This window comes from Brassica napus, chromosome C8, assembly GCF_020379485.1.
Source record: "Brassica napus cultivar Da-Ae chromosome C8, Da-Ae, whole genome shotgun sequence".
Classification (NCBI taxonomy): domain Eukaryota; kingdom Viridiplantae; phylum Streptophyta; class Magnoliopsida; order Brassicales; family Brassicaceae; genus Brassica; species Brassica napus.
In genome coordinates, this window is record NC_063451.1 from 14,943,192 (window position 1) to 15,015,280 (window position 72,089).

Sequence of the window (72,089 nt, forward strand, 5' to 3'; positions counted from 1 at the left end):
TTCATCATCTATGTTGATGGCAACCCCCTCACCTTGTTTCTCAGCATCCTTGGTGAGAGCTTTCTGAGGTAACTCCTTACCACTCCTGAGGGTGATAGCTTTCATGGTCTCCTTGGGGTTTTGCTCAGATTTTCCAGGTAAAGAACCTTGTTGGCGATTTTGTTGAGTGTTCATGGCAGCAAACTGGTTCTCCAAGGTTCTGAACTTGTTGTTGAGCTCATTGTAGCTTCCATCAATCTTTGCGTGAAGGTTTTTCAACTCATAGCCAACATGCTTCTCACTTCTTGTCTGAGACTCCAAGATTTGTTTTAGTAGGGCATCAGTGCTGCTGACTGGAGGAGTAGAGGTAGAAGTAGTAGGTTGTTGTTGGGCAGGTTGTTGTCCTTTGTTGTTGAAACCGGGAGGAGGGTTTTGTTGAGGCTGATAGCTGCCTTGCTGGTTGTTCCGAGGCTGATAACCACTCTGTTGGTTGTTGGGGTAAGATCTCTGTTGGTAGTTGTTGTACTGAAAGTTTGGCTCTTTCTTGTACCAGCTACCATTGTTGTTGATGAAGCACAGCTCTTCTTGCCCTTCCAAACCATCAACTTCCTGGACAACAGGTGTGGCTTCTTTGTTTGGGTTACCAACAAAGTGCAGCTGCTCCTGGGTGGCCTTATCAGCAATGAGAATGTCAATCTTATCCTGGAGAGCCTTTAACTCCCTCCTCGTCTGCTTGTCATCTGTTCGACTGCCTCTGTCGTGGTCTCCACTGTAGACTGCATCACTCTTTACCATGTTGTCAACCAGTTCTTCTGCATCTTCCTCAGTTCTCCCCAAGAAGAACCCATTGCTAGCTGTATCCAGTCTGGCCCTGTACTTAGGAAGAGCACCACGGTAGAATGTGCTCAGCAAGCTCTCCTTAGAGAAGCCATGGTGTGGGCATTGAGCTTGGTAGCCCTTGAATCTCTCCCAGGCTTCACTGAAGCCTTCCAAGCCTTTCTGTTGAAAACTGGAGATCTCATTTCTCAGCTTAGCAGTTCTTGAAGTAGAGAAGAACTTCTCCAAGAAAGCTTTCTTGCAGTCATCCCAAGTGGTGATTGAGTCACTTGGTAGAGACTTCTCCCACTGTCGTGCCTTATCCCCCAGAGAGAAAGGGAATAACTTCAGCTTTAAGGCATCCTCAGACACACCATTGGTTTTTGACAACCCACAGTAGCTGTCGAACCTGTCCAAGTGATCAAATGGGTCCTCTAGAGCCAAGCCATGATACTTGTTGTTCTCGATCACGTTGAGGAGTCCTGATTTGATCTCAAAGTTGTTGGCTGCTACAGCTGGTGCTCGGATTCCCAATCTATGACCATGAATGTTGGGGCGGTCATAAGTGCCAATGGGTCGAGCTGCTCGCTGTTGGTTTTGTGGAACGTTGTTGGCATCATTTTGAGGTATGTCTCCCATATCAGTATCCAATCTCTGCAAGTGAGACTGTTGCTCTTCTTCTCTTCTCTTTCTAGCACACTCTCTCTCTAAAGCTCTGATGTCTGCGGCTCTTGGAACTAGGTTTGATGGACCCCTGCTCCTCAAGTTCATACACCTGTAAATTAAAGGGAGGTGAAGAAGGAGAATCAGTAACTAAAGAAAATAAAAATGACTTAGTCTCAAGCAAATGACTAAATCTCAATGTTCAAATCTACTTAGAATTTGGCAACGGCGCCAATTTGATATTAGGAGTTTTCAAGGCTCCTAAGACAAATGTTGTAGTATAAATGATTGTCGAACCAATTCTAAGGGATTTCAAGCACTGAGAATGCAAGTACTTACTTAATCTAAGTGCAACCGATGATTTAAAGGGTTTTCTAAACTAATGATTAATACTAATGCAGTTTCAGAATAATAAAAACGGTAAATGAGTTGACTTTCTTAACTAAGGAAAATGAGAACTCATGGGCATAGGAATTAGACCTTGGGTGATCAAGTTTCGAACTAAGGATGGCAGACGAACAATCAAACTATCAACCTTAAGCTTAGACACGATCCTAAACAAACTCTATGTCTAGATGAATGTTCATTTACTAACACATTTCAAACAACAAATGTCTTTGGTTGAATAATATGGAAGCAATCATTACTAACAGGTCTAAGGCTATCTTAGCACTTCTAACAACAAATGTCTTTGGCAAAATATGCTAAAAGCTTAGAAGAGTTGTTTCAGGCATTTCATCGAACACCTTTTGGGTGGGAAATGCCTAAAGATCAACTTTTGAGAAGCTAACTCAGAAGATGCATTATGATTACTCTACTAGCAAGGTTTTGGAATGATCTACTCTAAAACATCCTAGCTCTAACCTAATCACCCTTAATCTTCCTAACCCATGAATTCAAATGGTGATTACTCACTACTCTTCATGATTCCTCTTAAACCCATTTTGGATTTCAGATTAATCATACAGAGGGATACAACAACGAATTGGAAAACACAGAATTGCAATAACTAGATGAACAAAGATGATTCAAGAGATGAACTTTCCAAAGGTTTTTCTTAGAACAAAAGATAATCTGTCTGGTGGCTGGCAAAAGTACTTAAAACATAGGTTTTCAGAAGTAAAAACGTGCATAATGAAATGACCAAAAGGCCCATGAGTAGAAATGAATTCGAGCAAACAGAAGGCGTGCAGCGACCTCCAGTAGTCGCTCCGGGAGGTCGCTCCAGGCTTCGGGAACGACCTGGAGGGGTCGCTGCGAGACGTCGCTCTGGGTCGCTCTTCGCGAGCGACCTCGCTGTGTCGCTCCGGTCACGTCGCTCCGGGTGATGGAGACGCGAGCGACCTCGCTGTGTCGCTCCGGTCACGTCGCTCCGGGTGATGGAGACGCGAGCGACCTCTCTGTGTCGCTCCGGTCACGTCGCTCCGGGTGATGGAGACGCGAGCGACCTCGCTGTGTCGCTCCAGGTCACGTCGCTCCGGGTGATGGAGACGCGAGCGACCTCGCTGTGTCGCTCCGGTCACGTCGCTCCGGGTGATGGAGACGCGAGCGACCTCGCTGTGTCGCTCCAGGTCGCGTCGCTCCGGTGAGGTCGCTCACATGCACTGCTCGTCCAATGATCACCTTTATCACCTCTTTTGAGCTCCAAATGCACCCAAATGTCTCCAAGAACTCCATGTGGTACTCCAATACCTGATAAGGACTCATGTATGCAAAATGCAACCTAAACATGGCTAAATCCTAGTCTATATGATCAAAATGCACATGGGTGAATGGATAAGACAATGGAAATATGCAAGATATCACAGTCTCTCTGAAAGAGGTTTGAAAACAGCAGGGACTCACATTATTTAAAACTTAGAATCATCACCTCTACAATATTGCAATCCACATCTAATAAGTCCTAATCACAAAAGCACATTATATCATATCCTAGCTTAGCAACCAAATTCACCTAGCCAACAACTTAGCAAATCATGTTTGACATTCCCCTCTACCAACCTCTTTCTTAACATAAATAAAAGTGCAGGATTTACCTTGAGAGTATCGATCACAGGATGCAAGGATTTTCAAACAAGTATCTGGATCTGCAGGTAAAAGTTAGTTCATATCTTTTTCTGTCTACTAATTTCTCTCTTTAGTCAAAGTTTGCTTCCATTGAAGGATCATTGACCAAGATTGGACAGGCTTCCATGAATCAAGCCTTAATGGTGGTTGCCACCAAGTCCTGTTCACTTCTTTTTGATCTATATCCAAGAATTCATGTGAATCGAACCTTGATGATTGCCGCCACCAAGTCCCGTTCGAATTCTTTTTGTTGGAATCCTTATGAAGCAAGTCTTAATGGTTGTAGCCACCAAGTCCTGTTCGGATTCCACCTAACTAACACCTATTATATATATATATATTTATTTATTTATTTATTTATATATATATATATATTTATTTATTTATTTATTTTTTGAAAAATAAATATCTCTACCTATAAATCTAGGGTCGAAATAAAGAGAGAAAAGGTGACAAATCTACACAAGGCTTTACCTTTTAGACTTGTTTGAAGAATATGATCCCATGTATACCAAGCCCCAAGACAAGCAGTTGTGTCAGGTTTAGTGTTGGAGGTCAGCTTTGGTTCTTTCAAACAATCTTAGCAAGTGTGAATAGTTGAAAGGTTGATCCACTTTAGTATCTTTAGTACTATCTACAATCAATAAGTCTAGAATGGTGCTAAAGAGTGGTTAGATAACAAGCAATAATCTAATAAGTTCATTATCCCCTTCTTGACTCAATAAAACTCTTTTGAAAACATTTTGATAAGACTCATGAACACACTAATATCAGTAAACATACACCCCCAGACTTAAATTATACTGTCCCCAGTGTATATCTAGTCGGAGTTATGGTGATAACATAAACATAAGTACACAATTTAACAAGGAAGAATGATAACCTGACAAGGTTAAGTGTCGATCGATGGAAAGGAGTTACCATCGGTCGCTGCAGGTGTTGTACTATCGATCGATATCGACATGCTCTCATCGGTCGATTTTATAATTGTCTACTCGGATCTCTTTTTTTTTTATACCTAACTAAAACACAATATTAGTAGAACCTCCCTCAGACTTAAACAACACTGCCACCTGTGTTATACAGTCTAAGATCTGTGGGGAAATAAATCATAAGAACAATATTTAACAAGGAAAAATGGTATACCTGATTTTGATATGAGTGTCGACCAACACAGTTAAGCGGCAATCAATACTTTTAAAGCTCTGTTGATCGACACAGTTAAGTGGTGATCGATCGATGCTAGTGATGCTATGTCGATCGATGTTGCGCAGCCATCGTCGATCCTCGTGTAAACTCGTATTCCTCGGATCTTTTTTTTTTTGACCTGCAATAAATAAAAAATTTAATCAGTAACAATCTAAACTAAACTAAAAGAAATTACTTAATAGTGAGTTGCCTCCCACTCAGCGCTTTGTTATAGTCATTAAGCTTGACTTTGGAGATCTGATTTAGTCCGGATGAGAATGAGAACATGCTCCAAAACAAGTCTCAATGTCTGCTCTCTGAAGCTTTATCATTCTTGTGTGAAAGCCTCCTCCATAGACTCTTCTACTTTGTCTATCATCTCAGCAATAAGGAGCGCTCGAAGCTTTGCAAATGGCTGTGAGAAGCATCTGCTGCGCATTCTGGATTTCCTAACACCATCTGAGAAGCGAGGAATCAATGATACCTGAGGACCGTCCTTGATCCTTTTTCTCTTCTTCCAATTCCTCCTCTTCTCGCGTGGTGGTATCTCCATCCCTAAGATTTCCACACACATTGAACTCCTTATGTTCTGATACGCGTCCAGTATCGATCGATGGAGAAGTGGTAGCGTCGATCGATGCCGACTTGTTGATGTCGTTCGACATTGCATATGTGGTGTCGTTCGATGGTATCCGGTCGGTGTCGACCGATGATGCTTCTGCTGGTCCCTTATCGACTTCATCTCTAAATCGCAGCCCTCTCTGAGAAGCTTCTGCATGTAAAGGATCATCAAGTACCCCATTGTAAGGACTTAACTGCATATTTCTATCTGGTGGGATAGGAAATTCAACTTCAACCATAGCGCATGGAACCACAATCTTCACAGGATCATGTATCCTCTTCACTCTTTTGTGAAGCCCAGCAGCTTCTTCAGCGCATATAAGTGGTCTCAGATGTTTGGAGTCAACATTGTGTGAGGCTTCAGACTCGTGCATTCTTTCTTCAATTGGTTCCATCTCAACTATGAAACCGTGTGGTTCGTCCAACAATGGGTGTCGATCGATTCTCTCTGGTGCGTGTAGGTCGATGCTATCTGGTAGATGGCGAACGATGATAGAGGGTGGGTGTTGGTCGATGATGCAGGGTGGGTGTCGATCGATCTCATCAGGTTGGTGTCGACTGATGCTAGCCTTTGGTGAAGTTTCCAGATCTCCTCTCGAAGTATTCTGATCGTCATCAAGCTTCTTCTTCGAATTATGATCCATATCTTCAAGCAATTCCTCCAGCTCCAAGAATTCTTCTAACTCCAACTCCAAGAACTCTTCTAGGTCCAAGAAATCTTCCATGGTGATCTCTTTTTCTATATCGTCAATCGTCGTTGAGGTTGTACCGTTGGTAGACGTTGAGGACGTATTGTCGGTCGACGTTGAGGTCGTGCCGTCGATCGACGTTGAGGTCATGCCGTCGGTCGACGTTGAGGTCTTGCCATCGGTCGATGTTGAGGTCGTGCCGTAGGTAGACGTTGAAGTCATGTTGAGGTCGTACAGTCGGTAGACGTGGAGGTCGTGTCACTAATGTCAGCTTCTTCTCTTCGCGCAAACTCATCTGTCCATTGAACCTCAATGTCTGGCTTTTCGATTTGAGCGTTCATGGTTTCAGATTCCTCATCTGGCTCAGTGTAAACTATACCCAACATCTGACTGAAACTGGACATCAATTCCTTCTCCTGGCCTTTAATCATCTTGTGCAACATATCATCAAACTCCTTCTGTCGAGTTACTGTAGCTTCATTGAGAAATTTGTTGAGTAAGGCGGTCTTAATGTCCTCTCAGCAGATTAAAGATCTTGGCTGCAGCTGACTAAACCAGCTAAATGCATCTCCAAATAGATAATAGGGGAAGATCTTGCAGATAATGCGGTCTACAGATACTTCATTCTGCTCGCTTGCAGAGGCTAGCTCCTCAAGTTCTTTGATAAGGTCTCTGGGATCTTCATGAGGAATACCTCGGGAAGGGTCCACACTTCCCCAATCATACCATTCGCGGTTCAGATCAAAGTCGTTTGTCTCAGCAACATCAATCACATCAGGGATTACAGCACCCTCTGCATTAATCAATTGTTCTATGATGTTGCGAGTGCGACCTTCTTCGTTTCTTAACATCCCATTCTCGTCAACTTTAAGTATGAGCACTTCGACCTTCTCTGCCTCCAAACAAGTGGTGTCGGACGGCGGATGAACAGTGTCGGTCGACGGCGGATGAACAGTGTCGATCGACGGTTAATGAACAGTGTCGATCGACGTGATGAACAGTGTCGATCGACGTCCAGTGAACAGTGTCGATTGACGTCGGGTGAACAGTATCGATCGACACTTGGATTTCTATGCTGCCAATCGCTGCTTGGAGGGTGTCGACTGCCCTCTTAGACTTATGGATAACGCGTTCCAAATCCAGTGGCTCTACTAGTAAGAGCCCTATCCCCTTGTTGCTTCTGGTACTAGTATGGATGTACCTGAAACACAAGAAAATTTTTTATCAGTTTTTTGAACAGTAGTAAAACCTAGACTAAATCTAACTAGATAAGATCTATTGGCGATCAAAGCTCCCCGGCAACGGCGCCAAATTTGATATCACTCAAATTACCCTAAGGAGTGACTTATACTCTCTCAAATAAGAGGTCGAGTTGTAGTACATAGGGATCGAATCCACAGGGAGCTAGGGCACACAAAAGATCTAATAGTTATATGATTAAGCTAGGCTAATAGGTTTAAAGCAGTAAATAAAGATAGCAAGCAGTAAATAAAGCAGTAAATAAGTTGAACAAGACAATTGTTCAGCTTAGCAGAGAGTTGTTTGATGGAAGGATGGTTTGCTAGATCTAGGGTTTCTATTCAGGAAATCAGGATTATAATGATATAGAGACTAAAGCATGATATTATTGAACTCAACGATTATAATAACCGATCATCTCTCGATTTCTAGATTATCTATTACTAGATTATCTATTACTAGATCCAAGACCTTCAACCCTCGATGTCGAATCTTAGAAAGCGTCGATCGATGTCTCTATAGGAGCATCGACCGATACACCTTTCGTCGTGTCGATCGATATCTCATTAGGAAAATCGATCGACACCCTTCTAGTAAGCGTTTAGCGCGGGTTGATTAAATGTTCACTAGGGTTTCTAGATCAACTCTCGTTTGTTTCTATCAATCCTAGTTCAGAGAAGACAAGTCAGATAAAAAACCAAGTTTTCGCTTGTGCTTAATAAATCTATGATCAAATTCTGGTTAATTACTCAAGAAGAAGCAATAAGAACAGACTCAATGATGAATATCAAAACTTAGCAATTCTATATTTGGGGCTAATCCCACATAACCTATCTGAACCCCTAAACCTAACAGGTGGATCTATTCAGACATGAAGTTGTCACAGAAAATCATAGATGAATAGATATAAAACTGCAATAGAATAGATAATAAAAACCAAAGGAGTTCCAGGAGGACTCCGAAGGAGTTCTTCATTTCTCTCCTAACCTAGAACTATGAATAAAATAAAGCTTAGAAAGCGTAGCCGTCAACAATGGCTTAGAAACACACATAAATAGGGTTTTAGGTCGTCCAAGGGTATTCTGGTAATTTGTGGTTTCTTCTGGGCTTCAGTCGGTCATAAAATATGCTCAGCCCACATTCTGGCATCTTCGATGTCAAGAGTTCTTTATCGATCGACATACGTGTCTCTTCTCGACAGCTTCCTCTCGCAAGGCAAACTGACCACTCTTCCGTAAAATGGGCATAACCTCTGCTACAGGATGCTGATTGACCTCAAACCAGTGTCATTGGAAAGCTAACTCAAATATATATCTTTTGTAAAAAGATGGTTTCAATCTAACGGTGTAAAAGTCTCCATCCATAGCTAAACATTTGATGCGTCTGTGCAGCTCTGCACATCAAAAGGCTCCAAAAGACACCAAAAATCACCACATTCCTCCAACTCGTCCCTGAACCTGTAAATACTCTAAATATACTCTATATAGTAGTAAATATATATTAAAACACCTATATACCATGGCTAATAATGGGTGAAATTCATGGTATATCATTTATTGACGGAAATATGGGTTTATGTAAACCAATTTCAATTTCGACCTAGTTTACTAATAATTCTGAATCCGGTTGACTTTTAGGTTAATTAAACTCAGAATTAGGAAAAATTTTGTAGTTGTTGTCATATCTTTCATCCATCTTTTCTTCCTTTTCAAGTTGTTTTTTTCATGGTAGTTTAATCACTTGTTTCAATCCTTATTGTTTGGAAAAACATGGATCACATCATTCTCGTCTGCGGAAAGTGTAAATTTGAAAGAAAAAAGTGGTTATTTGAAATGAATAATGATCAAGCTAGTAAATTACTTGCATCTAACGAGGAAACTAGATATGAAGATTTTGTGAAAATAATATATGAGGATTACTGAGTTGACGCAGAACACGAGTTGGAGCTAACGTACCTTTTGCCGGAACGTAATCTGGTCAAGGAAAACCTCGATATCCCTCCTGTGAAAGTAAGAAACGATAGGAAATTTCATGGATTTTGTGTCTTCACAAAGTCGAAAACGTCAAGACTCAGTGTAGAGTTTAAAGTTAAAAAAAGTGAGGTTGTCGATTTGATTACTGCGACTGTTGATCGGAGATTGATCATCCTATGTATGTTGTCTAGAGAGAGAGAGAGAGAGAGAGATTTGTTTCTATTTTTTGTCGATGTTTTCTTTTAATTAATTAAATTTAACATATATTTTGCAATTTTTTAATTTATATATGTGACAAATTTGTGGTTAATTAAATTAGAGATGGGCTTTTAGTAAATTTACTTATATCTCATTTTAGTCTAGTAATTAAAATTTAATATCAGTCATTCTAGTAATTCTTAGATCAAGTAGAGTCATTCCAAGTAATTTCTCTTTAAATTATTTAGAATTCAAGCAGGGGGAGAAGTGGTGACGTTCTGGTCCAAGGAGTGCATATCTCGTGGGGGAGAAGAGCATGGTGATGGACGTCATGATGTAGATGGTGCTTATCTCATGGGGGAGAAAAGTATATCTATTGTAGAAGATAAAGATAGTGCAACTCTCATGAGGGAGAATGGCATATCAAGTGTGGTAGTTTCCAGGTGAGGAAACATGGTTGTTGAACCAGAAGGATATTGTGCTTGATCGGCACACAAAGCTAAAAGGGGGAGATTGAAGATGCAAGTGGAGCTTGTAGATATCAATAGTCTTCCGTGACTAATTAGGCGACGAAGTCACTGATGTTGGATGCATTAGTCGTTACTACATAAGGCATGAGGAGTGGTGGGTTACCATGTGGATGCAAGATATGCTGAGATGGAGAAGGATAAACTGAGGGTTTATGTTTTGACGTAGTCATTGAAGTAGTTGCTAGGGCAGTGTGTGTCAGAGAGTGAACCAGGAGACATGCGGAGTGGTGGAGACCATGTGGATGCAAGATGCTGAACTGGCGTGGGATAAACTTGAGGAGCAAGTTTATACAGTGGAGAAAAGGCAAGAGATAAACTTGGGGAGCAAGTTTATGCCTTGAGGAAGTGCATTTCAAGAAAAAAAAATGTACTTATTGATATAGAAGTTGTCCATATCCATGTTCTTTGGAGGCTAGGGTTTCAGGAACGTGGAGATCACTATAAAAGAACTATGGAGTCGTGTGTATTCCACAAGACACTAGCTATTATTCTAGAGGAATGGTGAAAATCCCTTAGGGGTGTGCTGGGGTCGTGCTGAAGCAGTTGCTGAAGTACTGACGACAGAGAGACAAGTTTGGATAGATTAGGAATTTTTCATTAGCAGCTGTTAGGGTGTTAACAGGCTGTGTAAAGATGATAAGCAAGTCTTGTAATAGATTGTTTAGACAATTTCTAATAAAATAATAGTTGGTTGTTTGTATCTATTTTATCTTTTGATTTATCTTCTGCATTACTCAATTATGGTATCATTTTTGCACTAACATTTCATCCCGGAGACCGAATCACTCATAATGAAACTGAATCATACTCTCTCTCATATGCAAAACAATATTAACAACTGTGACGCGGTGCCAATCTCTTCTTTAAGAAGTATTATTTGTCATATTGCTAAATCGTCCAATATAAAAGTTCGGCCTTCCTAGATGGAGATGCAACCATATTCCATGTGAGCTAAACCTTAATTTGTCTTCCGGTATTTTATATTAATTAGAAAAATTTGTATTGCAACAGCTGGAAGCTTCATTTTTTGGACTTACAGTAGGATTTGTCAAAAATCACCAGTTAAAATACGTCGCTCGTGGGACACGCGGAATATTATATCATTTGCTCCGACTTTCAAAAATAAACAATAAGAGGAAGATATAGCTGTAGATCTTGCCAGTGAAGCATACTATATAGTATATATAAATAATTGTTCTGTATGATAATAGTTTGATAAAAGGAAAATAGAAAACAATAGGCTGTGTTTCAAAAAAAAAAAGGGTAAACAATAGGCTAACGTCAATATCCATGCATGTGGTAATTAAATATCTGACCGGAAAACTCGACTTGAGATATTAAAAATGATCAAACACGCCGCCTGGTTTGCATATTAAATTAGAATCAAATATCCATCAGTGATTCAAAACCGCTATAAAAAGAACGCCACTTAGATGTGAAAGAACCATCCCTAAACTTCTTCTGTTGAAGAAAAAACACAAACAACTAAAAGCAAAATGGTTTTAATAAAGTTTCCTCTCGTGGGGCTGCTTTTGCTCCTAACCATCATCGTCTCTCCGGCAACAGCGGATGGACCTGTTTGTCCGCCATCGACTAAACTAAGCCGGGCAAGTTTCCCTGAAGGTTTTTTATTTGGCACGGCTACTGCGGCATACCAGGTACAGACGTACAGTATACGTTTCCATAAATATTGCTTGACAGTTTTCCTGACTAGATCATATGTTATCATTTAGATATTAAATGTAGGTCACCAACTCATGTTTCCAATTTCGAAACCGTGTTTTACAAAGGTTAAAGAATATAACACTACATGCAGCATACGAATAGATCCTAGGTGTGAATTGAATAATGTCATTTCATATTTTATATCATTTGCCAAGCACCTTAACTCTTTTTGTCCTCATGTCATGTTTACATAAATATTTATTGACAGTTTTCCGTACAAAATAATAGGTATTTATCATTTAGATTGATAATAGAGTGTAGGTCATCAATGAACTCACATATCATTTTTCAAAACTGTGCCTTTCGCAAAACTTGTAGAATCGAACACTACATTATACAACAATACTATTCTATATGTAAGTAATGGTGTTTAAAAACTTATATATATATATATATATATCATTTGCTTAACCCATCAACTTTCTCTTTGGTAATGTCTCTAATTAGGTTGAAGGTGCAGTCAATGAAACTTGTCGTGGACCATCCTTATGGGATATCTACTGCAAGAGATATCCAGGTTACGATTTACTTCCCTTGAGCATGATTATTGGAGGGTTCTTAAGGTGAGATTCTTAGCGGAATATAAGAACCTGTCTTTTAACTTTTAACTAAAAAAGCTAAGAACCGGCTCTTAAATAAAAGTTTTAAGAAACGGTTCTTAGATTTTTTAGTTAAAAGTTAAGAGACGGGTTCTTATATTCCTCTAAGAACCCCACCCTAAGAACCTCTCAATAATCATGCTGAGCATCTTTATCCAAGGATACTAGAAGGGTTCTTAGCGTGTGGATCCCGCGTATGACCCATTTTTTTTTAAGAAAACGGTTACCAAAACTACCAAATAGTAGTCTGTCCTCAAGGGTTTTTTACACTGTTCGCGGATCCCACTGACACGTGGCGGCCCGCGATTGGTTCATTTTTAATTTTTTTTTCTTCTAAATTCGAAAAAGTAAAAAAAAATATATATATATTAAGAAACCCCATAATGATGCTCTTGGTATCTCTTACTGTAAATTTAGATTTTTTTTTTTGTTTAATTCGTGAATCGTGCTAATTAATAATTGATGTGTTCTTTAAATTTATAGAAAGATGCAATAACGATAACGGTGATGTGGCCGTTGACTTCTTCCACCGTTATAAGGTAACACTAGACCTTGAGGGTGGGTATTTATTTTATGTTTTTAGTTTTTTGTTTATATTAAATGATGTATTTTTAGCATTTAAACATATTTTTATACTGAAAATTAATCTTTGCAGTTATAATAAAAATTAAAAGTTTAATAAAATATTCTGATATAAATTTTAAATTTCCTAATTAAAATAATATAGAATTGGGTCATAATTTTTTCCAATTTCAAAATCTTAGCATCCTTTATAAACAAAAAATATATAATTTATAAATACATAAAATATATAAACATATTTGAAACTATAATTTATATTAAAATAAATTTGTTAAAGAAAAATAATATTGCGCTGTACTTGTTTATTTCTAGAGCTTGACCCGTGACCGTATAAATATTTGCTTTCACTTTTAATTTTTTTCTTTGTACTAATGGTATTATATATATATATAAGATGTATTACATAATTGATAATATAACATTTTAAAACATAACAATTTTATTTATTACTTTGAATAATTATATTTTGTGATTTTAATTGTCTATTATATCACAATGTATCATATAAAAATCCAATATTTATAACTAATTGGACTTATATTATGAAAGCATTATACTAATAATATATGAATAACTATTTTATATTTTATTTATATGTTATATAAATTGATTACGATGTGTGATTTTTTATTTTATTATTTATTACTAACAAATATTTAAAATATTTAATATGTTAATAAGAAATATATTAGGAAATCTATTTTGGTTAAGATTTGATTAAGAAACTCTATTATTTAAATTAGGAAAATACAAAAATACTTAAATATATGTTCAATAAATATCTCAATGATATTCTAATGTAAATAAATGGTAAAACTAAGGGGTATTTCTATTTGGTACTTCTCTTTTAATAATATAGATAGAATAAAATTCTATAAATTAATAATATCAAAAGCTATGATATCTATTAATTTCTAGAGTTATTAATAGTTTTTATATTTTATTAAATTTGAAAGTATGTGTTTATATAATAAAAATAGTTAATTCACGGTTATATATTAATTAACTTTATAAATTTGATTTTTATATTATTTTGTTAATATAAAATATGCACCATAGAATGTAAATTTGTTTAGATATAATCTACAAAATATTACCAAAATATTGTGAAGTGTTAAAGAAAAGATAGAAATAGACTTTGTTGTGAATATAAAAAAAAATAATAATATTTTTTTGCTTGCACTTATATAAATTATATAAATAAGTTCTTAACTAAATTTTTTAACATGACTATAAATTTACATTTTTTTATTAAAACTTATTATCTTATGGTCTTATCGATTTATGTTAAGTTTTGAATATATCCAATCGAGAACTCGTGAAATTTATTCGTTTATTACTTATATTAATCTATAGAATACTAATTTATGGAGTTTTAGTCCAATATTAATATAGACTGAAGATTTATCACGTATATCTAGTAAAGCTCCTATTGTTCTGTTGGTTAGTCATCTATCCTATACTAAAAGCCAGATATAGAGTGATTTCAGAGTGTCCACGTCGACAAATTTATTCGGCCAATTAAAACATTTCAATAATACACGTAGGATCTCTAAGCTATTGATTTTGTACAGGCTTCGATATGGTTTTACTGGGCTTTGTTGGATTCAGTCTACCGTACAATTAGAAAAAAAAACCCCTGAGACGGATAACACGATGCTCTCTCCTCTATCTCTTCGTCTTCACCGTTTCCTCTCTATGGTTTCAGTTCTCGATCATCATCTCCACTATCAATACTCAACTATGGATACATGTTTGTTTGATGCGTGTGTTTGTTTCAGCTGGAGCGGATCAACGTTTATTACAACGAAGCAAGCGGTGTAAGGTACGTACCACACGCTGTCCTGATGGATCTCGAGCCGGGAACCATGGACTCCATCAGATCCGGTCCTTTCGGACAGATTTTCCGACCGGATAACTTCGTCTTCGGACAATCCGGCGCAGGTAATAACTGGGCCAAGGGTCATTACACCGAGGGAGCTGAAAAAAAGCATTCACTAAAACTCTGGATCTGATCATTTTTCTGTTTTGATTCACAGTTTCCCCTTTCGAGCTCTTCCCAAAATGGCAACGGGACAACTGTTCTCTCGGACCACACAAACTTTGTTCTACAACTATAAGCAGCTTCCTGTTCAACGAATGCCCAACTTCGACTTCCTATGTGGTAAACATTTAACAAACTACACTGTCCTATGTTGGTTTCGTTTTGATCAGTTTTAGATTTTGACATCAAAGCTTTATACAGGACGTTAAACGCCTTCTCTTGCTGGAATAATTGTTTAAAGCATCGAACTTGAAGGTTGGATTTTGTGGTTACCATTCCTAGCTTTCTTAAGGTTCACACAGCAGTGTAGAGGAGAGTCAGAGCCGTAAGAACTGCTAGACAGACTGTGCGAGAGCTGTTCTTGGTGTTGGTGCAGCTTCAAGATCTTAAACACTGAAGGTATAAATGTTATCTACGAACCATATCTTTAAATCTTCTTTTATCTCCTTTTTGTTTTATTTTGTATGAATCTATCTTATACTCAAACGACTGTACTATATCTCTAAGTTGTGTATATCTTAATATTTATTCAGTTCTTATCACTTATGACCAAAACGCTATTATCTTTTGATAGTTGTTGACTTCGCTGTTGCTTTTATTCTCAGAGGGAAACAAAAATGGGGAGAAACCTCGGTTCAGCGTTTAGGCAAGAGTTGGCTAACCTTGACAAAGATCCAGATACTAACAAGACTGCAATGAGCAACTTGAGAACCATTGTGAAAGATTTGAACCCAAAAGCTCTACATGTGTTCCTCACTCAAGTTTCTGAAACCAAAAAGATCGGTTCTGACTCTGGCGGTGGCTACACGGTCTCTCTCTTCGAAGGCCTCGCACGTTCCCACGGAGTCAAAATCGCTCCCCATGTAGAAACCATCATGCAGGTTATCATAACTACATTGAGCTCTTGCGAAGGGTCTGTAAGTGTTCAACAGGCTTGCTCAAAGGCGGTAGCAGCTATAGCTAGATACGGAATCGATCCCGCGACGGTGGAAGACAAGAAAAAGAATCTGATCCATTCTCTTTGTAAACCTCTCTCTGACTCTCTTTTAGACTCTCAGCATGAACAGCATCTTGCGTTGGGAGCTTCTCTCTGCTTGAAGTCGCTTGTGGACTGTGACAGCTGGCGTTTTGCCTTTAGTGAAATTGTTAATACCCTTTGCCAAAGCTTAGCCGTTGCTCTTGAAGCCGCTTCTGAGTCTCACATGGCGCTTGTGATAGCTCTCGCTAAGCGCAATGCATTTATCGTCAAGGCTATGCGAGGCTTTTTGTGAAGTCTGGTCTGAGGATTCTTGATTTGGGCGTTGTGGAGGGTGATGCTCAGAAACAGGTTTTGGCTGTGCAGATGCTTAACTTCTTGATGAAGTAACTGAATCCCAAGAGTATGTCTTCTGAGGTGGAGCTTGTGTTGCAAGAGATGGAGAAACACGTGGATGATGAGGTGTATTTCGTCAGAGTGGCTGTTCATGAAACGTTGGGTACAGCAGAGAGATTGATAAGAGAGACTGCTGGAGAGAACTGCAAGATTCAGTTCTCTGGTGTTGAAGGTGATAATATGGAGTCAGTTTGTTTCCATCAGAGTGGCAGAAGCTCTGAGTTTAATGAATCTGTTTGCTCTATGAGCAATCACTCAAGAAGGTCGAGACGAAACGTGAAGAAGAGACGGTCGGAACGTAACAGGCACGGTTTCACACAAGATTCATTCGCTGTACTCCTAGAGAACAGAGAGCAGCTAAGTCAGTACAGAGTTAGCTCATCGTCGTCATCAATACATGATCGGTCTGGTACTACTACTCCAACAGAAGTCATCTGTGAGAAACCAAAGTCAGATTTGGATTCTGAGGCCAAAGAAGAGATTGTAACAGAGTTAAGAAAGGACAGGAGCAAGAAGAGTGTGTTGAGATGGGGTTTGAGTTTCTTCTCTGTTGTAGTTGCAGGGCTTGCTTCCTTCATGTGGGTGAACCTGCGAGATGATATGATGCTGCCTCCTCATCTTATTCCTACTTGGAGCGCAAGCAAGTAATGAACATAGAAAGCTTAGGACTTAAGTAGCTTCAGAATGTGTGGAGGATCTTTGTCTTTTTACTCTCAAAAAGAACTTTGTACCAATGTCATTGACTAATATAAAAACAACACTTGCAATACTCCAATTTAGCTAAACCGGGAAATTTCAAGCCGTGACGAACCAAACATTGCAAACCAAAAGGCAAAACCTTAAGTTGGTGTGTGTAGTTGTGTACACAAGATCACAATCTCATACTGAGACATAGGTGGTGTACTGAGACATAGGTGGTGGGCACGAATCAGATATCCAAGTTTTTGGAGGTAATTGTGATGATCCGTTTCGTCTGAATAAACAATTATCTGATCTGATTCAATCCATATCCACCTGAATTTCTCTTTTGAATATTCTATTTATTTTATAATATAATGGTTTAAAAGTATTTTTTTTTCACTATATAAATTGTTTTTATATTTCAATGTAACTTTATATATTTATTAGATATTGTGTGACAAATTAAATTATGTAAATTACTGTGTTATTGATTAAATTTATATATTAAATGATAGTTTTCTAAAGTAATAACTTTTAAATATTACATATTTTAATTAAAACTGATTATATTTTGAAACCGATAGAGTAATCTATAAACTAACTTTATATAGATATGATGACAAAATTGTAAAGTGGTATCACCTTGAATTTCTCTCATTCTGTGCATTTTTAATTAGAAGGAGATAATCAACATCTATTATTATGTTCTCACAGTATATTAGAAATGGTCGAACCATAAATCAATTAAGTATGATGTAAGAAAGACATAAAGATGTATTTTCAGTTATCACAGATATATAATCAATTAACAAAAAATTAATATGCAAATAAAACTAAAGCAAAATTTTTTAACTTCAAAATAATAAATGATTAAAAAATATATTATGTTAATGAAATAGATTTAGATTTTAAAGACTTCTAATTCATGTAATATTACAAAATTCGTTATTACAATTAATATTTTACCATTAGATATATTAAAATAATATTCTAGATCGATATTCATTTGTCAGTTTTCAACTATTACACGTAAAAAAGTATTATTAAGTACGCTTTTTTTTTGAAAAGTGGGTTTTATATTTTAAGTAGGTTATTGGAGTATTTTTTTTCTTTTTTTGAATTTATTCGAGGTGAGATTCCGATCTTTTAAACTAAGCTTTATGTTCTATACATAATTATATTTTTTTACATAACTCTAAAATCTCGGACTTGATTCTTCATATTTATTAGTTAATTGTGTTACATATAATAGAAATAATTACTTCAAACTAAAAATATAAAAAAAAATCAAATTTAAAAATTAGTTATATATAATTTAATATACAAAAATTTACATACAAATAAAAATGATAAATGTAACAAATTTAAATATATTATCCGCGCGTAGCGCGGAGAAATGATCTAGTTATTATAATAGTAGATGTCGAAGTTTTGTAGGAAGATATTCAACTGATGAAGAATCTAAACACAGACGCCTTCAGGCTCTCTATCGCGTGGTCGAGAATATTCCCTCGTGAGTCTATTTGTTTTACACACTCATATATATCTTAGTTTAATCACATATTACTTCGTGTTAGGCTGAGTTTCATTTAAATGTATATATATATTGTTTAAATTACTAATAAACCAAAGCAACGTTAAATCAGATGGGAGAAAGGAGAAAGGAGTGAGCCAAGCTGGTGTGCAATTCTACCACGACCTCATCGACGAACTCCTAAGAAATGGTTATATATTATTTTTTTCTTAAGTCGAAGTTAGTTAACAAAACAAAAATTAAGAAACTACACTTCTATTCTTGAAACAAACTTTTTCGTTTAATATTGAAAATAGGTATAATTCCATTCGTGACTGTTTTTCACTGGGACATTCCACAAGATCTAGAAGACGAATATGGTGGCTTTTTAAGCGATAATATTGTGTAAGATTCTTGTCAAATGATACCATATTTTGTTTATATACAACCTGACTAACTCCAACAATGCAGGAAGGATTTCCGGGAATATGCAGATTTTGTTTTTCAGGAATACGGTGGAAAAGTGAAACACTGGATCACATTCAACGAGCCATGGGTATACTCTCACGCCGGTTATGACATAGGCAAGAAAGCACCGGGACGTTGCTCTACTTACGTAAATCCTAAGTGCCAAGACGGACGATCAGGCTATGAGGCTTACCTCGTCAGTCATAACCTTCTCAACTCTCACGCAGAAGCCGTTGAAGCTTTCCGAAAATGCGAAAAGGTAAATACGTATATATCGTAGAGATTAATTACAAGCTTGTTCTATTATAATTTATTTTTTTCATATGAATAGTTTGGTTTGTCATGTTTATGGCCACAGTGTAAAGGTGGGAAGATCGGAATCGCACATAGTCCGGCTTGGTTTGAACCACATGACTTTGATGATTCACAAGATGGTGCGTCCATTGACCGTGCACTTGACTTTATGATGGGGTGGTAAGTAGTGAAAAATATTTGCAACTAATACTAGTTACATCTCTTGAAAAAGTACTTGTATAGACATAATTTCATTTAATGGTATTTGATTAATATTATTATTATTATTTGTAGGCATCTGGATACTACTACATTTGGAGATTATCCACAGATTATGAAAGACATTGTTGGACATAGGTTGCCTAAATTTACTAATGCTCAGAAAGCAAAATTAAAAGACTCGACTGATTTCGTAGGGCTTAACTACTACACGTCGAAGTTTTCAAACCATCTGGAGAAGCCAGATTATTCTAAACCAAGATGGATGCAAGATTCTCTCATATCATGGGAAAGTAAGTTTCTTTTCTCTTGAAACCGAACGAAGAAAATATATATTCACAAATCAAACGAAAGGGTTCTTCTTATTTGGTACTTTATCAAAATCTATAACTTTTTTTTTGTAAACTTAATCAAAATCTAATATTTTTCAGCTAAGAATGTACAAAACTACAGCATCGGTAGCCAGGTATGCATGTAACTAATGTAATGGAAATTTTAGATTATAATACTGCATTAATATACCCAGGACATGTAGTTTAATTAGTGGTTTGTGTTAGCCACCATTGTCGAGAAATTCTTAGGTTCACCCCTAGGTGAATTTAGAGGTTCAACAACCAATAGAATTTAATTATTTTAGATTCAATATCTTTTCAAAAAGTAAACCAAATAATAAGAATTTGTGAAATTATATTATGTTTTTTAAATAAATAAAAAATAATAATAATTATCAATTTTTTTTTAATATTATTAAACTAGTTAGCAAAATACTAAATTTTAAACCCTAAATTCTAAAAACTAAACCCTAAACCCTTGGATAAATCCTAAATCCTTGGGCAAATCCTAAACCGTAAACCATTAATCTTAAACCCTAAACCAAACTCTAAACCCTTAATCTTAAACCCTAAACCCTTAGGGTCTAGGATTAAGGGTTTAGGGTTTAGGATTAAGGGTTTAGAGTGTAGGGTTTAGGATTAAGGGTTTAGGGTTTAGGATTTTTCCTAGAGTTCAGGGTTTATGGTTTAGGGTTTAGTGTTTAGAATTTAGGGTTTAGGGTTTAGTATTAGGGTTTAGGATTAAAGGTTTCGGGTTTAGGGTTTCGTATATAGTTTAGAATTAAAGGTTTCGGATTTGTCCAAGGGTTCAGGGTTTATCCAAGGATTTTGGGTTTAATGTTTAGGGTTTAAGGTTTAGAGTTTAATATTTTACTAAAATATTTAACAATATTAAAAAATCTTTTTATGATAATTACTATTTATTTTTTTTATTTTAAAAACATAATATAATTTCACAAATTTTTATTATTTGGTTTCTTTTTTTAAAAGATATTGAATCTAAAATAACTAAATCTTATCGGTTGGGTGAAGCTAAAAATTTCTCACCATTGTGGCATTATTTGGTTCCAACCTGCAAACTGCATGCTGTTGTAAACAAAAAGATAAAAAAATAATTATGACATAACATCTTCACTTTTGTTTTCAGCCTTTTACCGCTGCAATGAACGTTTACTCGAAAGGCTTGAGAAATCTTTTGAAATACATCAAGGATAAGTACGCAAATCCAGAGATTATGATCATGGAAAATGGTAACTAAATATTTTAGTATGATTTGTCAAAAAAAATTAATTCGCTTTGTTTTAAACATAAATATAAAAAGTCATTGATCGATACTTTATGTTAGGATATGGAGAAGAACTTGGGGCTACAGATTCGATTAAAAATGGTACTGCTGATCATAATAGGAAATACTATCTCCAGAGGCATCTTTTGAGTATGCATGAAGCTATTTGGTAATTACTATTTCTCTTGTATACGATCAATAATAAATTATATTGAGAAATCTAATAAGAAAATTGATATCAAATCTGCAGCATCGACAAAGTAAATGTTACAGGATACTTTATATGGTCATTGTTGGATAACTTCGAGTGGCAAGACGGTTACAAGAACAGATTCGGACTCTATTACATTGATTTCAAAAATAACCTCACACGTCATGAGAAAGAATCCGCGAAGTATTATAAAGGATTCCTAAGTGAAGGGACTCGTCCTTCCATGATCAAGAGAGATGAACTTTGAGTTATATTTGGAGAGATTGGATTGTTTCAAAGTTTCCTTTTTTTTATGTTTTAGTTTCTGGTTGACCAAGATGTATGAGATCTTGGTTGGAATAAAAGTGTTTTTCATTTTTTTTTTCAATTTACATTGTCTACGTGATTTGACAACATCAAGAAGGTTTTTACTATAATAAAGTGATCTCTTTTTTTTTGTCAACCAAGTGATCTCTTTTTAGAACTCCCTATGTGAAGTTCCATACTTTTAAACAAAAAAGGTGAAATAACACAATGGTGAGATTTAATTGGTTTAATGACGTGGCATTTCAGTTGACATTACGATTTAGATATGTAAAACCAAAAAAATTAAAATTACTCAAATAAGCAATAGTTTATTGTAAAAAGTATGTTGTATGTCATGTTGATATAACATGATTAATTCATCCCCAAATTTTTCAAAAAAGCTGATTCGTTAAAAAAAATGTAGTTAATGTAATTTCTAAATATTTCGTGGTATACTTAATAAAAGGTAAAAACTATAGAAAGGTAGAAAAGTCAATTGTTGACAAAAAAAAAAAAAAAAAAAAAAAAAGGTAGAAAAGTCAATATGAAATAACCATTGTACGGATGTCTAAGAGTAGTACATAATTTCATTGACTAAATACTAAATAACAAACACGAAACCTAAACGGAGAACTAGTGGTACTAAGTAGCAAACTAATTAAGCGAACGATAGAAAGATAGAGAAAGGTAATGTTTCCATTTCACCCAAGTCGTGACGTCACGTCATCGGGAGATGAATGAAAACAAGGATCCTCCTTCTTCGAGACCCTAAAAGATCAAGCGACCTGGATGCGACGGCCTGTTCCACCGCCACGTGTGCTGACTCTGTATCCGAGGGTCGCGACGCTGTAACATGTGAAACCATCACTAGGCGGGGAGAGAATCACCGGAAGATAGTGGTCGGTGTGGCAAGGAAACCTAGAGTCCTTGAAATGTTGAGTATACTCTTCTTTCCCCTATAATAAAACCAAACAGTATAATAACTCAAAATAAAATAAACAAAAACAATTACTAAAACAAGAAAGAAGAGAAAGAGAGCCAAACCTGATACTTGGCTTCAGAGATTTCGCAAATCTTCTTGTACTCAAAGCCGACCCATAAGAAATTGTCGTATTCTCTCCGGAATCTCTCAGCTGCGACTGAGCTCGTGAAGTTCACAAAAGCGTACCCTAAGTTCGCGTGTTTCCTGTTCAGCAGAAAATGTTATCTATGCAGCAGATACAAAAAATGTCAAGGAAGTAGGAGTGAAAGTAAGTTTATTTTGCGCAAAATAAAAGACTTGAGTTTGATAACACTAGATTTTTTTTTGGTATCAAATTACTTGTTAACTAAACAGTAATTCGTTAATCCTAATACCCAGCTCTTAAGATAATTTGGGATTGGGTCAATTAATTCAACATCCCAAGAAAAATCCGGAGACAGTGAAAATATTAATGTTGAAAAGAAGCAAACCCTGAAAAATCGTAATGTCAAGAGAACATTTTATAATTATGAATGAATAGAAGAATCATTATATATTCCTTGCGGCACAATGAGTAATTTGACAACTAATTACAAAAGAATTTATTATTTAGTTTAAACCAAAAACAGAATGTTATAGCATTTACTTACACAAAATCCATGGGTAAATAGAGAAAGTCATAGGAAGAAGGAATTTGTTGTTGAACTTTGTTCTCTCTTCGACAATGAATGTTCAAAATCCTCAGAAGATCCTTTCGTCTTCCAAACAAAAGACAAAAAACAAAAACGTCTTTCAGGCATTCGCAATAACAAAGATACATATTGCAAAGCAGGATTTTGAGATTGAAAACTGACCCAAACATGTTTGGAATGTTTCGAATCATAACAGATGTTTTGTCACCAGACAGAGATTTGAGAGTATCTTCTTGTGGAGAATGAGGAGATTTGAGCTCAGCTTCTTTTGGAGGAGGAAGAGGTTTTCTTGGCAGAAAATTTCGGTTGTTTGGGACCCAAACCTTCTGCTTCAACAATCTCGGAGGTAGACATTTGGGTCGACTGAGCTTTCCCGGCTTAACACTGAAAGTGGTGAATGAAAGAAATTTCGGTTTTTGTGAAAGTTCTTGAGCTCGATTTTTTGGATAAAATTCAGGGGCTTTTGGATTGAGAGGTGGAGCCATTGAAAAGATAAACCCTAAGAAAGAAAGCTTGAAGTCAGAGAGAAGAAAAAAAGTTAGAAGAAAAAGCAGAGATTGTGAGGATACAAATAAAATAAAGAGACTCTGAGGATAAAAACAAAATAAAGAAGAGGCTTAGGCGTGGAGGTTTTGGGAGGAACAAGGGAGAAGAGAAGTTGAAGTTTTAGTGAATGAAAATGGGTCAGAACGAAAAAGGTTGCAGAGGAAGACATAACACTCAATTGAGTATATTATTTTTTCTCAATGTTTCTGTATGTAATGTCTCTCATGTTCCAATACTTCTTTTGCTAAAAAATGGTTGGCTTTTCTATGGTCATATTAAATGTATTTGATCTGGCGGCGTGATTGAGAGTTTGTCCGCTGGGTTATAAACGAGTTGTCGAAGAGACGGGTGCATTCCAAAACAAGTCAGAGTTTTCTTCTTTTTGCTTACAAATTTGCAGATTATCGGTTAAAAGATACTAGTATTCTGTTTTTTCACCGTATATTACTTATATTTTATGTTGTCTATTTAATACATCTCCAATAGTATACAGTATTTTTTTTCTATATTTGATTCTAAAATAGAGTTACTCCCTTATAGAAATGAATTTGTGCCAATAGTTTACTTTATAATAGTGTAGAATATTTGGAGTAGAAAAACAATATTACTCTATATTTTACTATATTATAGAGCGAACCATTACAACAAATCTAACACTATAATATAGTTACTCTATTTTAGATCGAAATATAGACAAAATTATTGTATAACATTGAAGATGGTCAAAGGCGGGTTTTTTAAAAGGTTATGTTTTATCTTATCCTTTCACTTATTAATTATTATTTGTTAATATGATAACTAGGTGTCTTTTCTGCATTTGCAGACTTAATAATTTTACAAAAATTTGTAAATGTATATATATCAAACACATTAAAATAAATTATTTTCGTGCTTTTGAAATAATTTTAAATATTAAGATTTTTATATATGATAAATTTTTTATTTTTAATAAAACATCTTTTATTACGTAAAATATACCTCAAAACATTGATATATACATAAAATTATATACAACAATTTATATTTATTTTAAAAATATTATGATGTAAAATATTTTGGATAACATAATAAAGAAAACATTTGGATAATGATAATTATCAAATTAATGAAAATCGTTTTAAATTTATGGGTAATTATATATTAACAAATCTAGTATAATTATTTATTAAAGGTAATAAAAACTTTAAAAGCTATATCTTATATATACATATATATATATATATATTAAAATAGAGTCGGTTTAATATTAGTAAACCAAATATAATATATAATATATATAATATTTTAGTAATACTAAAGTAAATTTAATATAAATTTAGTTATGATATTATAGTTAATTTTTTTAATTATCCTAACGATTAATAATTAAATATAAAATATGATTAAACCTAAAACTATTGGAAGCAAGACAAATCAGCAAATTCACGTAAAACATGTTTCAATTTCAAACCTAAAACTAGATTTTGATGATACATGTTTTGTTACAAATTTTTTATTTAATTAAAATCTATATTTTTGTACAGTAGTTAGGTATTTTTAAAATATAAATTTGACTAAATTTTGAATTAGTCTTTTGGTAAGATTTCTAAATTGCAGAATACTTTTGACTTGCATCTAGCGAAGATTTTTTTGATTTAAATATCAAAAATAGATACAAAATAAGTTATTCAAAAAATTATTTTCTGGTTTTATTATAATTGAATATCTAATTATTTATTAATGGTAGCGAAAACTTTAACCACTTTAACTTTCAACATGAGAGCGAAAAAACCACTTCACAAATAATAGTATAAAATATTTTTGAATTCTCTACCAATTATTTTCTAAAAATTATCGCAATGAGTGATTTTACCGTCCCGAAAGATAGATGATTCATTATGTCTTATGTGATACATATATATATATATTAACATGGAGTCGGTTTAATATATTAAACCAAATATAATATAAGAATATAAACTATTTTAATATTAGTAATGTAAATATAATATAAATTTAACTATGATATCATGGTTAAATTTTTTTAAATCATTTGGAAGATAATAATAAATTATCAGTTAAATCCTTAAAGTTATTTATTAAAATTAATAATTAAACAAAAAATATGACTAAACCTAAATTCATGGAGAAAATGACAAGTAAACAAATTTACTTCTTACTTTCGGATGGATTCTCATTATCTTTGGAGGACAACTTTCAGCTTCTTATGGACTTGTTGGATCAGGCCCCTCCGGCCACATCTGTGGTTAAAACCATTCCATGGCTGCTATGGAGTATATGGAAAAACCGCAACGCCATCCTGTTTGCTGCAACACAGGAATCACCGTCGAGGATTGTCCAACTGGCTGAAGAGGAAGCACACTTATCACTTATGGTTCGAGGTGAATAAGAAACCTGGAGAGCATGACGGACATTTATTAATGAGGCGACAGAGTGACACATGGTCTCCACTGATAAATGGTTCTATTAAGTGCAACGCCCACACAATCTGGAGGAATTCATCTCTCCATAGTGGGGTAGCTTGGATTGCACGGGATAGCAATGGTCAGGTAAGATTCCATGCCCGCGAAGCTTTTACATGCTCTGCCAGCAGATTGATTGCAGAACTTAGATGTATCATATGGGTGCTGCTGCAGTGTCAGAGATCTTCACTTTGAGAATGTGAGTATTGCATCGGATCATAAAGATACTATTGCAGCCATATCTTCTCCAAATCAATGGCCAAGGTATCGATACTTGCTGGAGGAAATAAAGGAGCTGGCTCAGTCGTTCTCTATGGTTGTCTTTGAGGAGGAACAGGTGAGCACTAACTCGATTGCCAGAGACATAGCCAAGAGTGTTTTACGCTTTGGACAGTTCCAATCATACTTGGCTTTGGGTGGACCAGCGTGGCTTCATGAGAGACTTTACAGAGAGGCAGCGCTTAATCAATGAGATATGGACGGTGGTTATTGCTCTGAGGGCCAGAGCTGATTAACAGGAAGCTAGCATGAGAAGTTTCAGAGTTCAACGAAGACGATCTTTCCCTTAAGATTTCCCTCACCTGTTCTATGTTTCACATTTATTCAGACGATTAAAAAATAATAATAATATAAATATAAATAAATACTCTTATACACCAAAGAAAACTAAAACTTTTTTTTTTTGCAAACGCAAACACTAATTACTCAACAGTATATTTAAAATATTGATTATTAGAAGATTCATAAGTTTCAAAAGAATCTCTTACAAATCTTCAACTACCATTTTTTTAGTAAGCCGTTATATCAATAGTTTTAGTGTACGAAGTTCTCCAATGAAGTGGTAAACTAGCACTAAAGTTTGGTATAGTGTTTTATGAAAGTGTTATATCATGATTTGACATTACTATACAATACTAAATATTAATATCTAATTTTTATCTAATTTAATTTAGTAATATAATTAAACTAATATTTAAAAATATTTAAATTTTTAACTAAAATAAATATACTATAGATATCTTTACAGCGGTTACAAAAAAGATATTTTTATACTTTCTAATTTTAATAAATATAAATTATAATTTATATAATAAATATTAGATTTATATAATAATCAAAATAACAATTATAATATTAAAACCCAGAAAACATAAAAGTAAATAAGAAAAAAAATTAATCAAGAAAATACTTTGTATTTATTATAGGAATTTTAAATAAAACAAAATATATCTAATAATACAAGAATAGAAATATTGCTAGTGCTTTGTGCTTTGTGCTTGTATAGTAAAAATGTTGCTTATCTTAAACTATTTTTTTTTGTGTGCTTCCACTGTTACATAGGCTTTCAATTGTATCTTATATTATTGCTTAAAGCGCATTCATAAATTCAAATCTATTTTTAAAACTCTTAAGAACATAATCTTCATATAGTATATTTATATTACTAAAAATTAAAATATATAAATTAAATGTTTTAGACTAAATTTCTATTGAAAGTCTACAAGTTCAAAATGAAATAAATGTGGATATATAAAGTTTTCTTTGTGAATTATACAAGTGAATTTTTTTACTGATTAAAGACATCAATCAACAGCATGCATGGCCTAAATCAATGTTGCAAGTTTCGCTGATAATACCTCTTCTTTTTAATCCCAGAAGGTGCTTTATTAGTAAATTCGCTTACATTTTTATTGTCCCTTCAATCTCAATTTTGTTTTTAAAAAAATGTCAAGCAGAACTGATTTGCATGTTCCCGCCCCTAATCAAATCCATAAATTCTAGTTAATACCCCTATTTTTTAATCACGTAAATATTGTCATCACTAGTTTCAAAGAAAAAGAGAGTATATATTGTCATCATAAAACTAAAATGGGTACTCCAACAGATTTTGTGAATAATATTTTTTTATAAAAAAAAATGAAGGCAAAAAGGTATGATGATAACATATGTTGACAGACGTGAAATATCAGTAGAAGTATGGTCGCTGCTGCATTGGATCAGAGTAGTGACAGTGAAAAGTCGTTGTAGACTCTTTTATTAAGAGTACGTAGGAAAGCAAAAAGAATATAAATAATCTATAGTTCTATTTATATTTTTATTATATTTGTGGTATTAAACCAAGCGACAATGGATAGCTGATTTGTGAGAGAAAATAGACAAAGACAACTGAGTGATTTTCGTTGTAATTTTTATATTGTGTTAAATTAAATTTTCATATTTTATTTTAAATCAAGTATACTCCATACACTTTTAAATTTTCAGAATTAGCAAAAATAATATTAGGCGAGTTCTTCATAATTTTCTTATAACAAAAAAAAAATTAGATTTGATCTTTTAGTGTAAGACTTGTTTTTTTTTTTCATTCACCAATCATCACACTAAATTCTAAATCAAAACAAAATTATATACTTTTTAATTTTAATAATTTAATATATTAATTATTTTTAAAAGACTAACTATAATTATCATATTTAAATTTTATATTTATCTATTAAAATTTTGTAATTTTATGTTTCCATCTTTTATTTAAAATATTATTAAGTTGCAGTTAATGTATATGTTCATTTGTTTATTTTATATAAAATATTAGTTGAAATAAAATTTATAAATTTAATATGAAATAAATTCTATTTTGCTATAATTTAATGTAACTGTAGTATACATTTAGTTTTATTATTAATTAAACAAATATATTTTTAAAGTAAAAATAAAAATAAAAAAATTAGAAAATTCATTTTAACTATAAATTAAATTATTTTTTATAATATTAATCTATTTATAATTTGTTGCAATATTATTTATAAAATATCAAATTTAGTGTTTTTGTGTTTTGTTAGAGTTGACATGAGAAACTCGTTTTATACTTGTAAAATTCTACAAAAGTATTACAGTATATTTTAAGTTTTTAACACTATTAGTATTATCTTATGTGGGAAACTCATTGAATTTCTAAACTAATGATGCTTTTAGTGGTTGAATCAATGTCGCAAATACAAACAGATACTGTATATCTTGTTTCGGATAATACACCAACAACTAGGGTTGATTATGGGCACATCTCAATTGAAATATTAGTCTTGGTTTCCACAAATTTAGAGGTTTTTTATATGGGTATAGGTTCCAAAATTATGAATATTTTTTTATTAAATTTGTTTCTAAATTTTTATACCTCTAAAATCTCAGATATGGCCACGCCAACAACATGTTAATACTTTAGTAAAAATATTTAAAAATATTGAAAACTAAAAATATTTAAAATTCAAAATATATGTGTCATCAAATTTTCTTAAAACTACTCAAAATACCAAAAATATACCATAATATCCAAAAGATGACCATTAAAAGATGAGACATCACATTGCCCAAGTGTTTTTCTGCCTACTGATGTGAGAGTTTTCTTTGTCGAAATCGTTTTCTCCCGAGCAAAATAAATTTTGAAGTATGGGAGTATACGAGCATAGTATATATACCTACTTTGTCTTTTTTTTTTTACGAAAGAAAATGGCTGAATCGATATTTTGAAGGGTTGTGTACGTTTTTTCTTTTGAGGATTGGGATGATCGACGATCTGGGTTGATTTAAAGACGGCGTTGGGATTGTGATTTGGTGGTTTTCGGGTTACGACTTGGAATATGTCGGTTTTAAGAAAATTGCTAGGAACGAGTCGTTTTTAAGACGACGTTCGCGTCTCTAATTTTTTCTTTAGCAAGCGAGCTGAGTATGCATCGCGATCGTTTCTTGTTTTTTCGAGAGTTTAGATCGGTTTGCTAAGTCTGCTTGAATAGTTAAGAAACAATAGATCGAGATAGGGAAAATGGGCTAAGACTTAGTTCGCTAGACTACCCACCTAGATTACGGCAATCTCCAAATCGTTTTTATTTCTTAGTACCTTCCTACGAAAACTCCAAATCTGATTTCAAAAATTCCTAAGTCGGACATACCTTAGTTTTCTCAAAGATTCGGGTTTGCCTCTTCTCTGTTTTGCTTGATCATTCTCACTTCCTCTTCTCGTTTTTGTCCATCCCTTACAGATAGTAAGAATATTGATTATTCCTAGTTTTCTCTACTTTCCTGGCCGCGTTTAGGCTGAAGCCTGTCTTGCGGTTTTGGTTCGGAGATCCGTATTTTTCAGATCTGGGTTTCAGTCTCGGTATCATTGGTTTTACGGAAATGAATAAGTATCTTGTGGAAAGCCTTTTGGCATTTTAGAATTAGCTATAGGCGATCAGAAGCTGCCGAGGGAGATCAAAAGATGCCAAGGGTGATTATGAAGACTTGTTGGGAGATAGGGAAGAATATTTGGGCGATGAGGCAAAAGAGAGAGGATGTGAGACTGTGGAGAGAGGCTGATAGGAGAAGTTAACTTTTCAGCTGTCACTCCATCTCTTTCCTTCTCTGAAAGTCCTTTTGTACGATCTTTGTTCGATTTTCGAAGGTTGCCGAATCATTTTGAGTTTTATTTATGAGCGTCGTTTCGTAAAATGTTGTCGAATTTAATTTTATGAAACTGTTATTATGAAAAATGTTGTCAAGTTTAATTTTACAGAAGCTGTTTCGCAAAAATGTCATTGAGTTTAATTTTACGAAGGTCGTTTCATAAAATGTTGTCAAGTTTAATTTTAGGAAAGTTATTTCGTAAAATGTTTTCGAGTTTGACTATACGAGAACTGTGTTTTGGAAAACTCATGTTTTTGCGTCTGTTCCGTAAATTTAGTTTCTGGATTTTAGTATCAGAAACTCTAGTTGCGATGAGCTTAATTATGGTGTCTAAACCTAAACAGAAATTTTCTCGTTTTCGTAGGATTGATCCAAAGGAGTTTTGAGTAGTTTTTCCGAAGTAAGCATTGGTGACAATTATAGAGAATTCACTAAATATGTTACTATAGAAGCGAGGCTTGAATGTGTACGAAATCTTGGGCTTCAGAAAACGTTTTAGCAGTGAGGGATACGATCTACCGTTTTTCTTAGTTTAGTCTTTGTCAGTCGTTACAGGTTTCGAGTGATTCAATAGAGATCGACTTTGCTTCTTCGAAAATTATTCAGAAGAAATACAACAGCGGGGAGTTGGGAACCTGATTTGCTGTGCTTCTATTTCCGCGAGTAATCTAGAGTTTATCCGAAAGTTATTAAGAAGTACATCGGTGAGTTGTGTACCCGATTTGTTGTGCTTTCTTTTTTTCGCGAGTATTCTAGGGTTTCTCCGCGGTTTTGAGGAGAGCAAGTTTAATCTTTCAGAAAAGGAAGGACAAAGTCTCGGTCGCCTGCTGGCGACCTGGACAGTTAAAATCCTGGTCACCTACTGGTGACCTAGATGGCTAAGTCCCGGCCGCCTGCTGGCGACCTGGATGGACAAAGTCTTGGTCACCTGCTGGTTACCTGACAGTCCAAGTCCTAGTCGCCTGCTGGCGACATGGATGGTCCAAGTCTCGGTCGCCTGCTGGCTGCCCAGACTGACAGAGTCTCGATCGCCTGCTGGTGACCTGGGCTGTTCAAGTCTCAGTCACCTGCTGGCAACCCGGAGGTGGAGAAGAGAGGTAACGGCCTTTCCTCATGATGCGATATAATTATCTTTCTGAAAAGTTTTCGGAAAACGCATTTTGCTCGAATCCTTACACATTGATATTTCTTCAACTAGGCAATGAGACAGATTTTACGAGGTTTGGTAGATTTTATCGTTGCCCTTTCTGTTTAGACAGAGAAATCGTGAACTCGTTTTGATGCTCTTCTTGTGGCAAAAAGTCGCGACTAGTTTTTTTGATTTTCTCGAGCACTGCGGCGTTTGTGTAAGCGTTGGCCATAGGAGCAGTCACCGCTGGAGTTGTTTTACCAGCGTTGTTGAGAGCTGCAAGTTTGTCTTTCATATTTCCAGACATCGTTTCAATCAAGCGTTTTGTAGCCATGAGTTAGAGTAATCCGACCCCCCCCCCCTCTTTCTAGCGCCAAGCTGTGGGAACCGAAATTTACACCGTCGATTTCCGTAATCGGAGAACAGTCAAGAAACCCTAACCTTCCCTGAGTTCCCGGATTCTCTGCGAGAGCCAACGACAAGTGACCAAATAAATGCGGAAAATATGTAAAGACAACAAAATGAATTTATAGAGAAAGTAGATCTTTATTTTGAATCCGCGTAACAGCATTGCGATTATTACAAGAGACTATAAAAGCTTCGGCTGCAAGAGCTGTCAGCTAATTCTCTATTTCTAGCCACAAATAACCTTAAACCTAGTTGAGTCGCAGTTCGTTAACAACAAACGAAAAATATTTGGTTGATTTCGGACTGAACCTTATGAAAGGCTGCCTACGTACCCTTTTCGAGGATCAGGCCAAACGTATTTCAATTAAAAGAGTGGAACAAGTGATCGAACTACATGTGCAAGTTCATCTAGTAATCAAGTTCCAGTCATAGAAACATAACATGTCATGAATAATGCCTAAAGCTTCTAAGTGCAGAGAGTTCTAAGAGACTAAAACAATCTTCTATGTGTTCCTTGCTTTGACTCTCTTATATATGCCTCCAAGGTCGGTTGTCTTTCCTTTTCTTGCCATGTTTCAAATTTATCTCTTCGCGGAAATATTCTATATTATCTCGATCTTCATGATTATCCTTGAACTTGACATTTATCTTCTCCTGCGAATATTAGATAGGCCGTCATTGTAGTTTTGGCCTTATTCTCTTTTAAAACCACAAGTGGGCTTTTGCCGCGCTTTAGACCTGTTTGGGCCGTTTTCGGACTTAAGTGTTTTTACGATTTCTTTTTGAGAAATCAGCTTCGGTACGATGCTGGTTATATGGGATGATGGGAACCAATCGTATAGTCGTCACAATGGTGTTAAGTTAACCATATCATTTATACGATTGATTCGATAGTTCACGAAAAAACATGTCGAGATTACTATCTTGGCCGACGCCAATTGATGAATCCCTGATAAGGAGATTCAATTGTCCATGATTCTTTTGAAAGATGATCTGATGATTTGAGAGAGATATGGTTTGATTTAGATCGTGGGTGATGGTTTTGATGAGATGAACTTCAGAAATGATCTATGGATTGATCAGATCTTGTGTAGATGAGTCTAAGATCAAGAGAATGAACTCTATTGTGATCAAAGACAAGTTTTGCAAATAGAGAATGAACTCTTTAGCAATCAATGTTCAAAGATGAACAAGGGATTCACAGATTTAGAGAGAATTTTGTTAAAAAAAGGTGAATGAGTTTTTCAGAAACAAAAGAGAGTTTAAATAGAGAAGAAGATAATCAAAAAGTCCTAAAACTGTAGAAAAATGAGAAAAACTTAATTAAAACTAAAACTGTCTTGAAAACTCAATAATAATTATTTTGGCTGACTTCTTGACTTGAATTTCGTGGCTGTCCATTCAGAAAGAGATAATGGATCCTCAACTTGGATATTGATCTTCTTTTAGGCTGAGAAAGAGGCCTAAGTCATCCATGCGTCTGATCACATCTTTTCCAGCTTTTTTTGACATGATTTTCACAGAAAAAAATAAGCTCATTATGCTCCATTCCAGCCTATGGTTCATCTTCAAGCTTTCTATTCATCCATCCAGGCTTATCCTTTGTCGCATAATCATCTAGCTCAACCATGGTTGCATCATCCCCTCCTCCTTTGAAAATATTTGTCCTCAAATATGTATCTCCTATATCAAAAGGAAACAAGTAAAAAGTGAGACAAATGATCAAGAAAATAAGCATGGAAACAACATTAAAGTAAGGTTTTGGACATAAACTTCCTTTGAGTTTTGAAGTCATTTTCCTCAAGTACTTCCATCTCCAAATCTCTGGATGGTAAGGATGGTGTTTGCTTTTGCTCCTTTGAGACTGATCCTGTTGTTCCTGGACACTCAAAGCAAAGACTAGATATCCAGAATTATCAATGCAACACATGCCCTTGTTCAGATCAAAAACCAAACTTTCTTTTCCTATATCATACAACAAATGTTTCAGACCTTGATGATGTATATCAAAGTAAGTATTGTACACCATAATGGTATCAAGGCATGAGATAGCATGGTTTTTAAGGAACAATTTCAGAACAGCCACAAGTTCCTTATATTCAGAACACAAAAGATCAAGTTCAAACCGAGAATCTCTTAACCAAGGCTCAACTTGCTTATCAAAGAAATGATTGTAAACCAGAATATCACCAAAGCTTAAAACAACACAATTCTCAAGCAATGATCTCAAAACATGCCAAGGTTTATCAGATTCAGAACACAAGATACCAAGTTTAAAACCAAAATCACAAATAAAATCGGTTTCATCTCTATGTGATTTTGGTTTCTGAAAATTCCTAACCATAAACTCTTTCCAGACATGTGAGGAAGAAAACAAATCACCAGTGGCTATTTTATGTTTTGAACAATTCAAAACAAAGCTATTTTCTTAGAAGACAAATGAATCAAATGATTTTCTAGAACAGAAAAAAGACTGTTACAAAACAAGATTCACTGACTTTACAGGATGATCAAAGCTTTTGATATGTTTCATAAATTGATCAAGACTCAAAACAAGACCAGGATTGATGTCACTATCAAAGGAAAAACCTTTTTTTTTTCAGAAAATTTATTTGGTTCAAGTTTCTTAAAAGAATAAATCATGTTATCAAAAACAGAGTTTGAAACACAAAATTCTTTCACATTTTCAAGACCAAAACGTTTTACATCACTGGAACTAACCATAACAAACATTTCAGGTGGAGAATTAACCATATCAAGATCCTTACAGTGCCCTTGAGAGTTCAAAGAGAGTGACTTAGCATCTGTTTCTGCTTCAATGTTGGGCTGCTCCAACACTTCTTCTGGTGGTGAACTCTTTTGTGCTTCTTCTGCTGAATTTTCTTCTGAGACCTGAGACACTGAAACAAGGCTACTCGGATGCACCGGTTCAAAACAAGTTAGTTCATCACAGGTTTTATTTACAACAGGTTCAGATTGAGAAGAGAAAAGAGAAAACTCATTTTCTGTCTCAGCTTCTTTTATTACCTTAGACGGCTCTGTTTTCAACCCTTGGATAATCTGTTCTTGATTGCTACAATTCCTTGGGTCAGTAGCCTTTGAGGAAGGTCGTGTGCTCCGTCTTTTGTCCTTCTCTAAATCCTTGAATATCTGGTTACACATATCAGTAATGTTTTGGGCACTACTCATCCGCTTAAGAGCTCCCCGCAGCAACTCCTGCTCATCAAGACTATGGACAGGTTTTATTTATTCTCTGGATTTTTAGGTTGTGCTCTGCTCCTCCTAATAGGCGTGTCCAGCTGCCACCCTGGTCGTGACCTTTCCTGCAACAAATCAGATTTGTTAAAAACCGAATTTTCTTTACTTAACAAGTGTTGTCTTTTTTCTAGCAAACTCTTCGTGGAGGAACTTACTTGGTCAGGCTGTGGGTTTCTCTAAGGACGTCTAGTAGCACTGGATACATCCTCGCTATTCCTTTTGGTCTTAGCTTCCTTCTTAACCTTAGAAACATTATCAAAGAAATCATCAGCATGTTTCTTTTGTAAAAGATCAGACTTTTTCATTCTTCTCATGATATCAGACAACATTTCTTCCATCCGTAATTTATTTAATTTCACAGTTGGTGCCTCCTTTCTTTTACTGACATCTCCAGCCATGATTTCCTGTTACAATCTCAACAAGAAAAATTAGCACAATAACAGATAGCCGAACCCTCACAACTCTCAAGTGTTTCTCTCTGATTTTCTGTGAATTTTCTCTGTGAATCCAATAGCTCAGCAACAAACAAAGATCAAACTTCAGAGAACAAACCCCAACCCCAAAACAGAAGAAAGAGATAGACAGATTGCAAGATTTTTGTTTGCAAGAGGCATTACCACCAGGGATGGATTTCTCTTCAGCCAAATTGGATCTCTCTTCAACTTTTCTTTCTTTTTTTAAAAAAAATTTGGTTGGCCCTCTTGCATATTATACGGATAGAAAGATACGAGATTTCTGAGAAAATTGCAGAGAAAAAAAAACAGATTCCCAAAAACAAAGAGAGAAGTTTTAGAATCAAACCTAGATCAAGAGCCTTCAGAGCTGCTCTGATACCACTTGATGAATCCCTGATAAGGAGATTCAATTGTCCATGATTCTTTTGAAGGATGATCTGATGATTTGAGAGAGATATGGTTTGATTCAGATCGTGGGTGATGGTTTTGATGAGATGAACTTCAGAAATGATCTATGGATTGATCAGATCTTGTGTAGATGAGTCTAAGATCAAGAGAATGAACTTTGTTGTGATCAAAGACAAGTTTTGCAAATAGAGAATGAACTCTTTAGCAATCAATGTTCAAAGATGAACAAGGAATTCACAGATTTAGAGAGAATTTTGTTAAAAAAAGGTGAATGAGTTTTTCAGAAACAAAAGAGAGTTTAAATAGAGAAGAAGGAAATCTAAAAGTCCTAAAACTGTAGAAAAATGAGAAAAACTTAATTAAAACTAAAACTGTCATGAAAACTCAATAATAATTATTTTGGCTGACTTCTTGACTTGAATTTCGTGGCTGTCCATTCATAAAGAGATAATGGATCCTCAACTTGGATATTAATCTTCTTTTAGGCTGAGAAAGAGGCCTAAGTCATCTATGAGTCTGATCACATCTTTTCCAGCTTTTTTTGACATGATTTTCACAGCAAAAATAAGCTCATTATGCTCCATTTCAGCCTATGGTTCATCTTCAAGCTTTCCATTCATCCATCCAGGCTTATCCTTTGTCGCATAATCATCTGGTTCAACCATGGTTGCATCGACAATGAAGATTTATCGGGAGCTTTCAGCCATTGATTTCGTCGTGACTAATTTTAACCCCAACACAGTTGTAATTGCATAGTTGTTAGTGGTGTATCGATCGGTTTGATTGAATTATTTTTTTGCTTGATCATATATCAAACTGAAATCTGTTTGAATGGTCATGACAATGTGCAGTTGTCTTCAATGGATTTGGGAGATGAGACATTTGTGATGTTGAGACTGAGAATAACAGTAAATGAATGATGTACTTGTGACTTTTGAGAAGACTAATTTGGATTCAACCAAATATGAGAGCAGTTTTGAGATTCAAGTCAAGTCTGAAGCTGAAACTTTTGTTAACCCAGGTAAATGCATTGGTATCTCTTTATGAATTCACCTAAAGTGCAAGCTGAAGATATGTTACAACTGAAGTCACTCACTCAAAACTGCTCACTGCATTTCCAGATCTTAGTGACAAATCCATATTATGAATATGTTCCCATGTAGGTTTTCCAATTTATGAAGGCGATTCAATTCATGGACAAATGTAAGTATACAAATAGACTCACACCAGAAAGAAGTATGTTCTTACACACACACACTTGGACATTGTATTCTATTGTGCATAGAGAAAACTTCATATGTTTCCCTACTTTCTTAAGAAAACTTCACCATGGTTGTTGTTTCAGGTGAAGCGATCAAGAATTTCAGGTGACCATGGTTAGACAAAATTGTTAATTATCGTTTTTTCCAAGCTATTTTTCTTGGAAGATGGTCAACTTTGTGTCTTTCTTCTGCAACAATCACTTCTCTTCTACACCATGAACGTTAGTATGTTTTTTCCCCTGTTTTTAAAAATGATTTCAATATCTAGATTTATACACAACCATCAAAAAGGTAAAATATTATTTTATTGTCTTTTTGTGCTCCTCATTTTATAGAATGACAATGCAATTTATAATCTGGTTACTGATCAACGCTATTTGACTGAGTGAGATTTGGTTTGGGCGAAACTAAATGTAGAACTGAATATTGATCTTAACTTTAAGACTTGTTTTATTAACGTGTACAAAGCATAGTATAAATACAACACATAGGTCGGCCTAACAAACCGATAAAAATTATCTCTAACTAGTTGTATTTATCACAAAGTATAATGTAATCCTAAATATACGATGCTTATCGTAATACTCCCCATCACGTTGGAGCATGAGGATCATGAATGCCCAACCTGGACAACAAGTTACAAAACTGTGCACGCCCCAGCGCTTTTGTATCAATGTCAGCAAATTTGATGTTTGTGTTGTATGTAATGAGTCTTGGTAATTTGCCTTTGCCAGTTTACAACATGTAGTATCAGATGTACTGTAGTATTTACAGTACTAGTGGTGTACCCGCGTTTTGTGCTGGTTATTTGATATTTGTGCTGTTTACATGTGTATTTTGTTTTTCAGTTTTCGTGTTTTTATTTATCAAATATATTTGATTTATTTGATATTGGAGTGAAAACTAAAGTATTGTATTTTTTGATCTGATTTCTTCGGATAAATAGTAAAAACTTAATTTGGTGGACATGTGTTTGATGCATACTTGACATATTTTGTTTATTAATATTTTTTTTATATAAATGTGCAGTTTATATATATTTAATTTAACGTTTTAAAATTTTATATATTTTAACATGTTTCGGTTTCTATTCTTCAAAACTGTTTGATAAATACTGTCGAGGTCATGAAGAAGAGTAATTGCACAGAGTTGGGAACGAACGACCCCATGAACGGAATCATCAAGACCCGCCAGAAAGTCATCTACCCGAAGTATCTCAGTCTCCTTCTCGTGTGCTACATTGAGATCACAGGTGCACTTTCCACATTCACACCTTTTGGTGTTTAAACATTCAGCAATACCATCCCATATCTTTGTCAATCTTCTGAAGTACTCATCAACCATAGATACATTCTGTTTGTAAGAGGCAAGTGAATTACGGAGTTGCTGAGGACGAGCACCACTAACGCTTTTTGATGATATGCCATAAATCTTTTGCGACCTCTCGAGTCGAAATTGTTGATCGAAGTTTCGGCTCGATGGTCTGTCTAATCCATCCGACGAGGAGGTGATTGTTCGCCGCCCAGTTTTCAAGGTAAGTTGAGTCAGCAGCTGGCTTTGGTATGCTGCCGTCAAGGAATCCAAACTTTTTACGTGAGCTGATCGCCATTCTGAGGTTGATAGCCCATTCTTCGTAATTGTTCCCGTTAAGCAAAGGGTGAGAAATCACTGCTCCAGGGTTATCACCTGAAGTTAGATCATATGGAGAGATGGTCTTCCTCTTAGGCTCTTCCACCGCGAGAGACATGATGCGGCTGAGTATTAAAAGAGGCCGAGAGGCTTTCTAAATTAATGAAAGAAAATTTGTTCTGTTTTCGATATGAAAAACAGAGGAGAAGACATTTCTAGCCGAGAATCTTTTGGAAAAATAAAAATTTAGGATTCTCAGATCGGTTGCTCTGATACCATGACAAATTGTGAATGTCTGAATGTTTGAGTTATATTCTATGGACCATAAAGTTGTGTATATTTACAAAAGTAAAGATCCTAGATCTTAGGAGATAAGGTAAGTATCTAAAACCGTATATATCGGTATGACTTATTCTTGGGTTCACCAACCAATAGGATTGTGTTATTTTATATTCAATATCTTTTATAAAAGGAAACAAAATATTGTCAAATTATATTATGTTTTAAAAATAAAAAGGTAAAAAGAAATAAATAAATAAATATTTGTAATTACAAAAAAATTATTTTTAACCAGCAAAACACTAAACCCTAAATCCTAATCCTTAAACCCTAAATCTTAAACCCTAATCCCTTGGGTAAACCCTAAATTCTTGGATAAATCGTAAACTCTAAATAAAAAACACTAAACACTAAAACATTCAAGAGTTTAGGCTTTAGTTTTTAGGGTTTAGGGTTTAATATTTTTGATTTAGAGTTTATGATTTATCCAAGGGTTTAGGGTTTACCCAAGGGTTTAGGGTTTAGGGATTAGGATTTAGGGTTTAGTGTTTTTTGTTTTGCTGACGACGTCAAAATTTGTTTTTTTTTAAATTCTTTTTTTATGTTACTACTATTTTTTTAATTTATTTTTAACATTTTTATTTTAAAAACATAATATAACTTGACAATATTTTGTTTCCTTTTCTAAAAGATATCGAATTTAAACTAATGAAATTCTATTGGTTGGTGAATCTAAAGGTTCACCCTAGAATAACTCTATCGGTATAGGAAACTATCATATTTCAATATATCCCAATATACATGAACTCAAAGTCAGCCATAAAGAATAGCATATAAAGAGGAGTTTTCTTATGCGAAGGTTTTCTTCCGATGGATTGTTATATCTCTTCTACAGATGCTCTGATTTTCGATCACCATGAGACAAACTAGCAGAAACCATGAAAAACTCACAGTTCTCTGGGATAAAGAGATCGTACATTACCCCACTTATGGAACCAACATTTCTGAATAAGATTACAGCTAATCTCATGTTTTTTTCTCATATATTATCTTCTTCCTTAACCTCAGTAGAATACATGAGAATTTGTATAGACAAAGCTTACAAGCTGTTTGATAGCTTTGATCAATTAACATTGCTACAAAAAATCCAAGCTGTTTGATAGCTTCGATCAATTTACATTGCTACAAAAAATCCAATCATAAGACAATACAAAACACAAAACATTATTTATTTCATGACTAGTGGCCCCAAGGGTCTAGCCGTCTAAGTATTTAGTATAAGTGTATAAAACATCTTTGTAACACACTCTGAACCAACCATCAGTACTGTCTCCTTCAAGAATGCCAGGCGAGTCTATCAGTTTAGAGGACAACTCTCGTGGAAGGTTCATGAGGAATATCCCCAACAAAAAATGCTGATCATCTACACTATGTCTAAAGAACTTTTCCAGCGAATTCATGCACAAACAAGAGCTATTTCTGAACTAACGTTTGTCACTTAGGTGATATTTGTTCTTTCGGCTTTCTCCAAGTTTTTATACAAATGGAATAATCAGCTTTCATTCCAGGAAGACTGCTTGTGGAAAATGTCCTCTTAGCAACAGAGATGGTGCAAGGCTACAATTGGAAATCAATCTCAAAACGGTGTATGCTAAAGGTCGACCTCAAGAAAGCTTTTGATACCCTTAATTGGGATTTTATAATGAATACGATGGAAGCAATGGAGTTCCCAGAGGGTTTTAGAAATCTGATCAAGCAGTGTATCACTTCTGCGAGTTATTCAGTGGCAATTAATGCGGAGCTTTGTGGTTATTTCAAAGGTACCCATAGCTTAAGACAAGGTGACCCACTCTCCCCCTACCTCTTTGTTTTGTCCACTGAAGTCTTCTCCCAGATGCTTAGCGCCAAGTATGAGGATGGCTCTATTGGCTTCCACCCCAACGCTATGGAGCCGGCTGTCACGTATTTGGCATTTGCTGATGATATCATAGTCTTCTCAGATGGTGAGAAGAAATCTCTAGAGTGTATCTCATCCACGTTTGATACTTTTGCTGCATGGTCCGGTCTGAACATGAACAAAGACAAAACTGAGCTTTTCTTGGTGGGAATGACTCAGAATGAAACCTTAGACATCTCGAGCCTTGGTTTCAAGATTGGTTCGCTCCCTGTTCGGTACCTCGGCCTTCCTTTGATGCACCGGAATCTTAGGATCTCAGATTACAGGCCCTTATTGGAAAAGGTTTCAGGTTGTCTCAACTCTTGGTCTGCTAAGGCGCTCTCGTATGCTGGCCGGTGTCAACTACTGTCATCGGTTATCTATGGAACAATTAACTTCTGGGCCTCTGCATTTATCCTCCCTAAAGGATGTATTAACAAGATCCAGTCTATGTGCACAAATTTTCTGTGGGGGAGGACGTATTGATCAACGCTCAACAGCAAAAATCTCGTGGAAACCAATCTGCCTTCCTAAATCTGAAGGTGGCCTCGGCCTAAGGGACTTTGGTGTTTGGAATAAAACATTATGTCTAAAATTGATCTGGATTATCCTTACAAAGACTGCTTCCCTCTGGGCTGATTGGGTAAAATCTTATAGATTGAATAATATGAGTTTCTGGAGCATTGACGAGGACAAGCAAACATCTCCCACGTTGCGGTCTCTGCTTCGTTTAAGACCCCTTGCTGCTCAGTTCATTCGAACTAGAGTTGGATCAGGTTCTGCAACAAGCTTTTGGTGGGATCACTGGACTCCCTTGGGACCTCTCATCAGGGTTCTCGGTCAGACAGGGCCGCGCGACTTGATGATCCCACTCTCTGCTCGTGTTTGTGATGCTTGTAATGACACTGGCTGGCTTCTGCGAGGGGCTCGTTCCGATGCTGCTCTTGAGCTTCAAACTCACCTAACCACGATTCATCTACCTATGCGCAACTCCCCTCCTGATCTTGTGTACTGGTACATCAACAATGAGTCTCTCGAAGCATTCTCAGCCTCTCGTGTTTGGGATGCCATTCGGCACCGTGAGCCACCTCATCAATGGACAGCCTCGGTCTGGTTCAAGGGCAGAGTTCCCGGCATGCTTTCAATTTCTGGATTGCTTATCATGACAGACTCCCAACTAAGTCCAGACTTGCGGCCTGGGGAATCAATATCTCGACAGCCTGCATTCTCTGCAACTCTGCAATGGAGGACAGAGACCACCTGTTTCTTCGCTGTCCAACAAGCGAAGTAATCTGGGCTTGTGTACTGCGTAGACTTGGAGCTCATCATCATTCGTTTCATACGTGGACTGCTATGATGGATTGGCTTTCCTTAAATGACTCTAGGACCATCACTCTCTTGAAGCGTCTTGCGTCTCAAGCAACAATATACAACATCTGGACAGAACGCAATCGTAGGATCCATGACAACGTGATAACTCCACCTGCTATGATTTTCAAAACAATCGACCGTAGCATCCGTGACGTTATTCTTGGTAAGAGAAACAACTCAAATTTCCGAAAGGCAATGGAGTTGTGGCTCTCGTATGAGTAGGATTGTTCTTTAGCACTCCTCTGTTTTTAGGCTTAGCTCTTTTTTATCTTTTTTTGCAAGAGCTGATCCTAGTATGATCTTTTTAATTTGTAATATTTTACAAACCAGCATCATTTTATATGAAATTCAACCTTTTGGCAAAAAAAAAATATACGAGTTTTTCTCCGGTTCACTCCCTAAAAAATAATAGTAGTTCCAAAGAAAAAACGATTTAAAAAAATATTTTTAATGTTGTCAGCAAAACATTAAACTCTAAACCACTAAACCTTTAGGTAAACTCTAAATCTTTAGGTAAACCCTAAACCTTTGAGTAAACCTTAAACCGTAAAATCTTGGATAAATCTTGAATCCTAAATCATAAACACTAAATTTTAAAAATGCTAAACCCTTAATCCTAAACCCTAAACCCTTAGATAAATCCTAAAACCTAGAGTTTATGGTTTACCAAGGGTTTAGGTTTAGTGTTTTAAACCTTTGGGGTAAACTTTAAACCCTTGGATAAACTTTAAAAACTTGGGTAAACCATAAACCATAGGGTTTAGAATTTATCCAAGAGTTTAAGATTAAGGGTTTAGTGTTTTTAAGATTTAGTGTTTAGTATCTGTCATTTAGGATTTAAGATTTATCCAAGGGTTTAGGATTTACCCAATGATTTAGGGTTTACCTATGGATTTGGGGTTTAGTATTTAGGATTTAGGGTTTAGTATTTCCATGAAGGCGTTAAAAATCATTTTTTAAAAAAGCATTTTTTTGGAATTACTATTTTTTTTTACCTTTTTATAATTAAAATATAATATAACTTGGTAAATGTACTTATTATTTTGTTTTCTTTTCCAAAAGATATTGAATATGAAATAACAAAATACGATTGGTTGGTGAATCTAAGAAAAACTCAAAATATATATATACACAGTGCAAAGGAAAAAATAGCCCATCATCTTCACATAATTGTATTTGCCTTAATCTAAGTTTTAATTTCCTAATTTTTGTTGTTTATGTCTTATTAGGACATAAAATGGAAAATTTGTTAAATAGTACATATTCAAGTATTTACTATTTTTTATTGTTATTAGTATCTTGATTACACAAACTAATATTTTATTCCTAAATAGTTAAATAAATAAAGGAAAGAAAAGCTTGATAAAAGGAAAACCTGTTGAGCCGACAAAAGAAAATGGAAAGCCTGTTGACAAAAAAGGAAAATCTGTAAACCCTATTTTCTCATCGGCCGGCCACCGGTTAGTAACCCTTTTTTCCAATTTTTATTGTTGAACTGTATAAAACTTCATCCCCTAAACCAATTGGTGCGGGCTTCTTATTCATTGGCACAAAAGATGTTAAGATGGCCTTTGCTTAAATTTCAGTGGATATGGTCGGGACAAAAACGAACTTATGCCCAACGATTCTTCCAATATAAGAGTAGTAGAATTGAAGAAGGGATTAGCGAATTACCTGACGATTTGCTCTTGAACATATTGGTGCATCTCCCTGCAAAAGTTGCAGTATCTACGGTGATTTTGTCAAAAAGATGGCGGTGTTTCTGGAGGATGCAACCTGAACTGATCATGTATCTGAAAACGCAGGCTAAACTTCAGAATCTCAAGTCAAAGTTACTTTTGAGGGTTGAGAAGGTATGTACATTATTGTTATATGTTCAATTTTCTAACGTCCACTTTTCTTGTTGTTATATATGTTCGTTGCAGGTTGTGTTGTAATACCATTAACTTGTCTTAGCTTAGAGCGTGTTGAAATATGTCAACAATCTAACTTAGATTGGTTGGAACCAAGTATGTGTTTTCTTCAAAACTCTACTAAACTGAGGGAGGTGTATTCAATATGAAATTTGAGATGATGGTATACATGAAAAAGTATTATTAGATGAAGTTTCTTCTTACAGTTCGTTATTATTGAACTAGTGATTTTGGAAATATTTGTAGTAAAATTTTAATAGATTTTTTTGGCGATTTTGATAGTGTTATGGTGGAATTTCTTATATATAAAAAAAAAAAAAAAAAATCAAATTTTATAGTTTTGGATGAGATTATTCACTACAAGAAAACAGCGACATACTGAGGGAAAAAATCGTCGGTATGTCGTTAACGTTATTCCGACGACATACCGACGAAACAAGTCCTCGGAAATAACTCCTCGGAAATTCATTTTTCCTCGGAAATCCCTCGGAATTTTCCGACGGAATTCCGAGGAAACTCCGAGGACCACCAGTTCATAAAGCTCCTCGGAATATACCGAGGGAGAACTTCCTCGGGATATTTCGATGGACTTTCCGATGGTCCAATCCTCGGAAGTTCCGACGAAATGTTCCTCGGAATTTTCATCGGGAATTTCCGAGGAAATGAATCCTCGGAAAATTCCGAGGAACAAGTCCCTCGGTATATTCCGAGGAACATGTCCCTCGATATATTCCGAGGGTTCATTTCCTCGGAATTTAAAAAAAAAAAATTTTTTTTTTAAAATAAAATTTTTGAAATTTAAATTCGAAAATATTAAATTAAAATTAAAATTGAAATCATATTAGTTAATATTCAAAGTTGTACAAATAAAAATAAAACATTCCGAGTTTTTGAAAAAAAAAATACGGGTCTCGCACGTCTGGGCACACCTCGTTCGGGTACATCCTCTGCATCATCTCCATCATTTGCTGGTTCAACCTCCTATGTGCCTCATAGCCCGCCTGTTGAGCCGCCATCTGGGTCTCCAACAAAGATATGCGATCATCCTTGTCCTTCAACTGAGCCGTAAGTACTTCTGGATCAACAAAGGGCGGTGGTGCAGAAGAAGGAGGAACCGACCGGGTGCGACGACCCAAACCGACCAAACGTCCCTTCTTCTTTGGAACCGACTGAAATAGAAAATAGCCAAATTTAAATCAAGAAATAAATGAATTGAACTTAAAAAAAAAAAGAACTTACGGATTCAACGATTTCGTTGATTCAAAACCGGGACAAGTTGGTCGAAGCCGTCGAAGCGTTATCCTCGGTTTGAAGCTGAGACTCTTCGTCTTGCACCTGAGTTTGGACCAGGGTGACCACTTCCCTCACAAGACCGTCATCAATAAGGCCGGTCTTCTTGTTGGTATACGCCCTCTTCATTAGGGCGAGATCATCAACCGGCTCGCCATCATTTTCTTCCGCCTTGAAAAAAACATAAATTAAAGAAACAATACAAATTAGAAGAAATGCACAAAAAATAAAATTTCAAAACTTAAATAATTGAAGAAAAAGCGACTGAACTTACCATGCGATCTCCCAGAGAGGCAATAGATTGAGCACCCAAGTTATGCTTGAAGACGCCCTTCCCTTTACGGTCGCTCCTGCGGTTGGTGGAGTTGGTGGAAGAAATTTCTTTTGTCTCTTCCTTATCCCAATGCGCACACAACTCCGTCCAGACCGTGTTGTTTATCGACTTTGGGACATTTTAATAAAAAAATAAAGAAAATAGTTTAATAAATTAAAAAATAGTTTAATAAATTAAAAAATTGTTTAGTAAATTAAAAACAAACCTTGTTGATTTCCCACTTTTTCTTCCACTCGTGGATCTGCTTCCCATAGTTGTCCATAACTTTATGGACGAAGTGGTGATAGATAAAGAGCGTCTCATCGGAATTCCAGTTGAATTCTTGCTGAAAAAAAAACACAATTAGTAGAAAATTTATATTAAAGATTAAAAATATAGGTAAAAAATTAGAATACTTACCGCAAACTGACGAAACCACAGATGCTGCTTGTCCGTAGGGAAGTCAGTGAAAGTCGGATGTCCCTTGTCGAGGGCCGAGTACATCATACGGTTGATCCATGCGCTGATCCCGTTCCCGGATCGGTTGAACCTAATAAAAATAACAAACGGTTAATAATGAATCAAATTTTAATGAAAAAAAATATGTTTAATTACGATGTTTGACCCCGTCCATGTGGATACGGAGTGAGATAGGGAAGATGGTCACGACCGGGCTATCGAACCAACTCCGCAACACTCATCACTCCCGGAGGACCCGGAGGACCCGGAGGAGCAGGAGCGGATGCAGCAGCGGGAGTGAGAGGAGCATGAGCGGGTGCAGCAGAGTGAGATGTATGGTAGGAGCTGTGGGGCGAAGGGGAATCCTGAAAATGGCTGGAATCCTGAGACTGGCTCCCCGTACCACCACGACCACGACGCTGTCAAGGCCGGGTCTGATCATCATGAGACCTGTAAATTAAAAAAAAAATTATTTAATAAATATAAAAATATATAAATTAATTTTATTTTTTAAAAAAATTCCAAATAATAGTTTTTAATCACAAAAAAAAGTTTTATAGATATTAAAAATGTTTAATAAATATATAAAAATAGTTCTAATAAACAAAAAATAGTTTTAATAAATAAAAAATAGTTTAATAATTACAAAAAATACTTTTAATAATATTAAAAATGTTTAATAAATATAGAAATTTATATAATATAAATATATATATATATATATATATTTTTTTTTTAAATCCCAAATAATAGTTTTTAATCACAAAAAAAGTTTTATAGATATTAAAAATGTTTAATAAATATATAAAAATAGTTCTAATAAACAAAAAATAGTTTTAATAAATAAAAAATAGTTTAATAATTACAAAAAATAGTTTTAATAATATTAAATATGTTTAATAAATATAGAAATTTATATTATATATATATATATATATATTTTTTTTTTAAATCCCAAATAATAGTTTTTAATCACAAAAAAAGTTTTATAGATATTAAAAATGTTTTGTAAAATCCAAAAAATCGAATTTATATACAAAAAACGTTTTGTAAAATCCAAAAAATCGAATTTATATACAAAAATCGTTTTGTAAAATACAAAAATCGAATTTATACACAAAAATCGAATTTATATACAAAAATCGATTTTATAAATACAAAAAAAAATAAAAAATTTATATAAAAATTCTAAACCTATTATACAACCAAATCACAATTCTAAACCTATTATACAACCAAATCACAATCCTAACCAATCACCCTAACAAAAATCTATCAAATCTACACAAAAACCTAACAAATAGAACCTAAGAGAGTGGGATAGGGTCCTTACATGATTTGTGTAAGAGAAGGGGGAGATCGCCGGAGATATCATCGGAGAGGAGGGGGAGATCGCCGGAGAGGAGGGAGAGGAGGCGGAGAGGAAGAAGAGAGAAATGGGGAAGAAGAAGCGGCTCGTGGTTATAAAACCTAGGGTCCGACGGATAGTTTCCGTCGGAATTTCCTCGGAATTCCAATTTCAATTTTCGCAAAATATTTGCCCGGTTAAATGAAAATATTCCGAGGAAATTCCGACGGATACTTAAATATCCGTCGGAATTCCGTCGGAATATTCCGAGGAAATACCGAGGAACTAGTGTTTGGGGTTTCAAAACATCGATTTTTTTTTGCCGTATTTCATTTCTTATACAATTGTAATGCATACCATTGAGGATTCTTTGTATAGATGATCATAAACAATGAAATAACAAAATTTCAAAACGAATTGTAAGTATTCCCTTTACCGTTCATTAAAGTGTATAAGTGTTTCTCTTATGTTGTGGGGATTTCGTTCATACAATCGGAAAAGTGTTCATTATAGGGTAAGGAACAAATTTTTGACTTCATAATCAGTCTAAGACACTTAATAAGGGTTATATAAGTGTTATTCAAACCGCAAAACGTTGTTTTCGGTTTAAAAACCCTACTTCCTCGGAATATTCCGAGGGAATTCCGAGGAAACCCTTATCTTCCTCGGAATTCCGTCGGAATATTCCGAGGAAATACCGAGGAACTAGTGTTTGGGGTTTCAAAACATCGATTTTTTTGCCGTATTTCATTTCTTATACAATTGTAATGCACCATTGAGGATTCTTTGTATATATGATCATAAACCATGAAATAACAAAATTTTAAAACGAATTGTAAGTATTCCATTTACCGTTCATTAAAGTGTAAAAGTGTTTCTCTTATGTTGTGGGGATTTTGTTCATACAATCGGAAAATTGTTTATTATAGGGTAAGGAACAAATTTTGGACTTCATAATCAGTCTAAGACACTTAATAAGGGTTATATAAGTGTTATTCAAACCGCAAAACGTTGTTTTCGGTTTAAAAACCCTACTTCCTCGGAATATTCCGAGAGAATTCCGAGGAAACCCTTATCTTCCTCGGAATTCCGTCGGAATATTTCGAGGAAATACCGAGGAACTAGTGTTTGGGGTTTCAAAACATCGATTTCTTTTGCTGTATTTCATTTCTTATACAATTGTAATGCATACCATTGAGGATTCTTTGTATAAATGATCATAAACCATGAAATAACAAAATTTCAAAACGAATTGTAAGTATTCCCTTTACCGTTCATTAAAGTGTACAAGTGTTTCTCTTATGTTGTGGGTATTTCGTTCATACAATCGGAAAAGTGTTTATTATAGGGTAAGGAACAAATTTTTGACTTCATAATTAGTCTAAGACACTTAATAAGGGTTATATAAGTGTTATTCAAACCGCAAAACATTGTTTTCGGTCTAAAAACCCTACTTCTTCGGAATATTCCGAGGGAATTCCGAGGAAACCCTCATCTTACTCGGAATTCCGTCGAAATATTCCGAGGAAATACCGAGGAACTAGTGTTTGGGGTTTCAAAACATCGTTGTTTTTTGCCGTATTTCATTTCTTATACAATTGTAATGCATACCATTGAGACTTCTTTGTATAAATGATCATAAACCACGAAATAACAAAATTTCAAAATGAATTGTAAGTATTCCCTTTACCGTTCATTAAAGTGTTTAAGTGTTTATCTTATGTCATGGGGATTTCGTTCATACAATCGGAAAAGTGTTTATTATAGGGTAAGGAACAAATTTTTGACTTCATAATCAGTCTAAAACACTTAATAAGGGTTACATAAGTGTTATTCAAACCGCAAAACGTTGTTTTCGGTTTATAAACCCTACTTCCTCGGAATATTCCAAGGCAATTCCGAGGAAACCCTTATCTTCCTCGGAATTCCGTCGGAATATTTCGAGGAAATACCGAGTAACTAGTGTTTGGGGTTTCAAAACATCGATTTTTTTTTGCCGTATTTCATTTCTTATACAATTGTAATGCATACATTTGAGGATTCTTTGTATAAATGATCATAAACCATGAAATAAGAAAATTTCAAAACGAATTGTAAGTATTCCCTTTACCGTTCATTAAAGTGTATAAGTGTTTCTCTTATGTTGTGGGGATTTCGTTCATACAATCAGAAAAATGTTTATTATAGGGTAAGGAACAAATTTTTGACTTCATAATCAGTCTAAGACACTTAATAAGGGTAATATAAGTGTTATTCAAAACGCAAAACGTTATTTTCGGTTTAAAAAACTACTTCCTCGGAATATTCCGAGGGAATTCCGAGGAAACCCTTATCTTCCTCGGAATTCCGTCGGAATATTCCAAAGAAATACCGAGGAACTAGTGTTTGGGGTTTCAAAACATCGATTTTTTTTTGCCCTATATCATTTCTTATACAATTGTAATGCATACCATTGAGGATTCTTTGTATAAATGATCATAAAACATGAAATAACAAAATTTCAAAACGAATTGTAAGTATTCCCTTTACCGTTCATTAAAGTGTATAAGTGTTTCTCTTATGTTGTGGGGATTTCGTTCATACAATCGGAAAAGTGTTTATTATAGGGTAATGAACAAATTTTTGTGTTCATAATCAGTCTAAGACACTTAATAAGGGTTAAATAAGTGTTATTCAAACCGCAAAACGTTGTTTTCGGTTTAAAAACCCTACTTCCTCGGAATTTCCTCGGAATATTCCGAGGGAATTCTGAGGAAACCCTTATCTTCCTCAGAATTCCGTCGGAATATTCCGAGGAAATACCGAGGAACTAGTGTTTGGGGTTTCAAAACATCGATTTTTTTTTGCCTTATTTCATTTCTTATACAATTGTAATGCATACCATTGAGGATTCTTTGTATAGATGATCATAAACCATGAAATAACAAAATTTCAAAACGAATTGTAAGTATTCCCTTTACCGTTTATTAAAGTGTGTAAGTGTTTCTCTTATGTTGTGGGGATTTCGTTCATACAATCGGAAAAGTGTTTATTATAGGGTAAGGAACAAATTTTTGACTTCATAATTAGTCTAAGACACTTAATAAGGGTTATATAAGTGTTATTCAAACCGCAAAACGTTGTTTTCGGTTTAAAAACCCTACTTCCTCGGAATTTCCTCGGAATATTCCGAGGGAATTCCGAGGAAACCCTTATCTTCCTCGGAATTCCGTCGGTATTTCTATTAAAAAAAAAAGTCGATGCTAGTCTGTTTCCGAGTCATCATCACCAGATGAATCTGAATCTGGATCTTGGTGAAACTCTCCAATCACTGGTTCATCCTCTACGTGAACGACGTCTTCCTCTCCGAAGTCGGTTAAATCGACTAAAAGGCCAACTCCAGCTAAATCTTCTGCTGCACTTAAGTTGCCGGATGTGCTTGGTTGTAGTGAGTCTTCCAGCTCAGAAATTCCCTGAACTCGGCCTCTCGGGTTGAGTCTTGTAACAGTAACCCATGGATCATCTCTGTTCCTTACCCGGAGGTACTTGATATAACAAACCTGTAACATTTAAAAAATTATTAGTAAAATTATAAATTAATACACATGATGATGAATCATTCTAAATAATTAACATTTAATTACCTGATCGGCCTGAGAAGCAAGAATGAAAGAATCATAATATTGCAGCTTTCGCCTCGAATTTACTGATGTAACACCAAATGCATCTTTTCTCACACCTCGATCTAGAGTGTTGTCGTGCCAATCACAATAGAAAACAGTACATCGCAATCCAACCAAGCCCAAATACTTGATTTCCAAAATCTCATGTATGTGTCCGTAGTATACATCATCTCCTGATGCAGAACAAACGCCAGCATCATAAGTCGTACTCGAACGTCTCCTCTTCTGAGTTGTGAATGCATATCCTCGAGTACAAAATCTCGGATATGACTTCACAACAAATTTTGGTCCAACGACCATCTCGCGTATCCAATCGTCAAATGTCTCACCTCTGGCCAAACCAGAAGACACCTATATTAATAGCACATATATATGTTATATCAATAAATGTGAATTAGTATAAATATGTGATAAATGATACTTTAATTTGTTTAAAGTACTCACATAAGTAAACATCCATCCAGAAAATTCTCTCTGCTTCATTTCTTCTAGTTCGTCCTCTGTGGCGTATCTATATTCGAACCTCTTTTCTACCATGAAAATCCTGTACATATGATGACAATAATGTAATTAATTAAGATTTAAATTTCAACTTGTTAAAATAAAAATTTGTAAGCTAATTTATTTACCTGTCATATTGAAGAACATCTTCGCAGTTGGTGAGCAAATATGTTTGCAATTACTGCGCTCCTGCTCAATAAGTCGACGGTCCTTTGGTTTTCCGCTAAGTTGTCCAACATTTGTGAAAATGTCTGGAACCGTAACATGATATGTTGCCCGTTCGCCTCTATCATCATGCCGAGCAGGTCTTCTGTTTTTGGTCTGAACTTCTGCAGGAAAGTAGTACTCGGCAAAGTTTGAAGTTTCTTCATTGATCATCTGTGCGACTATAGAACCTTCCACCCTACTTAAATTTTTCACCATTTTCTTCAAGTGGAACATATACCGCTCATACAGATACATCCATCTATACTGCACATGACCACCAAGTTCTAATTCTCTTGCCAGGTGAATAACAAGATGCTCCATAACATCAAAAAATGAGGGAGGAAATATCTTCTCAAGGTTGCACTGAATCACGGCTATGTTAGTCTTCAAATTTTCAATACCTTCAAGAGTCACTGATCTCGTGCATAAATCGCGGAAGAAACCACTTATCCCTGCAATTGCTTCATGAACATTTCGTGGTAATAGTTCCTTGAAGGCAAACGGAAGGAGGCGCTGCATCATTACATGGCAATCGTGGCTTTTCAAGCCAGTAAACTTTTCTTCCTTTCTGTCGATACAGTTACGCAAATTAGATGCGTAACCGTCTGGAAATTCCACATCGTTTGAAATCCAATCAAAGAACACATCTTTTCCCTCTGCATCAAGTCGGTATATGGGAAAAGGAGCTCTACCATTCTCATCAACATGAAGTTCTGAACGAGCACATATATCGACTAAATCCAGTCTTGACTTCAAATTATCCTTTGTTTTACCTTGAACATTAAGGATCGTGTTCATGAGATTGTCAAAAAAGTTCTTCTCAATATGCATGACATCTAAATTATGCCTTAGCAGATGATCCTCCCAGTATGGCAGATCCCAGAAAATACTTTTTTTTGTGCCAGTTATGTAGGTCTCCAACAGCATCTACCGGAAAACGCTCATGTCCACCGACGTCTGGCGTCCTTTCTGCACCAAAATCTCTTAGTTATGTCTTCAAATCTTTCCCACAAATTTCCGGAGGTGAACTATCAAACACCCTCTTGTTCTTCGTAAACAAATTTCTACTCTTACGATATGGATGATTAGGTGGTAGGAATCTCCTGTGACAGTCAAACCAACACGTTTTCCTTCTGTGTTTTAGTTGGAAAGCATCAGTGTTATCTTGACAATATGGACATGATAGCCTTCCATGCGTTGTCCATCCAGATAACATACCATATGCTGGAAAATCACTTATTGTCCACATTAGTACTGCCCGCATTTGAAAGTTTTCTTTACACGAAACATCGTATGTTTCAGCACCTTGAGCCCATAGTTGTTGCAACTCATATATTAGTGGATGAAGAAACACATCAAGTGATCTCTTAGGATGCTCTAGTCCGGGAACGGGAATCGAGAGAAACAAAAGCTCTCGTCGCAAGCACAAGTTTGGGGGTAGGTTGTATGGTGTAAGAATGACTGGCCATAGAGAATACTGTCTTCCACTCTTGTCAAACGGACTGAAACCATCAGTACATAATCCAAGGTAGACATTTCTTCTCTCATACGCAAAGTCGGGATACTTTGATTGGAAATGCTTCCACGCTTTTGCATCTGAAGGATGTCTGATCTCACCATCTGTTGAGTGCTCCGCATGCCATCTCATTGGTTGCGCTGTGCGTTCAGACAGATACAACCTCTGCAACCTTTCCATCAAAGGCAAATACCACATCCTTTTATATGGCACTGGAACTCTTCCACTCGTATCTTTATAACGAGGCTTTCCACAAAATTTGCATGTAACCCGCTGTTCATCCGCCCTCCAATAAATCATGCAGTTGTCGTTGCATACATCTATTACCTGATACGATAAACCAAGACCAGCTACGAGTTTCTGAACCTCGTAGTATGAACCAGGAGCTACATTATCCTCTGGTAGAAAACCTTTTACAAAATCAACAATCGCATCCACACAGTCTTCAGCCAAATTATAATTTGTTTTAATGCCAATCAATCTTGTAGCAGATGATAAAGCTGAATGACCATCTCTGCAACCTTCGTACAATGGTTGCTTTCCAGCATCCAACATATCATAAAATCTCCTAGCTTGTGCATTGGGTAAATCTTCCCCTCTAAAATGATCATTTACCATCTGCTCAGTACCTACACCATAATCTACATCCTTCTAATTGGTTCTTATAATCTAACCGCTGGCTGAGGTTCGCTAGTACTACCATGTTCATAATCAGTTTCCCCATGATGATACCAAATTTTGTAACTTCTTGTAAACCCACTCAAATATAGATGATTCCAAACATCCCACTCTTTAATAATCTTTCTATTTTTACAATTAGAGCAAGGACATCTTAACATACCTGTTTTTGCTTCCGGTTGTCGGTGAACTAACCCCATGAATTCGGTTATACCTCGTTGGTATTCTTCCGTAAGCAATCTCGTGTTCGGATCCAAATGAGGTCGATCGATCCAAGAACGAAAATAATTTGAAGAAAACATGTTTTTTATGAATCAAATTCGTGTGTAAAGAGAGTAAGAGGGAGGATGAAGATATGGAGTGAATGAAGAGGAAGAGGTGTGCTTGTATTTATAGTTGAAATCCTGCCGACAGACCGAGGAAATTCCGACGGAATTCCGACGGAAACGGCTAGTTCGTCGGAATTTCCTCGAATTTTTTAAAATCCCCCAACGGCTCTCTAACGGCTATAATATATCCTCGGAATTCATCGGTTTTTTCCGAGGAATACATTTTTCCTCGGTATTCCATAAGAATATTCCGACGGATTAATATTTCCTCGGAATTCCGTCGGTATATTCCGAGGAAATTCCGAGGAAACCAAATTTTGTGTTTCCTCGGAATATCCTCGGAAATTCCTCGGGATATTCCGAGGATTTCATTTTCCGTCGGAATGTCCGTCAGAATACCGCTGTTTTCTTGTAGTGATTGTTATGATCATGTCTACTTGTTTTGTTTGTACATATGCTCGTTGCAGGTTGTGTGTTGTAACACCATTGACTTCTCTCACCTTGGAGTGTGTAAAATATGTCCACCACCTAACTTAGATTGGTTGGAACCATTTATGTGTTTTCTTCAAACACTACAAGAAAACACCGGTATTCCGACGATAAATATCGTCGGTATGTCCTCGGAATAACGGTATTCCGAGGACATACCGACGAGAATGGTCGTCGGAAATTTCTCGTCGGAAAGTAAAATTTCCTCGGAATTTCCTCGGAAAATTCCGAGGGAATACCGAGAATCAAAGATTCCGAGGACATTCCGAAGAAACATTTCCTAGGACTTTTCGTCGGTATCTCCTCGAATATTTCCGATGGAACGGTCCTCGGAAACATTTCGAGAGAAAAGAGGTATCGGAATATTCCGACGAACTTTGGCCATCGGAATATTCCGAGAAACCTTTGCCGTCGGAATATTCCAAAGAAGTGTATCCGTCGGGATATTCCAAGGAACTACGGCTGTCGGAATATTCCGAGAAACCATTGCCGTCGGAATATTCCGAGGAAATGTATCCATCGGAATATCCCGAGGAAGTGTATCCGTCGGAATATCCCGAGGGATAGACTTCCTCGGTATATTCCCAAAAATATTTTTTTGTAAAAATTAAAAATTTATTTATTTTAATTGAAATTCGAAAATATAAAATTAAAATTGAAATAGAAAACATATTAGATAATATTCAAAGTTGTACGTACCAAAATAAAACATTCAGAGTTTTTGAAAAAAGAAAGAAAGATACTAGGCGAACTGCTCGTTCAGGTACATCCTCCTCATCATCTCCATCATTTGCTCGTTCTGCCTCCTCGTTGCCTCCCATCCCGCCTCTTGATCCGCCATCTTTTGCTCCAACGCAGCTATGCGGTCATCTTTGTCCTTCAACTGGTCCAGCACTTCTGGATCAACATAGGTCTGTGGTGCAGAAGGAGGAACCGACCGGGCTCGACGACCCAAACCGACCAAACGTCCATTCTTCTTTGGAACCGACTGAAATAGAAAATAAACAAATTTAAATAATAGAAAAGATGATAAATGAAAATAAAGAAATAAATGAATTGAAACTTTTTATAAAGAACATACCGATTCAACGATTTCGTTGATTCGAATCCGGGACAAGTTGGTCGAAGCCGTCGAAGTGGCGTCCAGGTCGGTTTGAAGCTGAGATAGACGGGTCTCTTCGTCTTCCTTCTGAGTTTCGATCAGGCTGAGAACATCCCTCACAACACCATCATCAATCTCCCAGTTGTGCTTGTTGGTATGCGCCGTCTTCATTAGGACGAAATCATCAACCGGCTCGCCATCATTTTGATCCGCCTTGAAAAAAACAAAAGTTAAACAAACATTAGAAATTAGAAGAAATGCATAAAAAATAAAATAAAAATACTTAAATAATTAAAAAAAAAAGATTGAACTTACCAAGCGATCATCCCCCAGAGTGGCAATAGTCTGGGCACCCAAATCGTGCTTGTACATGCCCTTCTCGCCACGATCGCTCTTGCGGTTGGCGGAGTTGGTCACGGAGGTAGCTTTCGTCTCGTCCTTATCCCAATGCACACACAACTCCTCCCAGACCGTGCTGTTGATCGACTTCGGGACCTTTTAATAAAAAAAATATAAAATAGTTTAATAAATCCAAAAATAGTTTAATAAATTCAAAAAAAAATTTTAATAAATTAAAAAAAACCTGGTTGATAAGCCACTTTTGCTTCCACTCGTAGATCTGCTTCCCATAGTTGTCCATAACTTTATGGACGAAGGCGTCACGGATAAAGTTCGTGTGATCGGGATTCCAGGTGAACTCTTGATGAAAAAAAACACAATTTGTAGAAATTTTATATTAAAGATTAAAAATATAAGTTAAGAAATTAGAATACTTACCGCAAACTGACGAAACCACATCTTCTGGTCCTCGACAGGGAAGTGAGAGAAAGTCGGATATCTCTTGCTGAGGTTCGAGTACATCATATTGTTGATCCATGCGCTGATCCCGTTCCCGGATCAGTTGAACCTAATATAAGAAACAAATTATTAATAATGAATCAAATTTTAATGAAAGGAAAAAAAAAGATTTTTAATTACCATGTTTGACGTCGTCCCTTTGGACACGGAGTGAGATAGGGAAGATGCTCACGACCGGGCTGTTGAACCAATTGGGCAACAGTCATCACTCCCGGAACGACTGGAGGAGCGGGAGGGGTGCAGCAACGGGAGGGGGTGCAGCAGCGGGAGCAAAAACCGGAGCGGGAAATGAAGAATCCCGACAGTGGCTGCTCGACCCCCGAGAGTGGCTGGACGAACCCTGAGAGTGGCTCCCCGTACCACTACGACCTCGTGGTGACGCACGACGATATCGAAACCGGGTCTGATCACCAGTAGACCTGTAAATTAAAAAAAACATATTTAAAAATAATTTTAATAAATATTAATTGAAAAATTATTTAAAATTAGTTATAATAAATATAAAAATTAAAAAAAACATATTTAAAAATATTTTTAATAAATATTAATTGAAAAAATATTTAAAATTAGTTATAATAAATATATAAATTAAAAAAAAACATATTTAAAAATAGTTTTAATAAATATTAATTGAAAAAATATTTAAAATTAGTTATAATAAATATATAAATTAAGAAAAACATATTTAAAAATAATTTTAATAAATATTAATTGAAAAACATATTTAAAAATAGTTTTTATAAACACAAAAAATAATAAAATAGTGTTTATAAATCAAAAAAAAATTTTATAAATACAAAATTAGTTTTAATAAATATAATATTTTTATAAATATGAAATCATCTTTTATAAATCCAAAAATCAATTTTATATACAAAAAACGTTTTGTAAAATCCAAAAAATCAAATTTATATACAAAAAACGTTTTGTAAAATACAAAAATCGAATTTATATACAAAAATTGAATTTATATACAAAAATCGATTTTATAAATACAAAAATAATAAAAAAATTCTAAAAAAAATCTAAATCAATTCAACACAACAAATTATCCAACCAAATCACAATTCTACACCTATTATACAACCAAATCAGAATCCTAACCAATCACCCTAACAAAAATCTATCAAAAAACTTCTAAAATCATCAAATCTACACAAAAACCTAACAAATAGAACCTAAGAGAGTGGGATAGGGTCCTTACATGATTTGCGTAGGTTTAGAGAGGATTCGCCGGAGAGATCGTCGGGAGAGAAGGGGGAGATCGCCGGAGAGGAGGGAGAGGAGCCGGAGAGGAAGAAGAGAGAAATGGGGAAGAAGAAGTGTTTCGTCTTTATAAAACCTAGGGTCCGACGGAAACTATCCGTCGGAATTTCCTCGGTATTTTCAATTTCAATTTTCGCGAAATATTTCGCGGCTGGTTTGCCCGGTTAAATGAAAATATTCCGAGGAAATTCCGACGGACACTAAAATATCCGTTGGAATTTCCTCGGATATTTCATTAATTCGAGGAAAAAGAATATCCTATGCATGTATTTCTATTGGTTTATATTGTTCCTCGGAATTTCCTCGGAATATTCCGAGAAAATTCCGAGGAACACATGTTTGGGGTTTCAAAACATCAAATATTTTGCCCTATATCATTTCTTATACAAATGCAATGCATACCATTGAGGAATCTTTGTATAGATGATCATAAACTATGAAATAATAAAATTTCAAAACGAATTGTAAGTATTCCCTTTACCGTTCATTAAAGTGTATAAGTGTTTCTCTTATGTTGTGGGGATTTCGTTCATACAATCGGAAAAGTGTTTATTATAGGGTAAGGAACAAATTTTTGACTTCATAATCAGTCTAAGACACTTAATAAGGGTTATATAAGTGTTGTTCAAACACCAAAAGTTGTTTTGGGCTTAAAAACCCTACTTCCTCGGAATTTCCTCGGACTATTCCGAGGAAATTCCGAGGAACACTTGGATTTCCTCGGAATTTCCTCGGAATATTCTGAGGCTGTTCCGAGGAAACAAAAACCCTAAAAGAAAAGCCTTAAATCGTCGGAAAAGTTTCGGACTATTCCGAGGAAATTCCGAGGAAATCCCTAAATCCTATTATCCCTCGGAATTTCCTCGGTATTCTTATATTAAAAAAAAAAACGATGCTACTCTGTTTCCGAGTCATCATCACCAGATGAATCTGAATCTGGATCTTGGTGAAACTCTCCAATCTCTTGTTCATCCTCTACGTGAACGACGGCTTCCTCTCCAAAGTCGGTTAAATCGACTACAAGGCCAACTGCAGCTAAATCTTCTGCTGCACTTAAGTTACCAGATGTGCTTGGTTGTAGTGGGTCTTCCAGCTCAGAACATCCCTGAACTCGGCCTCTCGGGTTGAGTGATGTAACAGTGACCCATGGATCATCTCTGTTCCTAACCCGAGGGTACTTGATATAACAAACCTGTAACATTTAAAAAATTATTTAATTTGTAAATAAGTGTTATTAATACACATGATGATGAATCATTATAAATAATTGATATATGTATATTTAATTACCTGATCAGCTTGAGAAGCAAGAATGAAAGGATCATAATATTGCAACTTTCGCCTCGAATGTAATGATGTAACACCAAATGCATCTGTTCTCACACCTCGATCTGGAGTGTTGTCGTACCAATCACAATAGAAAACAGTACAGCGCAATCCAACCATGCCCGGATACTTGATTTCCATAATCCCCCGTATGTTTCCGTAGTATACATCATCTCCAGATGCAGAACAAATGCCAGCATCATAAGCCGTACTCGAACGTCTCCTCTTTTGAGTTGTGAATGCATATCCTCGAGTACAAAATCTCGGATATGACTTCACAACATACTCTGCTCCACGCACCATCTCGCGTATCCAATCGTCAAATGTTTCATCTCTGGTCATACCAGCAGACACCTATTAATAGCACATATATATCTTATATCAATATATGTGAATTAGTATAAATATGTGATAAATAATATTTTAATTTGTGTAAAGCACTCACATAAGTAAGCATCTATCCAGAAAATTCTCTCTGCTTCAGTTCTTCAAGTTCCTCCTCTGTGGCGTATCTATATTCGAACCGCTTTTCTGCCATGAAAATCCTGTACATATGTTGACAATAATATAATTAATTAAGATTCAAATTTCAACTTGTTAAAATAAAAATTTGTAAGCTAATTTATTTACCTCTCATATTGAAGAAAATCTTCGCAGTTGGTGAGCAAATATGTTTGCAAATGACTGCGCTCCTGCTCAGTAAGTCGACGGTCCTTTGGTTTTCCGCTAAGTCGTCCAACATCTGTGAAGATGTCTGGAACCGTAACATGATATGTTGCCCGTTCGCCTCTATCATCATGCCGAGCAGGTCTTCTTTTTTTGGTCTGCACTTCTGCTGGAAAGTAGAACTCGGCAAAGTTTGAAGTTTCTGAATTTATCATCTGTGCGATTATAGAACCTTCCACCCTATTATAATTTTTCACCATCTTCTTCAAATGGTACATATACCGCTCATACAAATACATCCATCTATACTGCACAGGACTACCAAGTTCCAATTCTTTTGCCAGGTGAATAACAAGATGCTCCATAACATCAAAAAATGATAAAGGAAATATCTTCTCAAGGTTGCACTGAATCACGGCTATGTTAGTCTTCAAATTTTCAATACCTTCAAGAGTCACTGATCTTGTGCATAAATCGCGGAAGAAAGCACTAATCCCTGCAATTGCTTCATGAACATTCCGTGGTAATAGTTCTTTGAAGGCAAACAGAAGGAGGCGCTGCATCATTACATGGCAATCGTGACTCTTCAAGCCGATAAACTTTTCTTCCTTTCTGTCGACACAGTTACGCAAACTAGATGCGTAACCGTCTGGAAATTCCACATCATTTGAAATCCAATCAAAGAACGCATCTTTTCCCTCTGCATCAAGTCGGTATATGGGAAAAGGAGCCCTACCATTCTCATCAACATGAAGTTCTGAACGAGCACATATATCGACTAAATCCAGTCTTGACTTCAAATTATCCTTTGTTTTACCTTGAACGTTAAGGATCGTGTTCTTGAGATTGTCAAAAAAGTTCTTCTCAATATGCATGACATCTAAATTATGCCTCAGCAGATGATCCTTCCAGTATGGTAGATCCCAGAAAATACTCTTTTTGTGCCAGTTATGTAGCTCTCCAACCGCACTGACTCGAATGTTTTCATGTCCACCTACATCTGGCGTCCTTTCTGCATCAAAATACCTAAACTGCTTCAACGAATCTTTCCCACTAACTTCCTCAGGTGGACCATCAAACACCTGCTTGTTCTTCGGAAACGAAGTCTTACTCCTGCGGTATGGATGATCAGGTGGTAGAAATCGTCTGTGACAGTCAAACCAACACGTTTTCCTTCCGTTCTTTAGTTGGAAAGCATCTGTGTCATCTTGACAATATGGACATGATAGCCTTCCATGCGTTGTCCATCCAGATAACATACCATATGCTTGAAAATCACTTATTGTCCACATAAGTACTGCCCGCATTTGAAAGTTTTCTTTACATGAAACATCGTATGTTTCAGCACCTTGAGCCCATAGTTGTTGCAACTCATATATTAGTGGCTGAAGAAACACTTCAAGTGATCTCTTAGGATGCTCAGGTCCAGGAACGAGAATGGAGAGAAACAAAAACTCTCGTCGCAAGCACAAGTTTGGCGGCAAGTTGTATGGAGTAAGAATGACTGGCCATAGAGAATATTGTCTTCCACTCTTGCCAAACGGGCTGAAACTATCAGTACATAATCCAAGGTAGACATTTCTTCTCTCATACGCAAAGTCGGGATATTTTGATTGGAAATGCTTCCACGCTTTTGCATCTGAAGGATGTCTAATCTCACCATTTGTTGAATGCTCTGCATGCCATCTCATTGGTTGCGCTGTGCGTTCAGACTGATACAACGTCTGCAACCTTTCCGTCAAAGGCAAATACCACATCCTTTTAAATGGCACTGTAACTCTTCCACTCGTATCTTTATAACGAGCCTTTCCACAAAATTTGCATGTAACCCGTTCTTCATCTGCCCTCCAATAAATCATGCAGTTATCGCTGCATACATCTATTACCTGATACGATAAACCAAGACCAGCTACCAGTTTCTGAACCTCGTAGTATGAACCAGGGGCTACATTATCCTTAGGTAGAATACCTTTTACAAAATTAGCAATCGCATCCACACAGTCTTCAGCCAAATTATAATCTGTTTTAATGCCCATCAGTCTTGTTGCAGATGATAAAGCTGAATGACCATCTCTGCAACCTTCGTACAAGGGTTGCTATCCAGCATCCAACATATCATAAAATCTCATAGCTTCTGCATTGGGTAAATCTTCCCCTCTAAAATGATCATTTACCATCTGCTCAGTACCTACACCATAAGCTACATCCATTCTAATTGGTTCTTCTAACCTAACCGCAGGCTGAGGTTCGCTAGTACTACCATATTCATAATCAGTTTCTCCATGATGATACCAAATTTTGTAACTTCGTGTAAACTCATTTAAATATAGATGAGTCCAAACATCTCACTCTTTAATAATCTTTCTATTTTTACAATTAGAGCAAGGACATCTTAACATACCCGTTTCTGCTTCCGGTTGTCGTTGAACTAACCCCATGAATTCGGTTATACCTCGTTGGTATTCTTCCGTAAGCAATCTCGTGTTCGGATCCAAATGAGGTCGATCGATCCGTGTGTAAATATAGTATGTGAGAGGATGAAGAAATGGAGTGAATGAAGAGAGGTTGGGGGGTGCGGGTATTTATAGATGAAATGCTGCCGACAGTACCGAGGAAATTCCGACGGAATACCGATGGCAACGGCTCTTTCCTCGGAATTTCCTCGGAATTGTTAAAATCCCCAAAGGCTCTCCAACGGCTATAATATATCCTCGGATATTCGTCGGTATTTTCCGAGGAATATGCCTTCCTCGGTATTTCATCGGTATATTCCGAGGAAATTCCGAGGAAACCCAAATTTGGGTTTCCTCGGAATTTTCTCGGAAATTCGTCAGAATATTCCGAGGATCTCATTTTCCGTCAGAATGTCCGTCAGAATTACAATGTTTTCTTGTAGTGAAAACTCTCCTATGCTAAAAGTTCTTCTCATCATTGACAAGGTTCGTAACTCCTCATATTTATTTTTTATCGACTAATAAATCTAAATTGAAATGATAAACGTGTTAGTTTACTTACATATATTGATGTGTCTTTAACAGACGGAAGAGGATTTCCCACTTTCGTTCAACCCACCCAGTTATGTTCCAACATGTTTGTCAACCTATCTCGAATCTTTGAATGGCAAGGATATGGGGGACGACCCGAACAGAGAGAAATGTTAAGATATATATTTGCCAACTCCAAGTCTTTAAAAAGAGTTGACATCTCTCTTAAATTCTTACAAACCCTTGGTAATCGTAAAAATAGAAAAAACAAAAAGAAGATTGCCAAGGAATTAGCAGCTATGTATAATACGGCTTCAGTATCACCTGGGCTTAGCTTCTCCACGCAAGCTAAGTTGATTGTATTCTAATTAATTGAATGAAGAGCGACTGATCTATATTAAGTATCATATTTGCCATTATTGGTTTTTGTTGTATGTTACTTGAATTCAAAAAAATTGTGTTTCATAATAACAGAGAGATGTTTTCTCTCCTATTAGATCATTGTTTTGCACAGAGCAGGTTATCTTGGACTTTCTATATGTCGGAATCCCGCGCTCGGCATCCACCACGAACCCAAGCATGTCGTTGTGTCTCTTCAAGCCCTTCATCGGCTGTGCTCCTTGTTTGGATGAGTCATGATTCTGAGTTAGGAGAGAGAAATCTGTAGAGAGAGAGATGTGGTTGAATAAATGGGACAACAACAAAAAAAGGGTTTAAATACATGTCTTCTTCGATTCTGCATCAATTTTGGAGAGAGGGAAACTTTTAAAAGCTAAGCGGGATAAATTTGTAAGGATTTCTGTGCTTCAAGTTTCACATGGTTTGTAGTTATACAAAAACCTTTAAAATTGTACTTTCCTGTTTTTTACAATTTTTTTAGTTTTACTGTGCTTAGATGATAAATTTTCTGGTTATATGCGTTTCTCATGTGATCATGTAGAAATAAACTTGATCATGTGACATATAAAACTTTTCTAATCTGAAGATAATGTTTAAAGAAAAAAGTATATCATATTAATGTATTTCCTTCCCACTGAATACAAAATGTGATCAAAAATTTTAATTTTTGCACTTAATGTAATCTGGAATTTTAAATTTTGCATTGAAATCATTATCACATGGATAAAATATGAATAAGTTACGTGATGCAAAGTTTAATCTAAATCATCAGTTACTCTAAATCATCAACAATATAACGAAGGTTTCACCAAGTTTTACAATTATAGAAAAATTCATGTTTGGGACATACTTATTAGCACTGGGCCCACGTTTTCCAAAAATTGTATCAAGCATTGCCAGTAAATATAACTTTTGTGCATTCTCAAAAAGCGCTTTCATAGACTCTGCAGAATTAGAGGTCTCTATGTTGTACCTTGCACCGGAGAAATGACATTTCGCCCAATTTTTAACATCGACACTTTTATCAAGATACGTAGCACACGATGGATACCTCTCCCTAAACTCTTGATACTGCTGTTCAAACTCAGTCTCTGAATAAATTTGTGCAAATTTCCTGAATTGTTGTGCAACCTCGTCCCTCCCTTGTTTGACATGAAGTTTCACATTGTGTGATAGATGCCAGATACAATACCCATGTTTAGCATCGGATACACTTCAGCAACGGTTTTTATCAGACTTGGATTTCTGTCTGAAACAAACACCAATTCAGTCGAATCCGGCATAACAGTTTTCAACGTTGTGAAAAACCAGTTCCAACTTTCATTTTTCTCTCCATCAACGACACTTAACGCTAGAGGATAATGGTGACGGTTTGGATCCTGAGCCGTGTCAATAATTAAAACACCACCTTCAACAATCTTCAGAAAAGTTGTATCCACAATGATGACTTTCCTCATGTACTGAAACCCTTCAATGGAAGCTCCCAATGCAACAAATAGGTATTTGAAGGCAGTTTCTCTAACATATATAAATAAGAAGGCAGTTTCTTGTATCCTTCCTCAGGACTACCACGCATATCCTCAACAACTTGTTTTTTTCCTCTCCAAACCGCCGCATACGACACTTCCACACCCAATCTCCTTTTCACCTGTCCGACCAGGGTTTTCAGAGTTGGTGTCTCAAATAGTCATGGATAATCACTATGCACTATACTGCAACACATCTTGGTGTAGCTTTCCTTTTGATTTCAGTACTTGAAGTTGCACGAGAGCATGAATGCATCTTTATGTATGTTCTAATCGAGAACGCTTTAGAATTCCTTATCTTCGTAGCTCTCACAACCCATTTACAACCTTCATCCGCTCCCCGACATTTCACCACATATTGACTCTTATCCGAGTTCACGATACTGATTCCAAAAATGTTCTGTTGTGATCCTCTATCAATTAAATCTTTCACATCCACTTTACTCGGAAATTCTTGAAACATCTCAACACCCAAACCATCTTCCCACTCAGTAACCACTGGAATTTCTTTTGCAACACGTGACAGCTTAACATAGTCGGAAATAGCACCAATACCCAAAAAAAATTTCACGCTGTCCCTGTTATCCAAACCAATTCCCCCTTCGTCGGCTTCTCCATTCACAACATTCTCCACCTGCTCAATTCCTTCTAGATATCGTTCTGCTTCTTCAATGGGAGTAAATAGAGTGAGTGCACCCGGATTACCTTCAACTTCGGGTAATCCATTCGCAAGCTCACTATATTTCCCACCATATGAGCTTTCTTTCTCAACTCTTGATTGTTGCTCCGTTATTGGAACTATTTCCATTTCTTGTATGACCTCTACATGCAAAATACTTCTTCTTTCCTCTTTATCCACTGATGTCAGATACACAAACACATCTTCATCATCCAAAATATATGATTGCCTCTTAGGTTCTACTACCAGTGGAATGTAACTCAGATTGAGACTCTTCGTACACGGATAAATGGTCATCTTCTTGCATATCCTCTCCTTCAAAAACGAATAAGTGATCTCATCCAATGATGATGTCTTAAAGGATATAACATACAAACGACCATCGCTTGGAATCCATTCATAATCATCTACAGATTTTGCATAATGTTCATCATAGTCAAAGTGTATGTTTGTAGAAGAATAATCCATTGTCTATCGTAAAAAAAACATTTAACCATTCAAGTTAAAACTAGTTATACAGTTATGCTATTGAAGTTATACTAAGTTATACCTTATTACACATTTTTGTTAGGGAGTAAAGTTTCACCTACTTACACTTTTCTAGTCTAGCCATTTCCGATAATACCGAATATTATAACAAGATTCATAATTCAGCTTTGATTCCCGACATTCCCTTCTAGTTGTTGATTATCCACTTCCCTAATAGACAGACGATCCACACTTTCTCATTCCTCCCTAATTTGATTCGATTGACCCAAATATGATATCTAATATCATCACTATATTACTCGATACATACCAAGATAATGTTCCTTTACCTGAAGTTGATTTGACCTAGGTTGGGGATCAATTGCTCCGTGTTCAATGATTCAGCATCCAAGCCCCATGTTTGGAATCGCTGATTTGAGCTCTCGCCCAAAAACCACAAAACCGAGAAGAATAATGGAGGAGAGAGAAAGAAAAGACACCCCCACCCCACCTCCCCCCCCCTCCCAAACCCAAACCCGACTGGAGAGAGAAAGAAAAAGGAATGGGTTGCCCAAGAAAAAGGAAGAATAGAATACATGATTGTGATGGGTTAGTAAGAGAGGGGCACTTTCAACATTGCCCATCCATATGAAGAGTATCAAAGTAGACAAGAGTATGTGGGAATCTGACAGAATGAATTTTGTCTCATTAAGAGCATCTGAGCGTTTTACCCGTTTTTGCCATGGTATATAAGTGTTTTAGGAGTTATTTGTTATGTTATGGAGTCCTTTTAGAGTATTTACATGTTCATGAATGTTTTAGAGATATATGGTGATTTCGGGGTATTTTGGAGCAAAAGCTAGAAGAAACTCGTAGCTCCCCATCGAACCAGTCCAGAGTCGACATTTAGAGTCAACCGTCGATCGACGAATAATTTTATCGTCGATCAACAACGAAGCGCGCAAAGTTCGACTTGGTTCCCAGCCAATTTATGGCCCAAGCTCCACATCATTTAGAAGATTACTCTGGACCGACTTGAACCTAATATTTATGTGCTATACCATTGTTTTGGGCAACACACACTTTCATACTTTCTACTTTACACATCAAATCATATTTAGGGTTTTTAGTAGTTTGGAGAGAAGATCCGAGAGAGAGAGAGAGAGAGAGAGAGAGGAAAAAAATTTGTTAACATTTGTATTGACACGTTACATAGAGGACAATTTTAACATGGGCCAGATTTTATGTAAATTGGGTAAGTAATTTAGGAATTAGATTTTGTAGCCAATTTTTTCAAATAATAAACATTTAAAATTCTTATATAAAGCAAAGTAAAAAATACTATATTTTATGTAGCATTTTATTTTTGTTCTTTTTGCTGTAAAAATTAAAACCCCAAACTGAATTATATTATATATTAAATAAACAATATTTTGTAAATTTAATTTTTTTTGTTTAGTCACATATGATTATTTAGAGGAAAAAAAGTTGTTAACATTTGTATTAACACGTTACATAGATGACAATTTTAACATGGGTTAGATTTTATGTAAATTGGGTAAGTAATTTAGGAATTAGATTTTGTAGCCAATTTTTTAAATAATAAACATTTAAAATTCTTATATAAAGCAAAGTAAAAAATACTATATTTTATGTAGCATTTTATTTTTGTTCTTTTCTGCTGTAAAAATTAAAACCCCAAACTGAATTATATTATATATTAAATAAACAATATTTTGTAAATTTAATTTTTTTTGTTTAGTCACATATGATTATTTAGAGGATAAAATATTCAAAAAAATGAATATACTTAATAACAATTCATATAAAACTAATTTTTAAAATTAAAATTAACTGGATATCTTATCATGGAGTTCATTTTCAATTGCTTGAAATGTCTAAACTTACCAGATACTTTAATTTGATGGCTGTAAGGCGTGCATCTATACTACTCACTTCACAATTGGTTACAATGGAACTATCCAAAAATACTTCATGGGGAAAAGAGGTTTCAGGCAAGGTGACCCACTCTCCATTTTTTTCGTAGCTATGAATATTCTCTCCCTAGTGTTAAACAGAACTGCAACAGAGATGAATATAAAGTACCACCCTAGATGCAGCTCCTCTAAACTCACTCACCTTTCTTTTGGTGATGATCTACTGATCTTTATAGATGAGTCTCTTGATTTTGTCCTGAATGTTCTCCAAGTGCTTCAGAAGTTCAAACATAGATCTGGCCTAGCTGTTAGCGTGCAGAAGTCTTCATTCTTTGCTTATGGACTCTCAATGGAAGACATTGATACAATCAAGGCTTATGCATGGATGCCTAACGCCTCTCTTCCTGTCATGTACTTAGGTGTTCCGCTCTGCACTAAAAAACTTTCTCCAACAAATTGCAAAGTCTTCTTAGACAGTCAAGACTTTATCCTTCTCAGCTCGTCTACTCCTCGTTAAAACGGTTATTTCATGGAAAACGATTATCTGGTGTTCGTATTTATTCTCCCAAAGGCTTTTTTTTTCTTTCAATCTGGATCAGTGTGGGTTGCTTGGTTCTTTTTTTTAACGTCTGATTAATTATGCTATTATAACGTTGAAAAATATTACATAGACAATTCTACAGCCGACAATTCTACCACCAGATGAGAATGCACGTCTGACTGCATCACTCCGAGCCATCCTATGAGATCCATGTTCGATGATACGTCTTGCACCATGCTGAAGACCTCTTGTAATCTATTTTCTCCATAATCTGCATAATTTGCGTTTTCTGGGGTTTGAACCTCAGACCTCATGGTGTAGAACCATTAATGAACCCTTAGTCAAACCACTGGACTAAGGGGGCTTCCACAAGCTCAAGAGTGAGATCTTGGATAACAATTTATCAAACTAATGGACGGTTAAACCACACAAGGATAACTCATGGCTAGCAAACAAAATTATCAAGCTGGGGACGGGTAATGGAATCTCTTTTTGCTTCTAGACGGATAACTGGTCTTCTTTTGGGTCCCTTGAAACATACTTGAGGCATGACTCTTGAACGAGGTAGAGAGTTCCGGTAAATGCGACCTTAAGTGAGCTGGTTGTTGATGGTCACTGGTCTTTGCCTCCCGCGAGAACAGAACCCCCGCTACAAGAAAACATATTTTTACGAAGGCAATATTCCTTGTAAATTCGTCGTAAACAGGGTGTTACGACGAATTAACGTCGAAACACGTTTCGTTGTTAAACGTCCGTCGCAACGGAGATTTCATCGTAAACACCTCGTAACGTTTACTAGGAAAGCTTTCCTCGTAAAACGGAATGAAATATTTCGCCGTAAACGAGACGTAACATTCGTTGTAAAGTACTCGTGTTATTTTGATGTAAACTACATGTAGCATTTACGAGAATTTTACAATTCTGCCAATGTAAGCTCCAAGTAAACGTTACGACGGCCGTATGAGTATTTCGTTGTAAATTCCTTGTATACCTTACGCGACATTACGAGGATTTTGTTGTAAATTCCATGTAAAGTTTACAATGAATTTACATTATTTCTTACCATTTAATTTTAAATTAAAAATAAAAATTTTATTTGATATTCAAAACTTTAAATATAAAATGAAATATGAAAATCAAAAAATATTTTAAAAAACTATTTAAAAGTCATAACATAATATTTAAATTCATAATACAAAACGAAACAAATAAAAAAAACTACTACATATTATCGAAGTAGTCGGTGGCGGTGCTCGGGTGAGAACGGTCTGGATCGGCATCTTCGGGACGTATTGGCATCCCGAGAGCTTCTCGCCTCTCATTTAACTCTCTCTGCATAGTCAGGTTTCCCACCGCCATCACGCCAAGAAGATCTTCAAGGAGTCTAAACGATACTTTTGGCTATCCATCTAAGATTTCATTTGTGAATTCTCTTCATCCCGTCTCGAAGCGTATGACGAAGTTGCCTTTCAACTTCGTTAACAGAGCCTATACCCGCTGTTCGTCCCTTCTTTCTAGGAGCCACCTATAAAAACATATTAATATAGTTAAATTATATTAAATAGTTAAATTTATTTAAAGAAAATTTTAAAGTTTTACCTCTTCGAAGATCTTGTCGACCTCTTCGGTGGTCAGTTTGATGGGTAATCCATCGGGAGACTGCTGGGTTAATTGTGTCTCCCGCTCTTCAACCCGAGCAGCCACTGCATTTGAAGAGTTTCTCGGATACTTGATCCACAAAAACCCCGTCTGATGTGGCGTGAGTCATCTTGAATAGATCAGACAGAGATGGTAAGACTCATGTCTTCTCATACTACAAACAAAAAAATTAAATTAAATTAAATATTAAAATTAAAGTTAATTAAAGAATTGAAAATAAATAGTAGAAACAAACTTACAGCTTCCAGACGGATTTCGGCGTGAGGCTTTTGTCCGGTTCTGTGAACCATGGGCAAATGACCATCTTTGTCCTTCATTCTTCGGGAAGCGGAGCACGAGTTGGCCTTACGGATCAAACTGGGTAGCTTCCAAAAGGCGATGAGATCATCCCATACATCCTTCGTGAGCTTGGTGGGCTTTCAGTCATAACCGTAGATATCCCACGTGTCCTTCCAATCCGAGACAGTGTTGCAAAGGCGGGTCTTTGCCTTTGCAACGAATACCCTCTTCACCCTCTCGGTTATTCCCAAGGACCAGTGCCACCTTTGCTGAAACAAACAAAATTTTGAAAAAAATTAAAATAAATATTTAATGAGATGTTAAAAAAAAATTTTTAACGCAAAACATTTAAACCAAATCGTCTTAACGTGCTCTAGAGTCTTGCTCCAATTCGGATAATCTCCATCGTAGTAGCCCTTGATCGTCTCCGACACGGTCCGGCCAACACGGTTGTTGGCCCCAAACCTGAAAAGAGAACCAAATTGTTAATAATAAGTTACCAATAAGTTCTCGGCGGTCTATCGGGATCCAGAACATCCAAACCCTTTCGTCCAGGCTGGGCGAGCAAATCCTCCACTGTATATCTTGCGTATGGGGCATATGGAGGTACACGCAAATCTGGATGAACTGCACTTGCTGGGACATGCTGAGGTGCAGCGGCTGGAGGAAGGGATGAAGGCATCTGAGGTGCAGGAGGAGGAGGACTCCAAGAAACTCTGGTATGTCTGAGAGTCCGAAACTGCCTCGGAAGATGATTGACCGGAAGAAGATGTCTCGACACCATCAGAAAACATCTGAGAGTAAGTAGGTGTTGCTAGCTTTCTTCTAGGACCCATCTAATTTTTTTTTTTAAAAAATAGAGTTAGTTTTATCAATTACAACATAATT

General features: G+C 35.9%; 2 protein-coding genes, 1 long non-coding RNA gene, 2 other non-coding genes and 1 pseudogene across 5 annotated transcripts; 4 read left to right on the forward strand and 2 right to left on the reverse strand.

Moving 5' to 3' along the window:
• Nucleotides 1–904: 904 nt before the first annotated feature.
• On the forward strand, nt 905–1,011 carry LOC125592250. The gene has a single exon (XR_007328088.1). It is a non-coding gene; the product is annotated as a small nucleolar RNA R71 (small nucleolar RNA).
• Nucleotides 1,012–9,058: 8,047 nt separating this feature from the next.
• On the forward strand, nt 9,059–22,222 carry LOC106379740 (beta-glucosidase 23). The gene is made up of 13 exons (XM_013819620.3): nt 9,059–11,621; nt 12,136–12,205; nt 12,771–12,826; nt 18,404–18,479; nt 18,613–18,690; nt 18,797–18,884; nt 18,951–19,206; nt 19,306–19,421; nt 19,536–19,753; nt 19,892–19,926; nt 20,940–21,042; nt 21,138–21,246; nt 21,328–22,222. The coding sequence occupies exons 1-13, from the start codon at nt 11,460–11,462 to the stop codon at nt 21,533–21,535; spliced, it is 1,575 nt and encodes a 524-aa protein (XP_013675074.1). The 5' UTR covers nt 9,059–11,459; the 3' UTR covers nt 21,536–22,222.
• LOC106412344 lies at nt 12,158–17,054 on the forward strand (annotated as a pseudogene).
• Nucleotides 22,223–22,331: 109 nt separating the features above from the next.
• Nucleotides 22,332–25,040, reverse strand: LOC106378555 (protein terminal ear1 homolog). The gene is made up of 4 exons (XM_013818664.3): nt 23,389–25,040; nt 23,185–23,292; nt 22,618–22,759; nt 22,332–22,529 (listed from the first exon to the last, which is right to left on the reverse strand). The coding sequence occupies exons 1-4, from the start codon at nt 23,709–23,711 to the stop codon at nt 22,350–22,352; spliced, it is 753 nt and encodes a 250-aa protein (XP_013674118.1). The 5' UTR covers nt 23,712–25,040; the 3' UTR covers nt 22,332–22,349.
• Nucleotides 25,041–27,784: 2,744 nt separating this feature from the next.
• LOC125592218 lies at nt 27,785–27,922 on the forward strand. The gene has a single exon (XR_007328060.1). It is a non-coding gene; the product is annotated as a small nucleolar RNA snoR83 (small nucleolar RNA).
• A 5,491-nt stretch (nt 27,923–33,413) lies between these two features.
• On the reverse strand, nt 33,414–39,675 carry LOC111208510. The gene is made up of 2 exons (XR_002660412.2): nt 35,622–39,675; nt 33,414–35,531 (listed from the first exon to the last, which is right to left on the reverse strand). It is a non-coding gene; the product is annotated as an uncharacterized LOC111208510 (long non-coding RNA).
• Nucleotides 39,676–72,089: the final 32,414 nt, after the last annotated feature.

What these genes read in the sequence shown, in the direction of transcription:
- LOC106379740 (XM_013819620.3), top strand. Translation starts at nt 11,460, where the DNA reads ATGGTTTTAATAAAGTTTCCTCTCGTGGGGCTGCTTTTGCTCCTAACC. An exon ending in CGGCTACTGCGGCATACCAG is followed by an intron (nt 11,622 to 12,135) that starts GTACAGACGTAC and finishes GTCTCTAATTAG; the next exon opens with GTTGAAGGTGCAGTCAATGA. An exon ending in GATTATGATCATGGAAAATG is followed by an intron (nt 21,043 to 21,137) that starts GTAACTAAATAT and finishes ACTTTATGTTAG; the next exon opens with GATATGGAGAAGAACTTGGG.
- LOC106378555 (XM_013818664.3), bottom strand. Translation starts at nt 23,711, where the DNA reads ATGGCTCCACCTCTCAATCCAAAAGCCCCTGAATTTTATCCAAAAAAT. An exon ending in TATTTACCCATGGATTTTGT is followed by an intron (nt 22,760 to 23,184) that starts GTAAGTAAATGC and finishes TCTGCTGAACAG; the next exon opens with GAAACACGCGAACTTAGGGT. An exon ending in TCTCTGAAGCCAAGTATCAG is followed by an intron (nt 22,530 to 22,617) that starts GTTTGGCTCTCT and finishes GTTTTATTATAG; the next exon opens with GGGAAAGAAGAGTATACTCA.